General features: G+C 38.5%; 1 protein-coding gene across 1 annotated transcript; it reads right to left on the minus strand.

The window, feature by feature from the left end:
• Positions 1–8173: 8173 nt before the first annotated feature.
• On the minus strand, positions 8174–53169 carry CDC42EP5 (CDC42 effector protein 5). The gene is made up of 3 exons (XM_053690754.1): positions 53019–53169; positions 52197–52549; positions 8174–10536 (listed from the first exon to the last, which is right to left on the minus strand). The coding sequence occupies exon 3, from the start codon at positions 10521–10523 to the stop codon at positions 9597–9599; it is 927 nt and encodes a 308-aa protein (XP_053546729.1). The 5' UTR covers positions 10524–10536; positions 52197–52549; positions 53019–53169; the 3' UTR covers positions 8174–9596.
• Positions 53170–72089: the final 18920 nt, after the last annotated feature.

The following is a 72089-nucleotide window of genomic DNA, read 5'->3' on the forward strand; positions in this document are numbered from 1 at the left end:
AGAAAGTAATTTATCAGGTAAGCATAAATTCTGTTTTTGTTCCATAGGAATTTCTTTATATTTGATAAATAAAGGTAAGTTTTGACAGAGGAATAAGATTTTTGGAAGCAAAATCATAAGGAAAAAAAAAAGGAGAGAGAGAGAGAGAGAGAGAAGAGAGAGACTTCCCCATTTCGATAAATTATGAAGTTAGTCGCTCTGATGGAAACAGACTTTCCTCAACTTGATTTTTAACCAATGCCATTTATGGGGTTATCAATATACATTTTTGGATCAATATAGTGGCTGCTTCATGATGTGCCATGTTCCCAACTATTTCTATGTACGGGGTACTAGATACCTACTTTTGGATTAGTAGAGAGGATAAAGTATATCAATTTAATTTATACAATTTTTAACTTTTGTTATTTTTATTCAGCCCCTCTAGGAGAAACAAATGAGGGGCAGAAGATTCATGTAAGAAGGTGGTTACTACAGTGCAGTGATATTAATTAGTGAAAAGTGAATTAATTTATAACAGGCAATCAATAATGTTTGTACACATGTTTATGCATTATAGACATTAGAGATATTCGATACAGGGAACACTTTATAGATGTTAGAGGTATTGGATATAGGACATTTTTAATTCATCATTGGTTCAAAAAGCAGTTTTATATATTCAGTTGTTTTTAAATCTATAATCGAGTAGTGGGCGGTAACAGTCACAGAGAGGAACGCACGTAATAGGCATGTGCGCATTTGTTTACATCGGCTCATTACCTCCCATAATGTTATACTAGTAGGTTATATAGAATGTTATTTTGATAAGACTTATCGAGAGCCTGTTTTATGGCTATGATGTAGATCGTCCACACACACAAATGAATATTGACTGACTAGAGAGGGTTACAACACATACAATAATAATTTTAATTATCAAAGTGTATGGGACCACAAATATGGGGGCTGTAATGTCTATGTTTTTATCAGTATCACAGGGTAGATAGGATTTTAGTTGCGGTTTGCACACAAGCTGCTTTTGCACATGGTGAATTATGATTGGAACGTTATAGGGGGAATGTTCATGTATATAAATATCCATTTGTTATGGTATTTGGGTTTCTCTGATGAAGGGGCACTAATGGTCCTGAAACATTAAGTCATAAATTTGGATTTTACTACTGACCAGGGGGGGTGGGGTGGTGTGTGTGTGTGTATATATATATATATATATATATATATATATATATATATATATATATATATATATATATATATATATATATATATATATATATATATATATATATATATATATATATATATATATATACTTACCTGATAAATTAATTTCTTCTATGATACGACGAGTCCACGGATTCAGCCTTTACTTGTGGGATATTATCCTCCTGCTAACAGGAAGTGGCAAAGAGCACCACAGCAGAGCTGTCTATATAGCTCCTCCCTCCAGTCATTCGACCGAAGGTACAGGAAGAAAAAGGAGAAACTAAAAAAGGTGAAGTTGACTGAAGTTTTGAATAAAAAAAAATTGTCTAAAATTGACAGGGCGGGCCGTGGACTCGTCGTATCATAGAAGAAATTAATTTATCAGGTAAGCATAAATTTACTTTTCTTCTATAAGATACGACGAGTCCACGGATTCATCCTTTACTTGTGGCATACAATACCAAAGCTACAGGACCCGGATGAACTGGAGGGACAAGACAGATGGCTAAACAGAAGGAACCACTGCTTGAAGAACTTTTCTCCCAAAAATAGCTTCCAAAAAAGCAAAAAGTATCAAATTTGGAAAAAGTATGAAGTGAAGACCAAGTTGCAGCCTTACAAATCTGTTCAACAGAAGCATCATTTTTAAAAGCCCATGTGGAAGACACCGCTCTAGTAGAGTAAGCTGTAATTCTTTCAGGAGGCTGCTGTCCAGCACTCTTGTATGCCAAACGGATGATGCTTTTCAACCAAAAAGAAAAAGGAGGTAGCCGTAGCTTTTTAACCTCTACGTTTTCCAGAATAGACAACAAATAGAGAAGATGTTTGACGGAAATCTTTGGTCGCTTGCAAGTAAAACTTCAAGGTACGAACCACGTCCAAATTGTGCAAAAGATGCTCCTTCTTAGAGGAAGGATTAGGACACAGGGAAGGAACAACAATTTCCTGATTAATATTCTTATAAGTAACAACCTTAGGAAGGAATCCAGGTTTGGTACGCAAAACCACCTTATCAGCATGAAAAACAAGGTAAGGCGAGTCGCATTGCAATGCAGATAGTTCAGAAACTCTTCGAGCCGAAGAGATAGCAACTAAAAACAGAACTTTCCAAGATTGAAGCTTAATATCTATGGAATGCATAGGTTCAAACAGAACCCCTTGAAGAACTTGAAGAACTAAATTCAAACTCCATGGCAGAGCAACAGGTTTAAACACAGGCTTGATTCTAACTAAAGCCTGACAGAACGACTGAACGTCTGGAACATCTGCCAGACGCTTGTGCAGTAAAATTGACAAAGCAGATATCTGTCCCTTTAAGGAATTAGCCGATAACCCCTTCTCCAATCCTTCTTGGAGAAAGGACAAAATCCTAGGAATCCTGATCTTACTCCATGAGTAGCTTTTGGATTCGCACCAATAAAGATATTTACGCCATATCTTATGATAAATGTTCCTAGTGACAGGCTTTCGAGCCTGAATCAAGGTATCAATGACCGACTCAGAGAATCCCCGCTTGGATAAAATCAAGCGTTCAATCTCCAGGCAGTCAGCCGCAGAGAAACTAGATTTGGATGTTGGAACAGACCCTGAACGAGAAGGTCTGTCTCAGTGGCAGAGGCCACGGTGGCAGAGATGACATGTCCATCAGATCTGCATACCAAGTCCTGCGTGGCCACGCAGGTGCTATCAAAATCACTAAAGCTCTCTCCTGTTTGATTCTGGCGATCAGACGAGGAATGAGAGGAAATGGTGGAAGCACATAAGCCAGGTTGAACGACCAAGAGACTGCTAGAGCATCTATCAGTACTGCTTGAGGATCCCTTGATCTGGACCCGTAACAAGGAAGTTTGGCATTCTGACGAGATGCCATCAGATCCAATTCTGGTGTGCCCCATTGATTAATCAATTGTGCAAAAACCTCCGGATGAAGTTCCCACTCCCCCGGATGAAAAGTCTGACGACTTAGAAATCCGCTTCCCAGTTCTCCACTCCTGGGATATAGATTGCTGATAGATGGCAAGAGTGAGCCTCTGCCCATCTAATTATTTTGGAAACCTCTATCATCGCTAGAGAACTCTTTGTTCCCCCCTGATGACCGATATATGCTACAGTCGTGATATTGTCCGACTGGAATCTTATGAATCTGGCCAAAGCCAGCTGAGGCCATGCCTGAAGCGCATTGAATATCGCTCTCAGTTCTAGAATATTTATCGGGAGGAGAGCCTCCTCCTGAGTCCCCATACCCTGTGCTTTCAGGGAATTCCAGACTTCACCCCAGCCCAATAGGCTGGCGTCCATCGTCACTATGACCCATGCTGGCCTGCGGAAACACATTCCCTGGGACAGATGATCCTGTGACAACCACCAAAGAGAGTCTTTGATCTCTTGATCCAGATTTATCTGAGGAGATAAAATTTGCATAATCCCCATTCCACTGATTGAGCATAGTTGCAGTGGTCTGAGATGCAAGCGAGCAAACGGAACTGTGTCCATTGCAGCTACCATTAGTCAGATTACCTCCATACACTGAGCCACAGACGGCCGAGGAATGGAATGAAGAGTTCGACAGGTGGTTAAAATCTTTGATTTCCTGACCTCCGTCAGAAAATTTTTCATGTCTACCGAATCTATAAGAGTTCCCAGGAATGGAACCCTTGTGAGGGGGATAAGTGAACACCTTCCACCCGTGAAATCTTAGAAAAGCCAACACGATGTCCGTGTGAGATTTGGCTAGTTGGTAAGTTGCCACCTGAATTAAGATATCATCTAGATAAAAGGTGCCACTGCTATGCCCCGCGGCCTTAGAACCGGCAGAAGGGACCCTAGCACCTTCGTGAAAATTCTGGGAGCTGTGGCCAACTCGAAGGGAAGAGCCACAAACTGGTAATGCTTGTCCAGAAAAGCAAACCTGAGGAACTGGTGATGATCTTTGTGGATAGGGATGTGCAGATACGCATCCTTTAAATCCCTCCTGGATCATTGGTAAAATAGTCCGAATGGTCTCCATCTTGAAGGATGGGACTCTGAGGAATTTGTTTAGGATCTTGAGATCTAAAATTGGTCTGAAGGTTCCCTCTTTTTTGGGAACCACAAACAGATTGGAGTAAAACCCCTGCCCCTGTTCTGTTTTTGGAACTGGGCAGATTACTCAGATGGTATGTAGGTCTTCTACACAGCGTAAGAATGCCTCTCTTTTTGTCTGGTTTACAGACAATCAAGAAAGATGGAATCTCCCCCTTGGAGGAGAATCCTTGAAATCTAGAAGATACCCCCCTGGGTCACGATTTCTAAACCTAGGAGTCCTGAACGTCTCTTGCCCAAGCCTGAGCAAAGAGAGAAAGTCTGCCCCCTACTAGATCCGGTCCTGGATCGGGGGCTGCCCCTTCATGCTGTCTTGGTGGCAGCAGCGGGCTTCTTGACCTGTTTATCCTTGTTCCTAGTTTGGTTAGGTCTCCAGACTGACTTGGATTGAGCAAAATTTCCCTCCTGCTTTGCAGCAGGGGAGTAGGTAGAGGGACCACCATTGAAGTTTCGAAAGGAACGAAAATTAGTTTGTTTGGTCCTCATCTTATTTGTCCTATCCTGAGGAAGAGCATGGCCTTTTCCTCCAGTGATGTCTGAAATGATCTCTTTCAGTTAAGGCCCGAATAGGGTCTTACCCTTGAAAGGGATGGCTAAAAGCTTAGATTTTTATGATACGTCAGACCAGGACTTAAGCCATAACGCTCTATGCGCTAAAATGGCAAAACCTGAATTCTTTGCCGCTAATTTAGCCAGTTGAAAAGCGGCATCTGTAATGAAAGAATTCGCTAGCTTAAGAGCCCTAATTCTATCCAGAATTTCATCTAATGGGGTCTCAACCTGAAGAGCCTCCTCTAGAGCCTCGAACCATGCAGCTGCAGTAGTTACAGGAACAATGCACGCTATAGGTTGCAGAAGAAAACCCTGATGAATAAATATTTTCTTTAGAAGACCTAATTTTTTTATCCATAGGATCTTTGAAAGCACTCCCCCACCTTAGGGATAGTCTGCCACGAATCCCGAATGGTGTCCGATATGGTAAACATTTTCTTAAAAGTAGGAGGGGGAGAGAACGGAATACCTGGTCTATCCCACTCCTTAGTAACAATGTCCGAAATCCTCTTAGGGCCCGGAAAAACAGTGTAAGTAGGAACCTCTAGATATCTATCCAGTTTACACAATTTCTCTGGTGGAACTACAATAGGGTCACAATCATCCAGAGTCGCTAAAACCTCCCTAAGCAACAGGCGGAGGTGCTCTAGCTTAAACTTTAAAAGCCGTCATATCTGAATCTGTCTGAGGGAACATCTTTCCTGAATCAGAAATCTCTCCCTCAGACAGCAAATCCCTCACCCCCAACTCAGAACATTGTGAGGGTACATCGGAGATGGCTAATAAAGCGTCAGAAGGCTCAGCATTTACTCACACTGGACCTACCACGCTTCCCCTGCAACCCAGGCAGCTTAGATAATACCTCTGTGAGGGTAGTATTCATAACTGCGGCCATATCTCGCAGGGTGAAAGAATTAGACGCACTAGAAGTACTTGGCTTCGCTTGTGCGGGCGTTAATGGTTGTGACACTTGGGGAGAATTAGATGGCATAACCTGATTCCCTTCTGACTGAGAATCATCCTGTGACATACTTTTATCAGCTAAAATATGTTCTTTGCAATTAATTGCCCTTTCAGTGCATGAGGGACACATTTTAAAGGGACAGTCTACACCAGAATTTTTATTGTTTAAAAAGATAGATAATCCCTTTATTACCCATTCCCCAGTTTTGCATAACCAACACGGCTATATTAATATATGTTTTACCTCTGTGATTACCTTGTATCTGGGCCTCTGCAGACTGTCCCCTTATCTCAGTGCTTTTGACTGATATGCAGTTTAGCCCATCAGTGCAGACTCCTAAAAAACTCCACTGGAGTGAGCACAATGTTATCCATATGACACAAATGAACAAGTACTGTCTAACTGAAAAAACTTTGAAATGCTCTGAGCTAAGAGGCGGTTTTCAACGGTTTAGAAATCAGTTTGAGCCTACCTAGGTTTAATTTTCAAAAATACCACCAAGGGAACAAAGCAAATGTAATGACTAAAGTCAATTGGAAAGTTGTTCAAAATGTCATGCCCTATCTGAATTATGAAAGTTTAATTTTGACTAGACTGTCCCTTTAAGTGGGGGTTCCACAACGGCTTCCAAACACATTGAACATTGGCTTTCCTCAATGTCAGACATGTTAAAACAGGCTAGTAATGACACAAACAGGCTTGAAAACACTTTATTTAGTGAAAAAAATAATCTTAAAAAACGGTACTGCGCCTTTAAGAGAAAAAAAGCATACACGTTCTGCAAAACAGCTTAAAAATAATCAAATTGTTTCAATTTTTTGCATGAATATTCAAAATATGCAGCAAATATTGCCCCACAAGGAAAGGAACAGTTAACCCTTTACAGTGAAAAACCGGATAATTAATAAGGCCTAAATCCGGAAAAAACACCCCCTGCACCTCACCACAGCCCTGCTGTGGCGCCTACCTGCCCTCAGGGATTGGAAAAACGGGGTTAAAGCTTCGATTTGGCCCAACACTTCCACAAGGGCCCACCAGAGTTGGAGCTTGCTCTGCAAATACAAGTGCGCAACTGAGGCGCGAAAATAGGCTTCGCCCATCTCACTTGATGTTTTGCAGCCCAAATGAACCGCACCAGAGCGGTCTGAAAGTAGCCATGTGGGTTCTTTAACCCAAAAAAGAAGCCAAGTGTACCCTCTAATAAAGCCTCAATAAACGTTTACCCACAAACATTCAAACTCAGTGTCAACCATTTTTTATGAGCCCCTATATGCAAGCTTAGTAATACCCCTCTTTTCTTAGGATTACTGCTTACCCTTACCCTCATGGGGATACTGTCAGCCATTCTGAAATACCACAGTCTCTCCAGAAAAATTGACTGAACATACCTCACTGCTATATAGCATGAAAACGTTCCTCACACTGAAGTTTCCTGTACTCCTCAGCCATTCTGTGGGAACTGCACTGGATCTTATTGACAAATGCTAAGATCATCAGCCTCCAGGCAGAAAACTTCATCCATCTGCTGCCTGAGAGTAAATAGTACACACCGGTACCATTTAAAATAAAAAATTCTTGCTTGAAGAAAATAAATAAAAACTAACATTTTATCACCTCTTTCACTTTACCCTTCCTAGTACTTAGAGTAGGCAAAGAGAATGACTGGGGGGTGGAGCTAAGGGAGGAGCTATATAGACAGCTCTGCTGTGGTGCTCTTTGCCACTTCCTGTTAGCAGGAGGATAATATCCCACAAGTAAAGGATGAATCCGTGGACGCGTCGTATCTTATAGAAGATATAGATATACACATATAGATCCATACACACACCTTTGAGCCCTTCCAGTCAAACACCTGGTCATGTATCACATCCATTTAAAACACTTTATACATTTCAATAATAAAACATATATTTTACATTTAAAAAGGGACATTAAAACACAATATATTTCACGCACCTACCTTTAATCATGGGTGTTGCCATACACAAGTATATGCAGGTATCTGAAGAAGAGTTGCTGCACATGTACAAACAGGTCAACACTGGAATGTATTGAAAGATTTCAACCTGGCGACAAACTAGAGGGAGGCTGGGGAATGACCTCAATATTATGCTTATAGTGTTTAATGTCCCTTAACTATGTGCATGTGTGAGATATATTGATATATCTATATCTCTCAATAGTGTTCCACTTGTAATTTAGGCCTTTATGAGGAAAATAAAAATGTAATTTGCCTTTAGCCCTGGTTAGTCGGCAAGAAAAGTAATGCAAACAACATAAATATAAATCTCAAGCACCGTTTAAATCTTAAAAATATTCAGTTGTACTTCAGGAACTAAAACTAGATAAAAACCAAGTACACAACGGTTTAATGCAGAAACATTTATATAAAAGTATTGTAAAATACATTTTGAAAATCTTTTTTTTCCTTATACAGAAGATCAAAAAAGGAGAAATATGTACAGTTTAAATGTTTTAATTAGCACTTAAAAACAATAATTATAGAATTTTGTTTGCGTAGCAGGGAGTGTTGTGTCTGGTTCCACCAGGACAACAAAAATTTGCAAGAGAAAACCAAAACAAACTAAAAAAAAATAAAAAATATATAATTAACTTCCTCCCCCTCCCCCCACCATATATTAGGGATATGGTATAGCATCTGCAAAGATGTGTTAGAGTGTGCAGTACTAACAAGAATAAAAAACTAAGTGGGTATTTATTGACTCGCTGATCAGATACTGTATTTAAATTATGAATATATTTGGATTCCATTTGACAGTCATCCACGTTACTATATGGCTGTTATTTTACACATTTATTTTTTAGTATACACTTTCAGAGAATAGATTTTTGGATTATACTGCATACAAAATACTGAGTGGTCAGAATTTGGTGAAATAAAATTTAAAAAAATCAAATCATCCACAGGAGAAAGCAATATTCTGGTTCACAATACGGAAAAGGAGTAACTAGAGATAAAACGGTTACATCATTTTCCAGAACCAGACTTTAAGAAGCAAAATAATAGTTTTAGTGTACTTAATGTGACTACAGTCCCACTGACATTTTTTAGTCCGTATAACTCCTAATGAACAAAGCAAAAGGGAATTAAAACAAAATGTCTTGGCCAACAAGTGTAGTGTTCAACACTATAAAAATAATTTTCCATCAAAAATATAGATTTAAATCCTTTTCAATATGTAAGATTCTGAGATAGCAAAGAGGGATGTAAAAGGAGCATAGAGTACAAATTATTTTACTAATATGTTTTAAACCCTTAACCCACAAAGTGATCATTATAAACAATGTTACATTTTTGTAATAAGAACCAAAAAAAAAAAAAAAATAATCACTTAATCCCACTTTGGACATATTATAAAATTTCTTTAAGTATTACAAATCACTCTTAAATATGTGTTTCTTTTACAGGTTTAGACAAGAATAGAAGTCATGAAAAAAAAGGAATAGTGAAACATTTTAAATGTCACATTTGTTTGTTCCTTTAACAGTCTAATAAAAAAAAAAAAAAATCTGAAGCACAAACGTGCTCAATGACAATGCAAAGTTCCAAGCTCTTCAATTCCTAGCTAGGCCCATGTGTGATAAATGCAGAAGTTTGTTGAATAAGTCACACTCATTTTTATAAACCAGAATTAGGATTCAGCTCTACCTATGATGCTTCAAATTGTTCACATTTATAGTTTATGCAATTTGCAAAAGTTGACCTTTTTCACCATCTTTATCACAGTGATATATAAGCGTAGGAGTTCACGTACAGCATTTGCCATCCCTATACACCTATCTCATCATCAAGGTCCTCATCAAATGTATATCCTTGCCCAGCATCTTCATCATCTTCTTCATCATCATCATCCTCCTCCTCCATCTGAACAGAGTGACTTGTGTGCAAGCTCTTTTCATGTTTTACAGAACCATCTGTAATACCCTCATAAATAGACCTCTTTTCTTCTTCACTGTCTTCCTCATAAGCCGATTGGTTGGACCCTAGATTTTCAGACACAGAGTTTGAGTTACAGTCAACACCTGAGTTTGCAATAGGCAAAGTGTCAGACAGCGTATAATGGGTACCCTGTGCTTCTAAGGCCAAGGAAGGCTGGATGTGTTTTTCACTATCTGTATTCTTAATAGGAGAAAACTTGTAGTCAAAATCGCACTTAATGTCTGTATTGTTCCAGTCAGCAGTGGAAGTATCTTTGTCCATCACACCTAACACTTCATCCATGATAGACGGTCCCAAGTCAAGGTGGAAGGACAAAATGGATTCTGCATGCTTCAGCCCACAGTCACTTCCAGGTGACAGCCAGTCAAACTGATCAGACTGGCCTCCACTGGTGCTAGTGTTCCACAAGGTGTCTTCTTTGGATGGTACATTATTAACAGGGCTAGATGAAACACTTCCTGCACCAGAACCTATTCCAGAGGACTGTGAGAGCTGGCTGAGTGAATCTGCCAATTTACCATCCACTTGATCTTTTGAGCTAACTTTCCTAAGGCCATTCTTTTTGGGGGCTGAGACTTCTACGGTTGGTGACGATGATGGTCCATGATTACTTAGGAAGGAAGTGTCTCCAAAGACATCACCCCCTCTTCCAACATGCATGGTGTGTCTAAAATCCCCCAAAGGAGCACTAATCATATCCCGATCAATGCGAGATCGCTTCTTTGAGTGGGATCCTGATTGCTTAAGGATTGGCATCTTGTCAAAGAATCTAAAAGAGAAAAATATTTAAAGTTTAGCAATGAGAAAAAATAATAGATTTAATCCATCTATATACACACACACACTCCCCGTGGTTCTCTGTATACTCTTACATAATCACTATGAACAAAGGTCACATCTAACATGTAGAGGGTTTAAAATGTCAGTCATTCCACATGTAAGGAAGAATCAAAACCACAAGTTGCACAGGAAATTCTGCCTTTTAATTTATAGGAAAAACGTATTTACAGGACCAAATTATTTTATCCTTGAATCTTCAATTAATTTGCTTTTCCTTCACAATAACTTAATTTCAACATTACAGAGCATGCCTTACTCAGGATCGGTTATTCCAGGCTGTTAACACTGTTTTCTGCAAATATTGCTACTGTCAAAGACAGGATTTCCATAGTTCTGCTACTTAGTGTAGTTTTAATTTTTCTTTATGATGGCGTTTTCTGTGACTATCGAGGACTTATAGTATAGGAAAGCTGCAGTCTTTCTATTGGGTGCTCAAATACTGTCTATATTTGCATACTGGACGACACTTCTCCATGTCTTCACTGGTCAAAGTAAAAGTAAAAACCAAACAAACAGACTTGTAGGCACTTTTGTAAACCCTTGAAATTATTCAGGAAGCCTCCCTGTAACCCTTCTTTAATCTGAATAATGTGACAATATAATTTTTATATAGTGATTTTATGTGATTTTCATTAGCAGTGTAATGAAGGTCTTATACCTATTTTATGATGCACCACATTCTCCTTTTGTTGCACTATGAATAAAAGTTGATATGAAGGAAAATAACTAGCAGGAGCTGAAGATTTTGTGGGCATATTTTGCCTCCTTTCAAAACAATAGAATTACATAACTGGCAAAGGCAGAAGAAAACAAATTCACTTAGAATTTTAAATGGAGTAGTAATTTTTTTCTTGCAAATTTCAAACATACTTCCATTTTCCCAGCTCTCTGTATCATGTGACAGAAGCCAGCCAATCACAAATATTGATACTGTTGTACTAATACACGTGCTCAGTAGGAGCTGGAGCCTCATAAAATGGGCAGATATAAAGAGTGTACACAATTTCAAAAAGTACGTGCAGTGGAACTTTTTTTTTTTTTTTTTAAACATATATGATCTGTCTGAATCCTGAAAGTTTAATTTTGACAGTAGTGTACCTTCATATGGAAATAAATGACATGAGTAATAACGCTAACTAGGGATGCACCGAAATTTCGGCCACAGAAACGTTTCGGCCGAAAATTGAATTTTTGGCTATTTCGGTTTTCTTGCCTGTTATTTTAGGTAAAATTATTGTGTAGCATATTTCAAATTTGATGCTAGCCTAGAGCTGCTGTTCGAGTTAATTTCTTGACTTACTGTTTCTCATATAATTCGTTTTCTAGGACTATACTTTATTTGGATAATTGGTAAAAAAAAATAAAAAATAAAAAAAACATAATTTATGCTTACCTGATAAATTCCTTTCTTCTGTAGTGTGATCAGTCCACGGGTCATCATTACTTCTGGGATATTACTCCTCCCCAACAGGAAGTGCAAGAGGATTCACCCAGCAGAGCTGCACATAGCTCCTCCCCTCTACGTCACTCCCAGTCATTCGACCAAGGACCAACGAGAAAGGAAAAGCCAAGGGTGAAGTGGTGACTGGAGTATAAATTAAAAAATATTTACCTGCCTTAAAAACAGGGCGGGCCGTGGACTGATCACACTACAGAAGAAAGGAATTTATCAGGTAAGCATAAATTATGTTTTCTTCTGTTAAGTGTGATCAGTCCACGGGTCATCATTACTTCTGGGATACCAATACCAAAGCAAAAGTACACGGATGACGGGAGGGATAGGCAGGCTCTTTATACAGAAGGAACCACTGCCTGAAGAACCTTTCTCCCAAAAATAGCCTCCGATGAAGCAAAAAGTGTCAAATTTGTAAAATTTGGAAAAAGTATGAAGCGAAGACCAAGTTGCAGCCTTGCAAATCTGTTCAACAGAGGCCTCATTCTTGAAGGCCCAAGTGGAAGCCACAGCTCTAGTAGAATGAGCTGTAATTCTTTCAGGAGGCTGCTGTCCAGCAGTCTCATAAGCTAAACGAATTATGCTACGAAGCCAAAAAGAAAGAGAGGTAGCGGAAGCTTTTTGACCTCTCCTCTGCCCAGAGTAAATGACAAACAGAGAAGACGTTTGTCGAAATTCCTTAGTTGCCTGTAAGTAAAATTTTAGAGCACGGACTACATCCAGGTTGTGCAGTAGACGTTCCTTCTTTGAAGAAGGATTTGGGCATAAAGAAGGAACAACAATCTCTTGATTGATATTCCTGTTAGTAACTACCTTAGGTAAGAACCCAGGTTTAGTACGCAGGACTACCTTATCCGAATGAAAAATCAAATAAGGAGAATCACAATGTAAGGCTGATAATTCAGAGACTCTTCGAGCCGAGGAAATAGCCATTAAAAATAGAACTTTCCAAGATAACAACTTTATATCAATGGAATGAAGGGGTTCAAACGGAACGCCCTGAAAAACATTAAGAACAAGGTTTAAACTCCATGGTGGAGCAACAGTTTTAAACACAGGCTTAATCCTGGTCAAAGCCTGACAAAAAGCCTGGACGTCAGGAACTTCTGACAGACGTTTGTGTAACAGAATGGACAGAGCTGAGATCTGTCCCTTTAATGAACTAGCAGATAAACCCTTTTCTAAACCTTCTTGTAGAAAAGACAATATCCTAGGAATCCTAACCTTACTCCAAGAGTAACCTTTGGATTCACACCAATATAGGTATTTACGCCATATCTTATGGTAAATCTTTCTGGTAACAGGTTTCCTAGCCTGTATTAAGGTATCAATAACTGACTCAGAAAACCCACGTCTTGATAAAATCAAGCGTTCAATTTCCAAGCAGTCAGCTTCAGAGAAGTTAGATTTTGATGTTTGAAGGGACCCTGTATCAGAAGGTCCTGTTTCAGAGGTAGAGACCAAGGTGGACAGGATGACATGTCCACCAGGTCTGCATACCAAGTCCTGCGTGGCCACGCAGGTGCTATTAGAATCACTGATGCTCTCTCTTGTTTGATTCTGGCAATCAATCGCGGAAGCAACGGGAAGGGTGGAAACACGTAAGCCATCCTGAAGTCCCAAGGTGCTGTCAGAGCATCTATCAGGACTGCTCCTGGATCCCTGGATCTGGACCCGTAACGAGGAAGCTTGGCGTTCTGTCGAGACGCCATGAGATCTATCTCTGGTTTGCCCCAACGTCGAAGTATTTGGGCAAAGACCTCCGGATGAAGTTCCCACTCCCCCGGATGAAAAGTCTGACGACTTAAGAAATCCGCCTCCCAGTTCTCCACTCCCGGGATGTGGATTGCTGACAGGTGGCAAGAGTGAGACTCTGCCCAGAGAATTATCTTTGATACTTCCATCATAGCTAGGGAGCTTCTTGTCCCTCCCTGATGGTTGATGTAAGCTACAGTCGTGATGTTGTCCGACTGAAACCTGATGAACCCCTGAGTTGTCAACTGGGGCCAAGCCAGGAGGGCATTGAGAACTGCTCTCAATTCCAGAATGTTTATTGGCAGGAGACTCTCCTCCTGACTCCATTGTCCCTGAGCCTTCAGAGAATTCCAGACGGCACCCCAACCTAGAAGGCTGGCGTCTGTTGTTACAATTGTCCAGTCTGGTCTGCTGAATGGCATCCCCCTGGACAGATGTGGCCGAGAAAGCCACCATAGAAGAGAATTTCTGGTCTCTTGATCCAGATTCAGAGAAGGGGATAAGTCTGAGTAATCCCCATTCCACTGACTTAGCATGCACAGTTGCAGTGGTCTGAGGTGTAAGCGTGCAAAGGGTACTATGTCCATTGCCGCTACCATTAAGCCGATTCCCTCCATGCATTGAGCCACTGACGGGTGTTGAATGGAATGAAGGGTGCGGCAAGCACTTTGAAGTCTTGTTAGCCTGTCCTCTGTCAGGTAAATCTTCATTTCTACAGAATCTATAAGAGTCCCCAGGAAGGGAACTCTTGTGAGTGGAACGAGTGAACTTTTCTTTTCGTTCACCTTCCATCCATGTGAACTTAGAAATGCCAGCACTAACTCTGTATGAGACTTGGCAGTTTGAAAGCTTGAAGCTTGTATCAGAATGTCGTCTAGGTATGGAGCTACCGAGATTCCCCGCGGTCTTAGTACCGCCAGAAGAGCACCCAGAACCTTTGTGAAGATTCTTGGAGCTGTAGCCAATCCGAATGGAAGAGCCACAAACTGGTAATGCCTGTCTAGGAAGGCAAACCTTAGGTACCGATAATGATCTTTGTGAATCGGTATGTGAAGGTAAGTATCTTTTAAATCTACAGTGGTCATGTACTGACCCTCTTGGATCATAGGTAAAATTGTCCGAATAGTCTCCATCTTGAACGATGGAACTCTTAGGAATTTGTTTAGGATCTTTAAGTCCAGGATTGGTCTGAAAGTTCCCTCTTTTTTGGGAACCACAAACAGATTTGAGTAAAACCCCTGTCCCTGTTCCGATCGTGGAACTGGATGGATTACTCCCATTAACAAGAGCTCTTGTACGCAGCGTAGAAACGCCTCTTTCTTTGTCTGGATTGTTGACAATCTTGACAGATGAAATCTCTCTCTTGGAGGAGAGTATTTGAAGTCCAGAAGGTATCCCTGAGATATTATCTCTAGCGCCCAGGGATCCTGAACATCTCTTGCCCAAGCCTGGGCGAAGAGAGAAAGTCTGCCCCCCACTAGATCCGATCCCGGATCGGGGGCCCTCAATTCATGCTGTCTTAGGGGCAGCAGCAGGTTTCCTAGTCTGCTTGCCCTTGTTCCAGGACTGGTTAGGTTTCCAGCCTTGTCTGTAGCGAGCAACAGCTCCTTCCTGTTTTGGTGCAGAGGAAGTTGATGCTGCTCCAGCTTTGAAATTACGAAAGGAACGAAAATTAGACTGTCTAGTCTTGGCTTTGGCTTTGTCCTGAGGCAGGGCATGGCCTTTACCTCCTGTAATGTCAGCGATAATCTCTTTCAACCCGGGCCCGAATAAGGTCTGCCCTTTGAAAGGTATATTAAGCAATTTAGACTTAGAAGTAACATCAGCTGACCAGGATTTTAGCCACAGCGCCCTGCGTGCCTGAATGGCGAATCCTGAATTCTTCGCCGTAAGTTTAGTAAGATGTACTACGGCCTCTGAAATGAATGAATTAGCTAGTTTAAGGACTCTAAGCCTGTCCGTAATGTCGTCCAGAGTAGCTGAACCAATGTTCTCTTCCAGAGACTCAATCCAGAATGCCGCTGCAGCCGTGATCGGCGCAATGCATGCAAGGGGTTGCAATATAAAACCTTGTTGAACAAACATTTTCTTAAGGTAACCCTCTAACTTTTTATCCATTGGATCTGAAAAAGCACAGCTATCCTCCACCGGGATAGTGGAAGCTAAGGTAGAAACTGCTCCCTCCACCTTAGGGACCGTTTGCCATAAGTCCCTTGTGGTGGCGTCTATTGGAAACATTTTTCTAAATATCGGAGGGGGTGAGAACGGCACACCGGGTCTATCCCACTCCTTAGTAACAATTTCAGTAAGTCTCTTAGGTATAGGAAAAACCTCAGTACTCGTCGGTACCGCACAATATTTATCCAACCTACACATTTTCTCTGGTATTGCAACTGTGTTACAATCATTCAGAGCCGCTAACACCTCCCCTAGTAATACACGGAGGTTTTCCAGTTTAAATTTAAAATTTGAAATATCTGAATCCAGTCTGTTTGGATCAGAACCGTCACCCACAGAATGAAGTTCTCCGTCCTCATGTTCTGCCACCTGTGACGCAGTGTCTGACATGGCCCTAATATTATCAGCGCACTCTGTTCTCACCCCAGAGTGATCACGCTTACCTCTTAGTTCTGGTAATTTAGCCAAAACCTCAGTCATAACAGTAGCCATATCCTGTAATGTGATTTGTAATGGCCGCCCAGATGTACTCGGCGCTACAATATCACGCACCTCCCTCTGAGCGGGAGATGTAGGTACTGACACGTGAGGCGAGTTAGTCGGCATAACTCTCCCCCCGTTGTTTGGTGAAATTTGTTCAATTTGTACAGATTGACTTTTATTTAAAGTAGCATCAATACAGTTAGTACATAAATTTCTATTGGGCTCCACTTTGGCATTGCAACAAATGACACAGGTATCATCCTCTGAATCAGACATGTTTAACACACTAGCAAATAAACTTGCAACTTGGAAATACAATTCAATTAGAATAATATTAAAACGTACTGTGCCTTTAAGAAGCACAGAAGATCTATGACAGTTGAAAATTAATAAATTGAAACAGTTATAGCCTCAATCCTTGTAAACAACACAACTTTAGCAAAGGTTTAATCCCATTAGCAAAGATAACAAATTCTGAAAGCAGGAAACAAATTACAGAATAAACGTTTTTTATCTCAGTCAAACTATAATTCTCACAGCTCTGCTGAGAGAAATTACCTCCCTCAAAATAAGTTTTGAAGACCCCTGAGCTCTGTAGAGATGAACCGGATCATGCAGGGAATACAATGAGTTGCTGACTGAAATATTTGATGCAGTAAAAGCGCCAAAAAAAACGGCCCCTCCCCCTCACACACAGCAGTGAGGGAGAACAGAAACTGTCAGAAAAACAGATTAAGCAACTGCCAAGTGGAAAAATAGTGCCCAAACATTTATTCACTCAGTACCTCAGTAAAATGAAAACGATTTTACATTCCAGCAAAAACGTTAAACATAATCTCTAGTTATTAAACAGCTTTATGTATTTCTTACAGTGTAATTCTAGTGAAGTACCATTCCCCAGAATACTGAAGTGTAAAGTATACATACATGACATTATATCGGTATGGCAGGATTTTCTCATCAATTCCATTGTCAGAAAATAAAAACTGCTACATACCTCTATGCAGATTCATCTGCCCGCTGTCCCCTGATCTGAAGTTTACCTCTCCTCAGATGGCCGAGAAACAGCAATATGATCTTAACTACTCCGGCTAAAATCATAACAAAAACTCTGGTAGATTCTTCTTCAAACTCTGCCAGAGAGATAATAACACACTCCGGTGCTATTTTAAAATAACAAACTTTTGATTGAAGATATAAAACTAAGTATAATCACCATAGTCCTCTCACACATCCTATCTAGTCGTTGGGTGCAAGAGAATGACTGGGAGTGACGTAGAGGGGAGGAGCTATGTGCAGCTCTGCTGGGTGAATCCTCTTGCACTTCCTGTTGGGGAGGAGTAATATCCCAGAAGTAATGATGACCCGTGGACTGATCACACTTAACAGAAGAAATACTGTTAAATCTGATTCTGTTACACAGAACTAAATACAGAATAATACAGTATATTGATATTTAATATTGTTTTAAGTAGGGATGCGCCAAAATTTGTTTGCAGAAACATTTTGGCTGAAAATGGAATTATCGTTTTTTTGTTCTTGGTAAAATTATTGTGTAGCATATTATTGTTTTATGATATTTTTTTTCCAATTTTAGTGTGTTGCTTTCAATAAAAGTGTGGTTATTTTATTTTATTGGCTTGCAGGTTTTCAGATTCATTCATAAAATAGTCTAATTATACAAAAAACAAAACAAAAAAAAATATATATATTTTAAAATAATTTTGAAAAAAACAAAACAAAAAAAACCCACACATTTTCTGTTTCGGATAAGTGCATCCTGGATTTTGGGATTCGGTTTCAGAATTTCCATTTCAGTGCATCACTAACGCTAACACTAGTTTCCAATTTAACACCTATGTTTATGCAACTACTCAGCTGAAAGATAAATCACACAAATTGTGTGCCGATTACAAAGCCTATATAAATGTTTCCTATTCTCCTATATTTTCAAACTACCACCCAGATTCTGTCAGGAGGGAATGTAAAGATTTTGCCTGGGGCTTTTATTATTACAAGCAAATAATTTTACCAGAACTGATGCAAAACTCACACCTGACATGTCAGCTACCTGACAGACGCCGTCTGAACATGCAAATAAACAGAACAAAAGCACAAGTGAAGCTATGGAGATATGAGCAATGCATGAAGCGTGGTATATAATTAGCCAGAGTCTCACTTCTTGAGATCATTTGACGATTTATGTACTTGCTCAAAGAGCATAGAATGAAGCTTCACGTAACCACCTTGTAATTACATGACATATCTGTTGCCTCTCTATAGAATAACACAACAGCCAAGTTGAAACCACTTTACATCTTGTTTATTGCAATTGTTTTTCAAAAGCCAAACTCCACCCACTGCTTGACTTATTTGAAGGAACCAATCTGAGCTTTAGTCTGCAGACAACAAGGATAATTACATTAGTATTAAGTGAATTGTTTTACAATTGTTATTAGTTAATGCTGATTAGGGAAAGGGTGCATTTTGAAATTCTAATGAAACTATATTGCAGAGATGTTTTATTATTCATAATTACATTTTTAAAATGACAAAATAAAGGTGTTTACTGTTCCTTTAAAAGGGACATAAAAAGGAACAATAATAGAATGCTGTGGAGTTATTTCTTGCAGAGAATCCTGCAATGGATTAAATGCATAGAAAAAAAAAAAAAGGGAGAGGGATTTAAAAAGTGTATATCTGTTTATTGTGGAGAAGATTTGAACTGTTTTTAATTAACTTGCTAGGATTAAAAAGGGATACTAAACCTAACATTTTTCTTTCATGATTCAGACTTTCTAATTCAGGGCTCGACAAACCCAGGAGCCAGGTAGCCACTGGCTCCTAGAATTTTACCTCTGGGTTATCCTTCATCTCTATATACAACTGCCACACTGTCTGGCTCCTAAATCTTTTTACTACCTCCTAATTTTTAAACGGATTTGTCGAGCACTGTAATCTAATTTACTCCTATGATAATTTTTTCTCTTGCCATCTTTAATTGAAAAAGCAGTAAAGTAAGGTTACATGCAGGCCCATTTTTGCTTCAGCACCTGGGTAGTGCTTGCTAATTGGTGGCTAAATGTAGCAAGCACTACCCAGGTTCTGAACCAAAAATGGGCCGGCTCCTAACCTTACATTTCTGTTTTTTTCAAATAAAAGATAGCAAGAGAATGATGAAAAATTGATAATAGGAATAAATTAGAAATTTGCTTTAAAGTTGCATGTTCAATCTGAATCATAAAAAGGGGGGGGGGGGGTTAGTGTCCTTTTAAACACTGTCTCTGCAAATAATAGGGTGGCAAAGAAAAAAAAAAATATCCAAAACATTCAGCATTTTTAAAATGCTGATCTTTCACATACACATCACAACATTTCCAAGTTCATTGATACTTTACTTTTTAAAACACAAACAAATTTAACCTGTCAAAGTCCAATTTAAAGTGTTTGAAAAAGCCAAAAGGGTACAGCTGTTTCTAATACTTTTAAAGTTTTTTGACTTCATATCATCAGCAAGTTTCCATAACTTACAAATCATCCGCTCTCAATAGGCCAGAGAAGTGCCCACTTCCAATCCGGAGACAATTTATTTGTAATTCACAGAACAATGGAAATTGTCAGAGCCTGACAAGCTTTTGGCATTTTCAAGCACTACAAATTAAATATATTTCACATGTATATGTAGGAGCACTACAAATATAAAAATGTGTTTAATTTGGCTTGAAACGAACACAGAGCCCAGAGTCTGCACTATATTAGTGCAGATTTACCTTGTTTGCTGTAACTGTTTTCTAATGGTCAAATAACCCACCACTTTATTTATTTGTAGAACACAATGTAGACTTGTGCCTGCAGGTAAGATTAGCAACTGTCATTATGCTAAAATTTCCATTGTTTGGTGTCAGCAGAATAGATAAAATAAACTGTAATTTAGGGAGATATTGTCCAAGGTTAGGCATGTGAAGTCTGCCATATGCTCTTTCAATTTTCAGCAATGAAAAAAACATAATTTATGCTTACCTGATAAATGTATTTCTCTTGTAGTGTGTTCAGTCCACGGGTCATCCATTACTTATGGGATATATTCTCCTTCCCAACAGGAAGTTGCAAGAGGATCACCCAAGCAGAGCTGCTATATAGCTCCACCCCTCACATGTCATATCCAGTCATTCGACCGAAACAAGACGAGAGAGGAGAAACTATAGGGTGCAGTGGTGACTGGAGTTTTAATTAAAATTTAGAACTGCCTCAAAAAAAGACAGGGCGGGCCGTGGACTGAACACACTACAAGAGAAATAAATTTATCAGGTAAGCATAAATGATGTTTTCTCTTGTTAAGTGTGTTCAGTCCACGGGTCATCCATTACTTATGGGATACCAATACCAAAGCTAAAGTACACGGAAGATGGGAGGGACAAGGCAGGAACATTAAACAGAAGGAACCACTGCCTGTAGAACCTCTCTCTCTCAAAAACAGCCTCCGAAGAAGCAAAAGTGTCAAATTTGTAAAATTTTGAAAAAGTGTGAAGCGAAGACCAAGTTGCAGCCTTGCAAATCTGTTCAACAGAGGCCTCATTCTTAAAGGCCCAGGTGGAAGCCACAGCTCTAGTGGAATGAGCTGTAATTCTTTCAGGGGGCTGCTGTCCAGCAGTCTCATAGGCCAACCGTATTATGCTACAAAGCCAAAAAGAGAGAGAGGTGGCCGAAGCCTTTTGACCTCTCCTCTGTCCAGAATAAACGACAAACAGAGAAGAAGTTTGCCGAAAATCTTTAGTTGCCTGTAAGTAGAACTTCAGGGCACGCCCCAAGGCAGAACATACAGTGATCTGAGATGTCATCGCAGAAAATGCATCATGTCTACAGAAAGAACAGGATACATGCAGGAAGTGTTAGCGATTTAACTTTTCAGCCCTGCTCCACATTAGGCTGTTCTCTTCAAACAGCGTTGTGCTCTGGCTGTACTGTGTAAGTTTTCCTTATCACAATTCCTCCTGAGCAATGTGCTGTTTAAAGTGAACAGTCAAATACGCAGTAGCGCTGCAAAGTAGCAGTGCATTAATTGACTGGCTCTCAGAGATCATTCCAAGCCCGTCCCCTAGCCTTTCACAGTCTGCAAAGCTGTTTTTTTTCTGAATGTAAAACATTCATATAAGCAATGCACCTTTTTTAGAGTGTCTGCAACTAATTTGCAATGCAATTTTCAACTACTGCACTATATTTATAAAACTTTAAATATTGCTTTATTTTCCAGTTAACTAACACATTACAATTCAACTGGTGCCTTAGTGTAATTGTCTAATATAAAATTGAATTTTATTTAAAAATGACCTGCAGAACATTTTTCACTAAAAAAAATCTCATCGCAGAAAGTGAAAAAAAGTTCTGTCTCTGGGAGGGCACGGACTACGTCCAGATTATGCAAAAGACGTTCCTTCTTTGAAGAAGGATTAGGACATAATGATGGAACAACAATCTCTTGATTGATATTCCTGTTAGAAACAACCTTAGGTAAAAACCCAGGTTTAGTACGCAGAACTACCTTGTCTGAATGAAAAATCAGATAAGGAGAATCACAATGTAAGGCAGATAACTCAGAGACTCTTCGAGCCGAGGAAATAGCCATCAAAAACAGAACTTTCCAAGATAAAAGGTTAATATCAATGGAATGAAGGGGTTCAAACGGAACACCCTGAAGAACTTTAAGAACCAAGTTTAAGTTCCACGGAGGAGCAACAGTTTTAAACACAGGCTTAATCCTAGCCAAAGCCTGACAAAAAGCCTGGACGTCTGGATTCTCTGCCAGACGTTTGTGTAAAAGAATAGACAGAGCAGAAATCTGTCCCTTTAACGAACTAGCGGATAAACCCTTTTCTAAACCTTCTTGTAGAAAAGCCAATATCCTAGGAATCCTAACCTTACTCCATGAGTAACCCTTGGATTCACACCAATATAAATATTTACGCCATATCTTATGGTAAATTTTTCTGGTAACAGGTTTCCGAGCCTGTATTAATGTATCAATTACCGACTCCGAAAAACCACGCTTTGATAGAATCAAGCGTTCAATCTCCATGCAGTCAGCCTCAGAGAAAATAGGCTTGGATGGTTGAAAGGACCCTGAATTAGAAGGTCCTGCCTCAGAGGCAGAGACCATGGTGGACAGGACATGTCCACTAGGTCTGCATACCAGGTCCTGCATGGCCACGCAGGCGCTATCAGAATCACCGATGCTCTCTCCTGTGTGATCCTGGCAATCAGTTGAGGTAGCAACGGAAATGGTGGAAACACATAAGCCATGTTGAAAACCCAAGGGGCTGCTAGTGCATCTACCAACACCGCTCCCGGGTCCCTGGACCTGGATCCGTAACAAGGAAGCTTGGCGTTCTGGCGAGATGCCATGAGATCCAGCTCCGGTTCGCCCCAACGAAGAATCAGTTGAGCAAACACCTCCGGGTGAAGTTCCCACTCCCCCGGATGAAAGGTCTGGCGAATAAGAAAGTCCGCCTCCCAGTTCTCCACGCCTGGGATGTAGATCGCTGACAGGTGACAAGAGTGAGACTCTGCCCAGCGAATTATCTTCAAGACTTCCAACATCGCTAGGGAACTCCTGGTTCCCCCTTGATGATTGATGTAAGCCACAGTCGTGATGTTGTCCGACTGAAATCTGATGAACCTCAGTGTTGCTAACTGAGGCCAAGCTAGAAGAGCATTGAATATTGCTCTTAATTCCAGAATGTTTATTGGGAGGAGTTTCTCCTCCTGAGTCCACGATCCCTGAGCCTTCAGGGAGTTCCAGACTGCACCCCAGCCTAGTAGGCTGGCATCTGTTGTTACAATCGTCCAATCTGGTCTGCGAAAAGTAATTCCCTTGGACAGATGAACCCGCGACAACCACCAGAGAAGAGAATCTCTGGCCTCCTGGTCCAGATTTAGTAAAGGGGACAGATCTGAGTAATTCCCATTCCACTGACTCAGCATGCATAATTGCAGCCGTCTGAGATGCAGGCGCGCAAATGGCACTATGTCCATTGCCGCGACCATTAAGCCGATTACTTCCATGCACTGAGCTACTGATGGGCTTGGAATGGAATGAAGGACACGGCAAGCATTTACAATTTTTGATAACCTGGACTCCGTCAGGTAAATCTTCATCTCTACAGAATCTATAAGAGTCCCTAGAAAGGGAAACCTTGTGAGTGGTAACAGAGAACTCTTTTCCATGTTCACTTTCCACCCATGCGACCTCAGAAATGCTAGAACTATCTCTGTATGAGACTTTGCATTTTGAAAACTTGACGCTTGTATCAGAATGTCGTCTAGGTACGGAGCCACCGCTATGCCTCGCGGTCTTAGTACCGCCAGAAGCGAGCCCAGAACCTTTGTAAAAATTCTCTGGGCCGTAGCCAACCCGAAGGGAAGAGCTACAAACTGGTAATGCCTGTCTAGAAAGGCAAACCTTAGGTACCGATAATGATCTTTGCGAATCGGTATGTGAAGGTAGGCATCCTTTAAGTCCACTGTGGTCATATATTGACCCTCTTGGATCATGGGTAGGATGGTTCGAATAGTTTCCATCTTGAACGATGGAACCCTTAGGAATTTGTTTAAGATCTTCAGGTCCAAGATTGGCCTGAAGGTTCCCTCTTTTTTTGGAACCACAAACAGATTTGAGTAAAAACCTTGCCCTTGTTCCGTCCGCGGAACCGGGTGGATCACTCCCATTACTAAGAGGTCTTGTACACATCGTAGAAATGCCTCTTTCTTTATTAGATTTGTTGATAACCTTGACAGATGAAATCTCCCTTGTGGAGGAGAAGTTTTGAAGTCCAGAAGGTATCCCTGAGATATTATCTCCAACGCCCAGGGATCCTGGACATCTCTTGCTCAGGCCTGAGCGAAGAGAGAAAGTCTGCCCCCCACTAGATCCGTTTCCGGATAGGGGGCCCTTTCTTCATGCTGTCTTAGGGGCAGAAGTAGGTTTTCTGGCCTGCTTGCCCTTGTTCCAGGACTGGTTGCCTTTCCAACCCTGTCTGTAACGGGTAGCAGTCCCTTCCTGTTTTGGAGCGGAGGAAGTTGATGCTGCTCCTGCCTTGAAATTACGAAAGGCACGAAAATTAGCCTGTTTGGCCTTTGATTTGGCCCTGTCCTGAGGAAGGGTGTGACCCTTACCTCCAGTAATGTCAGCAATAATTTCTTTCAAGCCGGGCCCGAATAAGGTTTGCCCTTTGAAAGGAATATTAAGCAATTTAGATTTAGAAGTTACATCTGCTGACCAGGATTTAAGCCATAGCGCTCTGCGCGCCTGGATGGCGAATCCGGAGTTCTTAGCCGTTAGTTTGGTTAAATGCACAACGGCATCCAAAACAAATGCATTAGCTAGCTTAAGGGCTTTAAGCTTGTTCATAATCTCATCCAATGGTGCTGTGCGAATAGCCTCTTCCAGAGACTCAAACCAGAATGCCGCTGCAGCAGTGACGGGCGCAATGCATGCAAGGGGCTGTAATATAAAACCTTGTTGAACAAACAATTTCTTAAGGTAACCTAATTTTTTATCCATTGGATCTGAGAAAGCACAACTATCCTCCACCGGGATAGTGGTACACTTGGCTAAAGTAGAAACTGCTCCCTCCACCTTAGGGACCGTCTGCAATAAGTCTCGTGTGGTGGCGTCTATTGGGAACATTTTTCTAAACATCGGAGGAGGGGAAAAGGGGACACCGGGTCTATCCCACTCCTTGCTAATAATCTCTGTAAGCCTTTTAGGTATAGGAAAAACGTCAGTACACACCGGTACCGCATAGTATTTATCCAGCCTACATAATTTCTCTGGGATTGCAACCGTGTCGCAATCATTCAGAGCCGCTAACACCTCCCCTAGCAATAAACGGAGGTTCTCAAGCTTAAATTTAAAATTTCTGAATCCGGTCTCCCCGGATCAGATCCGTCACCCACAGAATGAAGCTCTCCGTCCTCATGTTCTGCAAATTGTGACGCAGTATCGGACATGGCTCTCGTGTCATCGGCGCGCTCTGTCCTTAACCCAGAGCTATCGCGCTTGCCTCTTAACTCAGGCAAATTAGATAATACTTCTTTCATAACATTAGCCATATCATGCAAAGTGATTTGTAAGGGCCTTGATGTACTTGGCGCCACAATCTTACACACCTCCTGAGCGGGAGGCGAAGGTACTGACACGTGAGGAGAGTTAGGCGGCATAACTTCCCCCTCGTTGTCTGGTGATAATTTCTTTACCAGTAAAGACTGACTTTTATTTAAAGTAACATCAATACAATTGGTACACATATTTCTATTGGGCTCCACATTGGCTTTTAAACATAATGAACAAGTAGATTCATCTGTATCAGACATGTTTAAACAGACTAGCAATGAAGGCTAGCAAGCTTGGAAAAAATCTTTCAATAAATTTACAAGCAATAGAAAAAACGCTGCAGCGCTTTTAAAAACACAAAAAAATGTCACAGTTGAAATAACAATGAACTAATTCAGTTATAGCCAACAATTTTAACAGTAAATGTATGAATTTAGCAGAGGATTGCACCCGCTAGCAAACGGATGATTAACCCCTCAATACCCAAAAAACGGATAAACAATTTAAGATTTAACGCTTTTATCACAGTCAAACACACTGTCACAGGTCTGCTGTGACTGATTACCTCCTTCAAAAATGAATTTTGAAGACCCCTGAGCTCTCTGGAGACGTCCTGGATCAAGGAGGAAGAAGCAGGAAGACTGTGCTAGAATTTTAACTGCGCAACAAGGCGCTAAAAAAGGCCCCTCCCACTCATATTACAACAGTGGGAGACCTGTTACAACGGTTTCTATGTAGAAATATACGTTAGCCATATGGAAAAAAATCATGCCCAAAAAGATTTATCACCAAAGTACCTCACAAAACGAATAACATGCCAGTAAACGTTTTAAAAACAACTTTCCAGTGTTATGCAAAGTTATCACTAAGCCTGCTACCAGTCGCTTCTACTGCAGTTAAGGCTCATACATTTATTTCAGTATTAACAGTATTTTCTCAGTCAAATTCTAGTCCCTAGAAAATAACTCAACTGCGCATACATTTATCAGCCTGATACCAGTTGCTACTACTGTATTAAAGGCTGTACTTACATCATATGTGTAACAGCAGTGTTTTCTTAGTCAATTCCATTCCTAGAAAATATTACTGCACATACCTCATTTGCGGGGAACCCCGCATGCTATTCCCTTTTCTGAAGTTACCCCACTCCTCAGAATGTGCGAGAACAGCCAGTGGATCTTAGTTACGTCTGCTAAGATCATAGAAAACGCAGGCAGATTCTTCTTCTAAATACTGCCTGAGAGAAAAAAAAAAAAAAAACAGCACACTCCGGTGCCATTTTAAAATAATAAACTTTTGATTGAAGAATAATTAGGTAAAAAACTCCCATCTCCTCTCGCGACCTCCTTCTTTGTTGAGACTTTCAAGAGAATGACTGGATATGACATGTGAGGGGAGGAGCTATATAGCAGCTCTGCTTGGGTGATCCTCTTGCAACTTCCTGTTGGGAAGGAGAATATATCCCATAAGTAATGGATGACCCGTGGACTGAACACACTTAACAAGAGAAACCAAAGTTAAAGGAAAAGGCATGAAATTAAATAAGGAAAGTATATACCAATGTTTTACCATGTATAATAATTTTATATTACAAACTCAAAGTGTCCACTGTCCCCTTTAAAACCCTTAGTAGTTTAGATGCAACAAAGTCTTTAATGTCCCTTTAAATATGCACAGCATGTGATGCATGTTTGAAGGAATGCGGCAGAGGTCTGAGGTCACACCAAAAATATAAATAGCAGCTGGAAATGTAAGCAACAAAGGAATGACCAGTTCGAACCCAGAGTAAACTTACCTAGAGAGACTAATAGAATTAAAAATAAACTTGTTGGGATGCTTGTCTAACAAACATTCTTTAAAAGGGACACTCATCAAAATGAAACTCATGATTCAGATAGAGCATGTAATTTTAAACAACTTTCCAATTTACTTCCATTAACAAAATGTGCACATTATTTTCATATTTACACTTTGAGTCACCAGCTCGTACTGAGCATGTGCAAGAATTCACACAATATACATATATGCATTTGTGATTGGCTAATGGCTGTCACATGATACAGGAGGAGTGGAAAGACACTTCACTATGTCAGAATTTAAAAAAAATATAATAATAATAATAATAATAATAATAATAATAATAATCTTCTACGCATTTGAATTTCAGACTAGGTTTTCCCAAGTCTTGGTTGGCTTCACTGATGAAATTTGGGGAATTTACATCAGATCCAGGGCTCACACAAAGCTCTCGAGCGGAGTATGCTCAATCAAAAAAAAAAAAAAAAAAAAAAAAAAAAAAAAAAAAAAAAAAAAAAAGACTGCTTCACTCACGTTTTAACTTTGTTATTCCTGTGTCAGTCTTTTATTATGCATTTGTTGATTATGCATATCTACTGTATTTACTGGTCCTTAATCATTATACAAGACTTACTGATCTAGGAATCTCACATGTAGTTAGGCGACTACAGATGGGCACCAGCATCTCAGTAGACTTACTGATGTAATATACAGAAATTGACAACATTCCTGGGCATACCAGGGAAAGGTGGTTAAAAATGAGTGCCATGCTAATTACCCTAACTATGCCTTGGTAAACACATTTAAGACCTTTCCAATGTAATCTGTACTCACTTGTCCTACAAATAAAGAATATCCTCCCTTGTGAACAAACACCAAGCTTTTATATGCTGATGCATTGTAGTCACTAATACTACACAACAGTTCATACATACATGTGCGCACCCCCCCCCCCAAACACACACACTTTTTACAGCAGGTCTGTAACCTTGGGACAAAATGCAATGGTGAGAGCTTGCAATTTTACAGCATACACAACAGGGGCTGACATTTCACAGAGCCAGTTATACCAGGTAAGGCTGTAACAGTAGCAGAGGTGCATTCACAGAAATCTACTAGAGGAAAGTTAGCTGTAAAACTGAGCCTGGAACATCACTTGGCTATAAAGTTTTATACTAAACAAACACTGCTATATATTTTTCACCTTTTATTTTTACATTTTTTACAAACCCCAACATTGTGGTTTGGGAAATTCATAGTATAAGTTTTAAAGTTTAACATTGGGCCTCACATCTGGAATGCCAAGTATGACAGACTGTTTTTACCAACAACAAAACCAGCACATACATGTGTGTGGATTTCCTGCCCTTTTTTATATAGATTGACAATTAAAGTCTCTGTTCCTAAAACTTAAGTATTTAATAGATTCTGAATGAACCAGAGTGTCTGACACTTGAAGGAAGAACAAAACACCATCTGTTTAAATCTAGCTCATGAAACATCTTGCAGTCGTATTTTTCTAACAAAAAATAGAATAAAAAAATGGTTCCACCACAAAACGACAATCTTTGAATTAAAGTGTTTATACATTTTTGTTTTATTTTCAACCACAAGAATGTTTCAAATGCCTGTTTAAAAAAAAGGACTAACAAACCACCTAGGACCTTAAAAGTGATGGTAAAGTTCCGTTATCCTCTATCAAGTATTCTATTAATTGAGTAAAATTAATAGAAGTTGCATTCACAATTTTTTATATTTTGGCGTGTAGATAAAGTTAAAATGTATTTTCATTAAATTTTTAAAAGAAAAGAAAAAAAAAAAAAAAAAAAAAAATTTTTACCTTGCAATCATGTGTTTCTATAGTCCAATTGAAATTTAGGCCGTTAGGCAACCGTCATGCGCTATAATAAAATATTGTATTCCACACCACGCAAGCCTATAGCTGTGACGTAGGAGCGGGTGGGACGGCTCTATAGTGGTTTGAGATATCAGAGCAGGAAGTGTGGGATAGGAGGAGTGAGAAACAGTAAGAGGACAAATAGAAAATGATTCCAACAATAGATCATAATCCTTTTAAAAGGTTAAAAAAAAAACTTAGCAACCAAGCACAAAAAGTAACAGGCAAACAAGTTTGTTAAACTAAAATGCTAAACTTTACCATCACTTTAAGAGAAGTTTAGAGGGCCAGACATTCAAATTCTTTTGGTTTGCGACTGCGCTCATAGAAAAGACTAAGATTCAACACAAACTAAATAAATAATTTTATATTAAACCCAATTGTTTTATTTTAGGATTCAGATACATTTTTAGACAACTTTCCAACTTATTTATATTATGAAATTATTTTAATTCTCTTGATATCCTTTGTTGAATCAGCAGCATTTCACTACTGGGAGCTAGCTGAGCACATCTGGGGAGCCAATGACAAAGCTTTATGAGCAGTCACCAATCAGCAGCTAATGCCCAGTATTACATTGCTGCTCCGGAACCTACCTAGGTATGCTCCCCAATAGATGATATCAAGAGAACAAAGCAAGTTAGATAATCGAAGTAAATGGAAAAGTTGATTTAAATTATATACTCTTTCTGAATAATGAAAGAAAATTGTGGGTTTTGTGTCCCTTTAATTGTACAGAATCATTAAAGTTGACATTTTGACTTCCATGCACCTTTAAATACAACTGTTCCAGATTCACATTGTTTTCAAAGAAGCTGAGAAGCAAGACAACGAATAGCAACAATCATTCTGTACTAATATGAACAGTTTGTTATTATTTTACCATTTCTAATAAAATACTATAATATTACATACTGCAACCTCCTTGCCATATGGCAGTGATTTACATAATAATAATTCATTGGTATCACTGTGACATTCTCTGTGCGTTTTTGTTCATATTATTTTAGTCTTGCCCTTTAACCTTATGATTGATTTGTTCAGGTCAAACATTCACTCCCACCTTCAAAAAGATCCCGGTCCTTAGCTGATGTGAAAAAGAACAGCTGAATCCCATCAGGGATGACATATTTGAGTGCCATAACTTACACATTATCACTGGGGAATTTCTTCTTCTCAAGAGCATTGCTCGATAGGATATAAAGAAATTTAAAAAAAAAAAAAAAAAATAATTGGGAAAATAAAAAAAAAACAAAAAAAACGAAAGACGCGTATTTAAAATGTCATTCTAGTGCAGACCACTTTTAATCAAGGTTCCTGTGCAAGAGAGAAAAAAAAAAAAAAGAAGCCTTCCTGAATTTATATTAAATTCCTTTTTAATAATAATAAACATTTTGTTATTAAAAAAATGGACATTCAAGCCAAAATTAAACTTTCATGATTCAGCTACAACACACAGTTTTAATCAACTTTCCAATTTACTTTACTATTAAAAAGGGATAGGAAACCCAAATTGTTTCTTTTAGGATTTGGATAGAACATAAAATTATAAAACAACTTTCCAATTTACTTCTATTATTAAATGTGTTTCATTCTCTTGTTATCCTTTGATAAAGCAGCAGCGTTGCACTCCTGGCAGCAAGCTGAGCATATCTAGTTAGCCAATCACAAGAGACAAATGTGTGCAGGCACCAATCAGCAACTAGCTCCCACTAGTGCATGATCTGTGCGTATGCATTTTCAACAAGGGATACCAAGAGAACGTAGCACATTTGAAAATAGAAATAAAATTAAAGTGTCTTAAAATGACATGCTCTATCTGAATCAGGCAAGTTTATTTTTGACTTATCTATCCCTTTAACACAATGTGCACAGTCTTTGTATATATAAAAACCGATCTACAATAATCCCTACATACTTCAAAGGAAAAATGGATTACAAATGTTTATAAAGATGAATAGAATTATCACTTAACTTATGTCATAAATGAAGCTATGACATTAGGATATGCATATTTAACAGTTGAACACAGAGTCATCACAAAATAATTACTCTCCCACTGGCACTCATGCTGCATTTCTCTTCCCCCCAACATAAAGTGCGCCTATGATTATCATTAAAAATTGCTCCTTGTAGTGTATATTTCTCACCATAGGACTGCTACTACCCACTGTGGTATACAACGTGTCACCACCAGTCCCTACAGCGGAAATAGTCGATAAGGATTGCATTTTTCAACTATAAAGGCATTAGTCGATTAACGATATATTAAATGACGCTATATTTTGACAGTCAAAAAACACCCCATAGCCTACTACCTATTGCAGATTGTCTCACTTTGCGGCATTTATGACGTGTTATTTTGTAGACGAAACACATTTTGCTAACCGAAAAAAAATGGCATCTTCAACAAAAAGTCCTGCTTGGAAAATGAACCAAGTACAATGGCAAGCGGACTACCAGAAAAGCAATGTCGCACTGTTACTGCTATGGCAACATTATTCGGAGATGACTACTACACAGAGGACGCAATGTCTCTGCAAAACGAGCTGGACAAATACATGCAAGATGAGTGCAACTGCATTCCTCCATTTGAAGACCCTCTGGCATAGTGGAAGGCAAATGAATGCAAGTACAGGAAATGATCATGGCTAGCGAAAGCATACCTGTGCATCCCAGCAACATCTCTACCGGCTGAACAAGTTTTATTAGCTACGGGCCTGATAGACTATGTAATTGTCTATTCCCGGAGCATGTGGACATGCTCATTTTTCTTAACAAGAATAATTAAAATAATATGGACATTGCCAAATAGTTGATGTTTTTGTTAAACGTGCATGGACGCACTTTGCAGATTTTGTTTTTTTGTTCATTTATACGAACTCATGCCTATTTTTTTATTCACTGGAACTTTTAACACACAAAGGTTTGTGTGAGTTTACGCAGAGTGTAGGCTTACTGTAAGATTGGTAGTCTAAGTATTGAGTGCAGTTTGAGTAGTTTTATGTGCTGTAAGTAAAAAAAAATGGTTAATAAATGGTCTAATGTATTTTGTTGTTATGGCCAGGAAACATTTATTTCCTGGCATAGTGGGACAAAGACATTATCTATTGTAAGGATATTCATTACATTTATATATTTATGCGCTAATTCATGGGAGACAATACGTGATTTTTCGTTTACAGGTCATTTGCAATTGTAATTGATAGAACAACTTGGAATACACTTAGGACTTGACATGCTTGCAGCTTATCTGTCTTACAAAGGCAAAATACCGTAACTCGCATGATTCTGAATGTCTCCTGAGTAAAAGTAGATCTAGCATAATTTTTAACCCAGTACTTGACAAAGGAGTTTAAAAATTAGGAGCCAGTAAGAATATTTAGAAGCCAGGCATATTTTTAGGAGCCAGACCATTGGATTTGTATATAGATATATGGAGAATAACCCAAAAAGTTAGGAGCCAGGGGTAAAACTCTAGGAGCCAGTGGCTACCAGGCTCCTGGGTTTGTCGAGCCCTGTTTTAACCTAAAACGTATTGGGGTTGACTGGGTTTCAAAAATAAATGGTTGCCAGTTTATCAAATGCAAAACATATGCACTGATCAGCTACTCTGTATATTGTGGTTCAACAAACCTGTTCTATACATTTAAAAGGGACATGAAACAAAAAAAAAAAAATGTTCTTTCATGATTTAGGTAGAACATGCAATTTTAAACAACTTTCTAATTTACTTCTATTATCTAATTTGTTTCATTCTCTTGGTATCATTTGTTGAAGGGGCAGCAATAAACTACTGGTTTCTAACTGAACATATGCGTGAGCCAATAACAATCATATCTGAAGCCACCAATCAGCAGCTAGAACCTAGGTTATTTGCTGCTCCTGGGCTTACCTAGATAAACCTTTCAGCAAAGGATTACACGAGAAGGAAGCACATTAAATAATAGAAGTAAATTGGAAAGTTGTTTAAAAATTTTACTCTCTCTGAATCATGAAAGTTTTTGGGTTTTATGTCCCTTTAAGGCTGGTTCCTAAGGGTTTTATGTCCCTTTAAGGCTGGGTTCCTAAATTTTGAACACTGATCTGTTGAGTTAAGGGACATGAAACAGAAAAATAATTGTGATTCAAACAGAGCATACAATTGAAAAAAATTAATTCCAATTTACTTCTATTGTCAAATTTGCTTTGTTTCTATGAGATTCTGTGTTGAAGAGATACCTAGGTAGGCATCTGGGCCACTACATGGCAGGAAATAGTGCTGCTATCTAGTGCTCTTGCAAATGGATAACATCCTTGTTAAACTGCTGCCATATAGTGCTCTAGAAATGATAAGCAGGGACCTAAGCTCAGGAGCTTGCCCAATAAAAGATAAGAGCACAAAGAAAATTTGACAATACAATTAGAAAGTTGTTTAAAATTGCATGTTCCATCTGTAACACAGAAGAAACATTCTTAGGTTTCATATCCCTTTAAATCAGTCCTGTGTGGTACATAAGTGATTTAACCCCCATATTGCCCTGAACATAGTTTAGTGGGTCACAGACGTCTCATGGGGTGTGTACTTTATATTGTGAAATAAAAACCTAAAAATAGTAAAACACTCTACCAAAAGGCCAGAGATACAACAAATGGACACTTATAAACGAAGAGATTAAACACTCAACTGCTGCTACATGAATATGCCAATACCTGAGGACACTGATATCAATGTGCACATAAAAAAGGTCTCTTACAATTTCTGGCAGCAAATAGAACAAGTGTATATTCCACCAGGGCAAACAGAACAAGTGTATATATACCAACTAAACAGTAAATCAATTCTAATCTACAATGTTCCCTATTAAAAAAGCCTGCATAATTGTATCCATTTTATGTGACTTTTTTTTTATTTTGTAAATTGGAATAGAAAAATAATAGCAAGGGGAATCAAAGTGCTGTGTGACAGGATGACTGCCTGTTTTTTTTATGGCAAACCTTTTAAAGGACCAGTAAACACAGTAGATTTGCATAATCAACAAATGCAAGATAACAAGACAATGCAATAGCACTTAGTCTGAACTTGAAATGAGTAGATTTTTTTTCTGACCATTTTAAAAGTGGTCTTTTTCCACTCCCCCTGTACCATGTGACATCCATCAGCCATTCACAAATGCATACACGTACCATGTGACAGCCATCAGCCATTCACAAATGCATACACTTATTCTTGCACATGCTCACTAGGAGCTGGTGACTCAAAAAGTTTAAATATAAAAATACTGTGCACTTTTTGTTAATGGAAGTAAATTGGAAAGTTGTTTAAAATGGCATGCTCTGTCTGAATAATGAAAGTTTAATTTTGATTGAGTGTCCCATTAAAGGTATCACCATTAGTGAGAATGGAGCACACTAAAAATCCAAAGTGGGCTACAGATTACACATTTATTGTGTGGCCTTTAGTCCTTTTATTACTATTATAACGGTGCTCTGAATCTCTCAGATGTATGATGTCCTCTTCCTTGAAAAGTTTTACATGGATAAATAATGTCTATAGGTACAACAATATTTACAATTTTAAACTAATTTATCAAAACATATGGTGGTCACTGTCTCAGACCACAACAGTGAGAAAAGATATGAACTAATAGCGAACAGAAGATAGGATCGATATGAACAGCTCATAGGAATGACGTCAGTAGCTGGACCGAGCTGGCGTGAGTTCTGCCAAAAGCTCTCCAAACCACCTGTAAGCAATAATACAGAAAAACCGCAACAAACTTCCTGATACATGAAGCAGTGAGAGAGTATGTGAAGTAAGTGCTGTATACTTCATCTGAACTACAATTCCGTTGATGCCTCTCATGGGACTGTCCTGAAAGGAAATAAAACAGGACCTGCACACACCCCCTGCCCTTCCTTCCTCCAGCTGGAAGATTTGCTGGTTTTAAATAGCACAACTTAAAGACTGAAACATGTTCACCTCCGAACGATTAAAATCAGCTGCACTTTATTTCTCTCTTACAGTAAAATGCAAATTGATAAAGATATAGAAGTAAGGCAGATCAGAATTCTTCCACTGCATGACAAGATGCGGCTGAATTTGTTTTATTGTAGCAAAGCCACTGACCAATAAATACTGTTGGAAGGAGTAAAAATAAAGCCACAATTTCTCCTTGTAGGCTCGCCGGAAACAGAAGTTATGAAGCAGCGATCTAAAGACCGCTGCTCTATAACTTGTTCGTCTGCTCTGAGGCCGCGGATAGAAATCAACCCGATCGAATACTTTAGAGTTGATTAATACCCCCTGCTAGCTGCCGATTGGCTGCAAATCTGCAGAACCAGAACTGCTGGTGCAATGATAAATGCCGACAGCATACGCTTGCGCCATTTATCGATGTGCGGCGGACACAATACATTACTTTGTATCACGTCTGCTTGCACATTCATAAATATGCCCCAAAGCCATTTTAATATAGTGATCAGAAATTAGACACCACATTGACAAAATGTCTACACCTAAAAATAAAGAAACAAAAAGCATAGTTTTTTTGGAAGAAAAAGACTTCCTGCACAAATCAAGCAACCACTGTGTAGCATGTACTCCAGCCTCTCTCGGGAAAAGTTGAAAACTACAATTTTCAGACTTCAATCATAGGAAAAGTTGTCACGCTATTATTTTTTTTTTACACTTCTAATTAAACATGCTTTAGGAAATTAAATGGTGAATTTACATTTCCTTAAATTTTCTTAAATTTTAGCACATAGATATCTAACAAAAGGATATTGTTGTACAGTATGTATCTGCAGCCATCATAGCTACATACCTGCAAATCTGTTGTGCATTCCAGAAGAAAAAAAAAAAAAAGTGTACTCAAGCCGCATGTATATTCAAGTCAGAGTTTACCGTCTATGTAAGAATGAACTAATCATAACCCTAATGCTTTTAACTCTTGCGGTACGTTCTTATCCAGGGCTTGAAATACCCAGGAGCCAGGAAGCCACTGGCACCTAGAATTTTACCCCTAGCTCCTAACTTTTGGGTTATTCTCCATTTATCTTTATACAAATAGATTTTAATGGCTCCTAAAATATGTCAGGCTCTTAAATATTCTTACTGGCTGATAAATGTTAAATAGATTTGTTGACCTCTGTATTACAATAAAACCAAGAGTCAGCAAGCAGCTTTTCTTTCTCGCAGCTAGTTAAATTAAAGGGATAGAAAGGTAAAAAATAATATGTGCCTGGGTGCATTTCAATATGAAATAGAAGCATTTATGCAATATATTTCCATTGGCAAAAATGATTCTAATAAAAGTTGTTCCTGTTTTTCTGTGGCATACGCACATATGCTGTGAAAGCCCATGCACCAGTATTTAAACACCACAACTTCTCAGAGGGTCAGCAGTAGCTCTTATGACACAAATTACGGCTTCAGAAGCAATACACACCACAGCCACCTCTCTGAGCATGGATACTGGTGCATGGGCCCTCAAAGTATGTGTGTGTATGCCGATGACAAAATGCAAGAAGCAAAAGATTACAAAAATGCTTAGATTTCAAATTGAAATGAACCCATGCAAATTTCATAGTTGACCTCTCTATCCCTTTAATATGTTTGGAGTGACCAAATTCATTTGAGATATCTGGATGGTAAGATATGTGAAGTGAGGTCAGGCTCATTAAAAAAAAATTTAAAAAAATAAAAAATAAAAAAAAATAAAAAAAAATTGGTTTCAACTTAAATCTGCATTTCATTGAGGGGTGGTGTTTCTTGCATTTCTCAACAGTCCAACATTTTTTATTTTTTTTAAATAGGCCATAATCTTCTAGTCATCTGAGATAATGTTCTTTAAAATGGTTTACTATAATACGACAGAATTAGAGGATTTACAAGTCAAACTAATTTAGAAAATTCAGGGACTGACTGACCTAGCTTTGAACTAGGAAATGGAAAATGTTTCTCTAACAAATCAGAATGAATACAAGAAGAAAAAAAAAAAAAAAAAAAAAAAAAACACACTTGCCCAAAAGAATGTTTTCTAACCATCATTAGTTCTGGCAATGCATTCTTTGTTCCAGAAAGTGCTTTTACATAAAAAAGGACAGCAAATTCTGAGATTTTAATATAAAATGTTAAATTTATAGGTTATAAAACAAGCTTTGTGACCTACTTTCAATATGTATATACCTGCAATGGGGTTAAACACAAAGTAGAAATACAGCTAGGGAATTGGGGTGCACTGCTGTTCCAGAGTGGAAAAACTCAGCTGATCCAATCAGCAGCGTTAGTTTCAAATGTGAGTCGTGAAATTGTATTTGCGGCCGATTGGATTAGAGCATATCATTTTTCTATTATAATGGCCCTTTAAGAGGCTTTTCAATTTAATGTCCCTTTAAAATGAGATGAGACTTTAAAGTCTTCATGATTATGCTCTTGTGTATTAAAAAGGGATAGTCTAGTCAAAATTAAACGTTCATGATTCGGATAGAGCAAACAATTTTAAGCAACTTTTTAATTTACTCCTATTATCAATCTTTGTTTTATTGGTATCTTTTATTTGAATGTAAGCTTAGGAGCCGACCCATTTTTAGTTCGGCCCCTGGGAAGCGCTTGCTGATTGGTGGCTACATTTAGACACCAAACAGAAAGTGCTACCCAGGTCTGAACCAAAAATGGGCCGGTTCCTATGCTTACATTCTTGCTTTTTAAAATAAAGATACCAAGAGAACAAAGGAAATTGATAATAGGAGTACATTAGAAAGTTGCTTAAGGACATAAAACAAGTTGGGATAGACAAAATATAATATGTACTTTAATTACTTTACCCTCAAATTTATACTGCAGTGCCTCGCCATTAACCCTTTCTTTTTAGTTTCTGAATTGTAAAGCTCTAACTCCCCCCACACAATTCCTTATATGGCTGTATCTATATCTATTGTGGTTTTAGTAGAATGCAAAAATGCATAGGGATTATCTGCTGGAGCATGCCTAGAATCTGTGAACTCAGTTGAAATACAATGCCTGTGTCTAAACACTGATAAGGGGGGTGGGTGGAGTTGGCTGCTCAAGTCAGCTTAGCTATGTAATTCATTTTGCTTATATTTGAAAATTATTTTAAAATACTTGCCAGCAATTTAACATTTTTTATGCAAACGTTTTAATTAATTAGCCCTTTTAGGATATGCACAGATCTCAACCTGTTTTATGGCACTTTAATATTGACGGCTCTATCAGAATCATGAAAGTTAAATTTTGACTAGACTATTTCTTTAATTGCACAACACCTATTGCTCTTAAAATATTTCCCACACTCCAAAAACAGGAAGAAAAATTAAATTATGTAACTCGGGTTCTACAATCTGTAGAATATTGCCTACAACTATTGGAACAGTGAGCAATGTCACTGATAGATTGTCTAGTCCTTTTTGTCATCTTGAGGGGGTGAACACACTCGGGAATTTTGTATTTTCTTTGGGTTAAATGGTCAAAACAGGAAAATTTTAAATAATGTGTCTTAAAGACAGAATACCATTTTTAAAGTTTCCTTCTATCATCAAATTTGCTTGGTTCCCATGATAATCTTCTGTGTTGAAGAGATACCTAGGAGCACTACATGGCAGGAAATAGTGCCAAATGATTAGCATTCTTACAAATTGCTGCCATATAGTGCTCTAGAAGTGGGCCTAAGCTTACATCTCAGCTTTTAAATATACATACAGTACATACATACACATACCCCCAAGAGAACAAAGAAAGAAAAAAAAAAAAAAAAAAAAAAAAAAAAAGTGCCAGCGGTCCAGAAACAGGAGTTAAGATGCAGCGGTCTTGAGACCGCTGCTTCTTAACTCATCCGCCGCCTCCGAGGCTGTGGACATCAATCCGCCCAATTGCATACGATCAGGCTGATTGACACCCCCTGCTAGCGGCCGATTGGCCACAAATTTGAAGGGGGCGGCATTGCACAAGCAGTTCACCATAACTGCTTATGCAATGTTAAATACCGACCGCGTATGCGGTCGGCATTTAACAATGTCAGGTAGACATGATTCAGTACAGCGAATCATGTCCGCCCGCCAATCGATAATTTGGCCCCTCTATCTGAATCATGTTTCATATCCCTTTAAGTTTTTCTATTGTTTGGTAACCAACTTTTCCATCAATTCAAACATGGTAGTATTAAATAGTTTTTAAGAACAGGTTAATACCCCTTTAACAGAGTAGAAGTATGCAATTATATCTGTATCGGGTTGTGCTGACAGCAACCAAGGTAATTCTACCACGTCAATGCTAAATGCTAAACAAAGGACAGGAGCAAGCGAAAGCAAGTGAAAATGACGTCTGGAACCTGTTGAACAAGTTTAATTGTTTCTGCAGAGACTTATATGGAGCTTAAGGTTGAACTGTAACTTATTGAGCATGCAAACAATTTAAATGAAACAGGAAATAGGAGGTGGCCCGAATGCCATATCGTGTTAATAGAAACATCATCTGGCAAAAGCACAAGCATCTACCCAAAATAAAGGATATAACAATGCTCATTGTTAAAAAAATTAAAATGGGATGTAATGAAAGTTAGACCATACAGTTGCTACTAAACAAATATATAAATAATAATAATAATTTATATCTCTATCAATATATCAATTCAAGCAAAAAACAAAGTGGGAAGCATATGCTAGGTACAGGAGCTACAAAGAGGGGAAATGTATTGTAGACATTGCCCCTAAAGATAGACGCCAGTTACGGCTAATGGTGCAGACCCTTATGAATAATGTATCAAATAAATACTTTAGAAAGAAACAAGAAAATACTTGTTTCATAAAAGACAGGGATTTCAGCACTGTTTTACAGCAAGAAAACACCGTTCCATTTTAAAGTGAACATAGTAATAATTTATTAGTATAGCAATTGAATTCTCAGACACACTGCATCCCCCCAAAGGGATGTGCTAATAAATAATAGTATATTTTAAATGTGTAGGCCAAACTGTTGTAAATCAGATTACTTGCTAAAAAGCAAAGAAATAGAGAGAGAGAGACACCAGAGAGAGACACCAGAGAGATATAGATAGATAAAAAAATATATATATATATATATATATATATATATATATATATATATATATATATATATATATATATATATATATATATATATATATATAAAAATAAATAAACAAATGGACCTGACCGGTCAGTGTGAACCAAGGTACCTGTATTGATATGCACATGCAATAAAGTCATTATATGCATAGAAATGTATTCTAGATAACTTCACCCAGCTGTTCACAGAACCCCCACGTTCCAGTATGGAGGTATATCCTGGGCAGGATTCAGGAAAGGGATCTAAGTTATCAGTAATACATTCTTTTTTAAGCAAAGTTGTAAGCATGGAAATGTTTACAAAAAACAAAAATGACAAAGTAAATGTGATATGCAGATAATCAGAGCAAGAAAAATAGCAATAGGGTTATGGCAGCATAATAATCCAGTCAACTACATACACCCTGCTGCACACAGAACCCCGTGAAAAATGTATGCGAGGTATAACCTGGGCAGGTAGTGTTATATGGGATCTAAGTTGTCGGATCATTCACTTTATGCAGAACAGTTATATTATGCAGACAAGGAACAACAAAGTTGCACAGATGGTTAGTTAGCTCTAACATACGGAGACAAGCATTGCTAGTAGAGAGAGTCCGGTGGACATCTGAAACAAGTTCCATGCAAATTAATGTGCCAAAAGATGCAACCAAATAGGCACGCAACGTTCTCTTTTAAACTATAGAGCAGATTGTGTGTTCTAAAAAAAAAAAAAAAAAAAAAACCTTGACAGGCGTCGCCAAACTGCAATTTTTCAACTGTGAACATAAGCACTATAAACTTTGTGCTAAGGAAGATGCCAAGTATTTAAGGCACTAGCAAGGGTGTACTACTTGTATACTACACCTTCCTTCCAAAGCTGCTGCTGGAACAGGCATCCATTAGTGCCGAACAAACAAGTACTTTTCCAATTTCATGCTGTAGAAAGACCGATCCGTGTTCAAGCGGTGCTGTGGGAGGTACACAATGCCACGCGATCCAGTCAGCTGATGCCGATGCGCGTTTCACCCCCTTGTCTATTGATAAGGCCGGGCATATACATATATACATTTACACACACGTGTGTGTATAGGTATGTATGTATAATTTACTAGGGGATGTGGCATTCAGATCCTTTGCGAGAATCCGAATACGGAAGTAAGCAGCCACATGTTCCCTTCTAATAATTTTCCCAGCCAGATTGATTCCTGTAAAAGATCCCCACTTTAAGATCTGTTCAAAAATATCTAAAGGGAACGTGTGGCTGCTTACTTCCATATTTGGATCCTCACGAAGGATCCGAATGCACATACCTGATATATATTCTATATCCAGTAAGCAAGTGTTCGCAGTCTGTGCTCTTTATAGTCATATACACATATGTTTAGGAGGTATACAATCCAGGGCTAGCCTTAAGACTGTCTATAGTAGATATACTTTAGATCGAATGCAATTGAAGAGAAAAGAAAACCACAGGAGGCAGTTGAAAAGACAAGATGCATACTGGATCTTCAAGCTAAAGACTCTGGTGCCTCTTAGATTTAAAGGGACAGTATACACTCCTTTTCATATAACTGCATGTAATAGACACTACTATAAAGAGTAAGATACACAGATACTGATATAAACATCCAGTATAAAACTGTTTAAAAATTTACTTAGAAGCGGTCAGTTTGGCTCTGTTGAAAAGGTAGCTGGAAAGCCCACTGCAAGTGGCAAATAAGACACTCTTCCCCCTCCCCCTTCTTTTGCATATGAAAAGACCCTTTACACAAACAGGAGCAAGCTGGAGAAGGTAGCCGACGGTATTCTCATAAAACTTTGGGGCTTGGTTAGGAGTCTGAATATCAGAGCAATGTTATTTAAAAATAAGCAAAACTATACATTTATTTAAAAAAAAAAAAAAAATTTATGGGCTATATAAATAGATCATCTACAAAACATTTATGCAAAGAAAAAATGTGTATAATGTCCCTTTAATTCAGAACATATCAATTGCTGGTTCTAGAACAGGGGTGGGCAAGAGGTAGATCGTGGTCTACCAGTGGACCGCGAGTGAATTTTGAGGTGACCGCCTGGATGTTTTCAAAAATCTGCATAATAAGAGAAACACTTCTCACACATCTAGATTCTGAGTGAAGAGCTTTGCCACCGTAGATGTATGAGAAATGTTTCTCTTATGCAGACTTTTGAAATCGGTTTTGAGTCTATTATGGCGGTATGTGTACTTTAGCATGCACGACGCGGCTGTAACTGAATTCGCTGCCCCAGCTTTGGTTACTGCCTGTCCCAAATTATCCTACTTTTACCGACTCTTCATGCGCCAGGCTGAGATGCTGCTCGGTATCCCTAGGTTTGGCAGTTCCAGGTCCTGCTCTGTCCGATATTCTGCTGATACTTTCTAGTTCTCTCCTCCGTCACCCGGCTATGCTGGGTGAATGGTCTGGTGTTGTTTTTTTCCCCAGGGTCTGTTACTCCCCCCAGGTTCTTTTACTTACTCTGTACCAGGCTTTTATGCTGCTCTCTGATACTTTCAGACACACTAATATTAGCAATACTTTGTGCTAATTTTTGCAGATTTCTGCCCCAGAATTTGTTGTCACCAAATTGTGCAGGTCAGTGCTGTTGCTACTATACCAGTCTCTGGTTGCTGTGTAAGGTGGTACAGAACCTGCAGGTCCTGCCGCTGTCACAACTATTTGTAGTAGTCTTCAGCTAGTAGCGGACGGATGGAGAGCAGCCAACAGGACCCGACATGGTGTCCAGCCAATAAAATTACTTTGTAGAATGAGTCTGTCTATGATTGGCTGAGAATAGTTCATTGTCATCGTTGTACCTGAGCTGTGGGTTTCCCATGTGTTCCAGGCTTGACTACTCCGCTAGCCCTAGATTCGAGCCATCTTGATTGTGAGACTACTTATTCATACGCAGGCGCGGTACACAGATAAGGTTGCTTGATGGTCCCACCGTGATGTAAAGAGAATTAGGGCTGCAACAACTAATCGGTAAGTTTTGATCATAAAAATAGTTGTCAACAAATCTCATTATCAATTAGGTGGTCAGCGATTAGTTGGTCAGTTGCACAGCACCAGCTGCTTTAATCTGACGATCTACTGCAACTAAGATTGTGCAAAAAAAATTTAATTTATTTATTTTTTTAATCTTTTTTCTATCCGATTAATCGACAATAATTATCCGATTAATCAGATAGAAAAAATAATAATAAATAAAAATGTTTGCACAATACCATGTGCAGGAGTTCATTGGATTGAAGCAGCTGGTGCTGTGCAATAACCAACTAATCGCTGACCACCTAATTGATAATGACATTCTTTGACAACTATTTTTATGATCAATCTTACCGATTAGTTGTTGCAGCCCTAAAGAGAATGCTCTCGCAGAAAGTAAAGAACACGGCTGTATTAATTATTAAAGACTGCCGCTGATTTTTAAAGCTGTATTATTTGTGGAAAAAAAAAAAACAATTTTCAGCCAGCAGGTCCTATTTTTGGCAAAAATACAATTCAGGTCCTATTTGTGGCAAAAATACAATTTTCAGCCAGCGACTGGTGTTTTTTTTTTTTTTTAGTTAGGTGACCACGTCACTTGGAATAAAATTAGAGAAGCCCTTGCCTTGCAAAGGTCTGCCCACCCCTGTTCTAGAATATTAGATCCAGAGATTGCTGATAGTTTAAGTACAACACTGCTAAGGTGTATATAGATGTGCACACACAACACTGCATATATAAGCCCCTTTATAGGGTTGAACAACTGTAATAAAAGTCTTAAGGCTTACTCCAATCAAATACTATCCCTTACAACTTCTAAAGGTAGCTCTACAATGTAAACGGGTAAAGAGTATATAAAATTAGAAGATTAAGTCCAAGAAATAGAAACTGTATGGTCTACAGGTGGCTAGCATTTTAATAACATAATTTATGTTTTTTTAAGTGTTATCCTTATAATTATATTTTGTAAAGCTAGTTGAGTAAAATTGTAAAACTATGACAAAAAGTGTGATAGATAGATAGATAGATAGATAGATAGATAGATAGATAAGCTAAGTGATAATAAAATTTAGTTTAACGCATATTTTTACTACAAGGTTTTACCTTACAAAGTATAAATTTAATTAAAGAATACTAAGTGAACCATATATAAACAAGGAAATATATTATTCAATAGAATTATATATGTTATAAACTCTATAAATTTTGTTCTAGTTAAAATCTATATACATCTGGTTGCACCATATACTGCATATGGTCTAAATACCTAGATATGCTGCCCGAGATATACATGCAGCAGGGATAGTATATCTATATTGTTAAAACAGATAGAATAAAATAGCTTTTTGCTAAGTTGTTTAATCAATATGCATTATGAGTGATGTAATACGTGTGTTTAAGTTTTTTGTATATGTAGGATTGCAGTGAGTAAAGTGTTAAGTGGGAGTAGTGCTAATTAACTACCTGGGTGTTAAATACCACAGGTGTTAGGACAGAAGGCATGGTCTATGATCACAGCACAACCGTTTAGCCGAAACGCGCAAGACCGCTCTTGTCTTGCACACAATTATAATTTTGTTTTAAGCTAATAAAGTGGATTTTTATTTTTATCAGCAAAAGGATCGCCTATTTCTTCCTTTGACATATATATTCTATATGTATGCAGCGTTTAAAATGCATTAACTGTAAGATGATCTCAATAAGCTCATCACATCAATTTTGTTTTGTGAAAAAAGTGGGGGGTTTAATAAGGTAGATGTGGCTGCATACCGGAAGGACTTCTGGACTATATTAACATTGTATTGATGTGTAAATACTCTGTCAATTTCCATAAGATAACTTCATATAACATAAATTTCTAACATTGAGATAAGATTAAAAATGGGCAGTAAACACTTTATAAATTACAAGACTGTTCTGCTTTCTTGTAATAAATTACCACCTAAGGTGACCTTTTTTTAATGGATTAGCACTATAATATCTGCATAAGTGTTTTTTAAATAGCTTGTCACTTGTATGATTTTGACTTTTTGGAGTACACACAGATGGGCAACAATCCCTGTGTTAGCAGAACATTATTTGTTTTGCAGCTCTTATCCCTCCTAAAGCCAATTAGGGACAGATATGTGACAGGGTTAGGCTTATGAAGCCTGCCGTGTGCACAGGAGTTACTAGAACTTAAAAAAAAAAAAAAAAAAAAAAAAATCACTATTTTCATAAGGACCTGTCAACACATTAGATTTGCATAATCATCAAATGCAAGATAAGACAATGCAATAGCACTTAGTCTGAACTTCAAATGAGTAGTAGATTATTTTTAAACAAATTTTAAAGTTATGTATATTTCCACTCCCCTTGTACCATGTGATAGCAATCAGCCAATCACAAATGCATATACGTATAGTCTGAATTCTTGCACATGCTCAGTAGGATCTGGTGACTCAAAAATTGTAAATATAAAAGACTGTGCACATTTTTTTTAATGGAAGTAAATTGGAAAGTTGTTTAAAATTACATGCTGTATCTGAATCATGAAAATTTAATTTAACCTGAGTGTCCCTGTAAGTGATGGTAAATCCTAGCGATTTACCAGTGCAACAAAATAAAGGAGACTTGCAGTCATGAAGTATAAAATACTTCATGCCGAAAGTTCCTTTACATGTCTGCACCGTTCGCCACGCTGAGCGTCTCAGGCCGCTATTTTGCAGTGAGGTGATCTTAGCCAATAGAGTTCTAGCTATACAGCATAATGCCAGCTGGGCTGCACGGCTATTGGCTAAGAGGTGGAAATGTCACCTCATTGACAAAATTGCGTTCTGCTAGAGGCGGCCTGAGGCACTGAGCGCAGCAGACAAATAAAGGAACTTTCAGCATGAAGTACTTTATACGTCATGACTGAAAGCCCCCTTCATTTGTTACACTTGGTGAATCCTAGTGTTTGTGAAATGCATCACTTTAACCCCTTAACGACCAAGGACGTGCCAAGCACATCCTACAAAAAGTGTCAGTTAATGGCCAAGGACGTGCCTAGCACCTGACAATTGAGAGGTGGGGAAGGGAAGAGAACTATTTTTAGGGGGGTCAAGGAGGGATTAGAGGGTGGGATATGTCAGGTGGGAGCTCTACACTAAAGCTAAAATTAACCCTACAAGCTACCTAATTAACGCCTTAACTACTGGGCATTTGGGCATAACACAAGTGTTGTGCGCAGCGGCATTCTAATTACCAAAAAGTAATGCCAAAGTCATAAATGTCTGCTATTTCTGAACAAAGGGGATAGCAGAGAAGCATTTACAACCATTTGTGCCATAATTGCACAAGCTGTTTGTAAATAATTTCAGTGAGAAACCTAAAGTTTGTGAAAAAGTTAACGATTTTTTTTTTTTGGGCCTAGATCAATACTTGTGGGTTGTGTACTTTAAAAAAAAAAAAATAGGATATACATGTCAAGGGATATTCAGGGATTCCTGACAGATATCAGTGTTTCAATGCAACTATCACTAATTTTGAAGAAAAAAAAAAATGGATTGGAAAAAGCAAAGTGCTATTTGTACTTATTGCCCTATAAAAAAGCAAAGTACATGTAAACATTGGGTATTTCTAAGCTCAGGATAAAATTTAGAAACTATTTAGCATGGGTGTTTTTTGGTAGTTGTCGATGTGTAACAGATTTTGGTGGTCAAAGTTAGAAAAAGTGTGTTTTTTTTTCCATTTTTTCATCATATTTTATATAGTAAATTATAAGATATGATGAAAATAATGGTATCTTTAGAAAGTAAATTTAATGGCGAGAAAAACGGAATATGTGTGGGTACAGTAAATGAGTAAGAGGAAAATTACAGCTAACACACAAACACTGCAGAAATGTAAAAATAACCCTGGTCCCAAACGGTAAGAAAATTTAAAAATGGTCTGGTCACTAAGGGGTTAAAATGACAGGAAATGAGGTAAAAAAAAATAAAAAAAAATAAAATAAAGTATATTGCAAACGTGTTTTACTGTGCATAATTAAAAAGGTTATATTAAAATCTCAAGGTGTTTACTGTCCCTTTAATGGACAGTTACATAGAAAATCAAGAAGTTTCGCCAATCAAAAGGGACACTAAATACTAAACATTTAATAAGCAAAGTACTGAGGATATTTCCTGCCTCTCTCTAGTCATGGATGCCACTAAGTTGAAATCTGGCTTTCACTGCATTCCACTGCTAATGTTTTTTGCACATATGCAGCAATTCTTTCAGATACCGGTGTTCTAAAGTAAATGGTATACCTGAGGAATGTGTATACCATGTCACTTGCGGTGACGTATTATCCGCTGTTGGAGCGTTGTGGCGCAGAATGCGCATGCGCAAGAGGACCAACCTCCTACAAACAGCTGTTTAAGGAGATTTACTTGCGAACAACGGGTCGCAGGATTCTATGGGCCGTACTTTGCAATGGACATGCGCACATGGCCCTACTCCGTGCGCCGCAGTGTTGGGAATTTTTTTAATAAAGGCTAAATTTTTATATGAAGTCCGGTGAATGCTCAGAAAGTCACTGGTTTCCCTCACAATACCCTCCCATCACACACAACAATAGTTAAACCTGAGTAAGATTACAAACAGCCTTTTTCCGGTTTAATAACACCTTTTATAAAGTGATCTGTGTGTGCCCTATAATTAGCCTACTTGTGATCTCTTAGCACTACTTTACTTGAAATCTCAGATGTCTCCTGATAACAGTACTCTAAACAAGCCTTAAAAACTATACTTATCCTTAAAGGTCATAGGGTACCCAAAGATTCCTATTGCGTGCTTAGTAATTCTTCTTAGAAGTGCTGCATTCAGTTGAAATAGCACTAATTTTGAAGAAATTAATCAGATTTAATCTAATGCCAAAACCACGTGTATAATCTACACATAAGCAGATCTTGGGTATAGATTAGATATATTGCTGTACAGAATATTGATAAACCAGATACTGTTATACATAGTTCAACCCCTGCTACTCTCCGACTTTTCTCTTGGAGGGAAGTCTTTATATATTTTAATTACAAGGGGAGGAAAAAAAAAAAAGATGGCTCCTTATCATAAGACTACAGTGTGGTTGAAGTAAGATGCATTTGATGCTTGAAGTAAGTAAAGTTCATCAGAAATCTGTAGAAGATACACATTTCCTGGAGACCTTGAAAAAAAAAACATGGGAGCCCTGTTTGTAAAATTTACAAACTCATAGAGACATATACTCCCTTTAAAAACTATTGGCTCCTAAAGAAGTGACGTAGCTAGCTTCCCTGCATTTTGGGCGGCTCCTAAATATTAAATAGATGTGTCAAACCCTTGTTCGTTGCATGCTTTTGTCAACTTGATGGCCCACTTTTTAGGACAATTTAGAGTTACATTATAATACAAAAGTTGCCATCCCTTATTCGATAGAGTATTACTGACTCAAAATAACTATGCATTAAATTCCTGCTTAAAAAAAAAGAAAAAAAGTTAGTTAAACACAAAGGTAATGCCTTATTAGGAGGACATAGCTGGACATAGGATTGGCAGTCTCTCTTCCCTGCCAATTACTGACCATTTTCTGCTCAAAGAGGCTAAACACAGAGCAGATCATTTCCACATTTAAATGTCCCTTTCAGAAAATGAAAAGCACACAGCCGATGTGTTTTTGTTCCATAACAGTTCACCTACTGGATCACTGTTTCATACCCTTTATCTTAGGCAGGACTCTTCTCACACCTATGTAAGGTTTACAGACAAAAGCAGCTACCATTTGTTCCTTGGTATTGCTGAAGTTATTCAGTGCATAGACTCACAGAAAGTATAACTAACCATCTCTATTTCAAAGCCTGGCTGGAGGGACATCACAGGTTGATCAGAGGCCAGGTGGTGACACAAGCCTAAGGGCTAATATGTTAATACGATTATAGTATTACTGTGCCACACACTATGGCCTAGATTTATCAGTGATAATGTTCCCCTCACTAAACTACATTTTACCAAGGAGATAAAGTTAACACTGTAATTATGTCTGTCCAATTAGCTACAATAGACTATGTGAATGATTGAAACAGAATACAATATACAAGTAAACAGTGTAATTTATGTACTGGCACCTAAAACAGATTTTTACATTATAGTTTAAAAGGTAGGGTTGCACTGATACAATTTTTTTATGACTGAGTACAAGTACCGATACTTGTTTTCAAATACTCGCCGATAACAATTACTGATACTTTGTTTTTTTTTTTAATGTCATGTGTCAGTTTACCAAGCACAATACAGACTAATTATTTAAGATTCCTTCTTTATAATTATAAAGGACTGTAATTCAAAAGACATTATGAAATAATAAAGTTCACTGAACATGTTTATAAATAAAAAAATATTACAATAAAATATTAAATTTAAAGGGGTGATACAATTGGGTTGTAGGGCTGTTATATAACATCAATCTGATATTTGTATGGAGGTTCGACTCTATGTTGAACAGTCTTTCACTTTCCACACTACTGCATGGGGCAGAAAGATATTTTTGGGTAATTTTAGCCAGAGCTGGAAATCTCAGTTTATTAACTGCCCAGTACTTCAGGGGTTTGTCTGAACGAGGTACAGCGATCTCTCCTACAATAATACAAATAACAGCAATTTGTATTGGCAGAACAATAGTAAACAATTTTTAGTTTAGTCTCCACTCCAGTTTAAAATGAAATGGGAACATGCAGTTTGAAAAAAAAAAAAAAACACCACAAGATAACATATGGGTAGGAAGTGGAGGTATCGGTTTAAGTAGCGGTGCATTTGCACGAGTACAAGTACTCATGCAAATACTTGGTATCGGTACCGATACTAGTATCGGTGCATCCCTATTTAAAAGGGATATTAAAGTACAAATAGAATGTTCATGCTTCAGATACTGCAAATGTAAACATCCCAATATACTTCTATTTGCATTACTCTCTTAGTTTCCTTTATTGGAGAGTAAATTTATGTAGGTTCAGGAGCAACAGTGAGAGCTAGAGGAACACATCAGGAGAGCCAAAGACAAGAGGTATATATGTGCAGTCAATCGCCAGCTAGTACCCAGTATGCACTGCTGCTCCTTGAGCCTACCTAGGTAAGAAAACCAAGAGAACAAAAGCAAAATTGATAACAGAAGTACTTTAGAAAGATAATATAGCAGGATATATCTGAATCACAGTTTAATTTTAACTTTACTGTCTCTTTAAGTAATGTTGTCCACCAATGTGTCTTTGGGAGGTGCAATTAAATGGACAGTCTACACTAAAATTGTTATTGTTTAAAAAGCTAGATAATTACTTTTCTACCAATCCCCCACAACCAACATTATATTAATACACTTTATAACATCTTAACGTATATATTTCTGCCTGTTTCTATGCCACTGCAGACAGCCTCTTATCACATGCTTTTGTAATAGCTTTTCACAACAAGAGACTGCTAATTCATGTGTGGCATATAGATAACAGTGTGCTCTCTCCTGTGGAGTGTTGCCTGACACTGCACTAATTGGCTAAAAATCAAGACAATAGATAAATAGCCATGTGATCAAGGGGCTGTCAAAAGAAGCTTAGATACAAGGTAATCACAGAGGTAAAAGGTATATTATTATAACCATGTTAGCTGTGCAAAACTGGGAAATGGGTAATGAAAAGGGATTATCTATATTTTTAAACATTTTGGAGTTGACTGTCCCTTTAACATCAAGTTAGCAACTGTCCCTGGGAATGAATGGGCTGTGCACAAACATGCATTTTCTGTTAATATCAAATAATGGCCATAAATGGTCACTTTGCCAGAAAAAAAAATGTAATGCTCTTTTAGATTATTTTGCTTTAGTTGAATGCACTTAAGACATTCACAATAATGTGCAGTCACTGTACAAAAGCACAGTGTGAGCATATGTGTTTGAGAATTTAATTGACCTATTTATATTTCCAGGATATGATCCCTAATATGAGGGGGGAAATGAGCATTATTGCTTATGTTTACAGCATTGTATCGCTTTTTTAGCAATTCAGGTCAATAGTTTAACTGGTACTGGAAATATTTGTCTTATGGCTGGCTCTATGAATTATTTATCTGATACGGGTATGTGTTACTCCATGAAGTCGGCACACACAGGAAATCTTGGCTAAATTCAGTGAATAAGGACCATACTGGGGATATATTACATTGCACAAACGATAGATTTAAAGACGTGGGCAAAAACAAACAGTTACTCATTACAGATCATAAAACCCCAGCCATGCCTTGTTCTATCCCAGCACCACGCGTCAGCATTTCCTGTGCTAATGATCTCCTGCTCTCCCTCTCTGAGGCCCCTCCAAGTCTCCAGGAAGCCCCCTAGCTTTAGCACAAAGCCGCCCATCATACGGTCTGACAATTAGTACTATTGAACAATAAGGCAGGGAAATGAATGCAAGACGTGGCCCTCAATGTGCCTTGTCAAAAAAGGTCTATAAAATACAGACACGCTGGGCGAGGTCGGTTAATGTCTGCTGGATCAGAACTCTCCTTACCCTAGAGTACAAACCTCCAATCAAGCAATAGAACACTTAGATCTAGCCATGTACACACTAAATTAAGGTGTTGATTGTAATACTATAAGAATAAATAAATGTAACCAAGGAACCTCAATAGCTAAGGGACCGCTGACCCACAGCGTTTACAATATGCTACGTCTAGGGGCTGTCAGAGACTGTAACCAGCCCTCTCCGTTACCCAAGAGGTTAATAAATACTGTGCGACCAAACAATATTATATTTTTTTAGTAGTCTTAGGTTTTTACAACCTTTGACTTTAAATTAACTCCTTCATGAAAGATTCAACTCACCTTTAACTTGGATCCTCTAAGCAAAGTTTCTTGCAGCCCAGTAACTGGTTAAATCAAATGGAACAATCTATATTTTGTAATCCAAAGTCCAGTAACAGACGGCTGCTTCGTAATATTGCAAAAACCACCTAATTTAAAATCCACCCTGAAGAATAGGGGGGTGGCTGACTGTAGGTTCCAACTGAAGAGAGGAGTTGTATCCAATGCAGCCTGGCTGTGCTTTGTGAGTCCCCTTCAGTGGGTGTTGTATGTCATCCAGCAGAGGCGCCTGGGATCCCTCTCCTTCCTGATCTTGGTGTTAGAAAAGCTCTCGGGGCGGGGGCTGCAGGGATCACTCTTTATATCTGTACGGGCTATCAAATAGAACAATGAATAAATTCATTTGTATTTACCCCAACCCCCATCACAAAACGCTAATACACAATTTGAAAACCTGGACTAACCATTGTTTGATCAGAAATAGTGGATCCATACAGCGTATAATGTACACAGTAATGTCATTACTAACACAGCTTTTGTATACACATAATAATATCTCAAACGAACGTGTATTGCAATAAGTAATGGCGCCTTTCTTATTTAGATTAAATATATATTCCTTCTTCAAAGCAACCATTTGTATCTCTTATTCATGTGAAATATGCTGCAGCCTTGCTGAACATGAGCTCCAATTATATATATATATATATATATATATATATATATATATATATATATATATATATATATATATCGTACCAAATAATGTGTGCTCTGATATTTGAATTACAACCTATTAGTGCTGCTGTTATACACAATCAGTGCTTATCCATGCTGCCTTACCTGATGCTGAGTTAATCATTCAGGGATCATCCTTGTGACCAGTTTGCCCCGAACCTCTCTAATCTGCTGTATGACTAGGAGCAGGAGTACAGTACCGAGCGGAAATGCAAGCCACGCTCCGCATGAATTGAGCCAAGTGACTTCTTCTCCTCCCCCTTCACTGCCAGGACATATGGAGTTAAAGGGGTGGAGTGACGTCATATATCCCAATGTTTCCCAACTTTTTGTTGAAGCTGGCAGCGTGTGTGAAAAACAAAGATCAAAACATGGTACAATTATATGAAGAAATATCTAATTATAATATCTGTCTGTATGCTACATTCAATAACAATATATGAGTGAGCAAGAAAAAAAATACATGGAAATCCTCTATGCATCCATGTGATTTGAAATCACATGGATGTATAGAGGAAATTGTATAGATTCCTAAACAAATTTGGCGACCCTTGCCCTCCAGACTATTGTTGGAATTTCCTGAAACTTTTTTCGTGTAATTTCTTCCAGATTGAGAGATTTGCTTGTGAGTCATGCCTTGGGGTACTGTGGAAAAGAGCAGGCAAAGATAGGAGAGCTTTTATTTTAAACTGTTAAAGTGAAAAACTGTATCCCATTTGCAAGATTTAGCCACCAATATTAGCAAGGAATGATGTTAGTTACTTTAGAGCAAACTCTCTATGCTTATAATGGTTTTGAAAACCTGCTTAACAATCCTGTTTTTAGGCTATATCAAATGCTAGTTTTACTAACAACTAAATTCAATGTATTTGATATTTTTGTAGTTACTGACAGTAGTATAACTGGGATTGGATTTAACCTTTTAGAGAGATATTTAGACTACTGGTCATACAGAATATATTAAACTACAGTCATATCACATTTAGGTGAAGCTTTGTCTTATAAGGCATTCCAGAGCAAAAATAAAATGCTTTATTTTGATAGCGGATTTAATCAAAGGTATGCTCCAGTGCTACTTTTGATGACAATAAAGGTGGTGAGCCAATCAGAAATAAGCATACATGAATATACTCTAATCACTGGATGTATTTTTGTCTGGAGCAGAATGGGGATGATCCAGTAGTGCATCTGTGGCTATATGTTTTTAACCTTTTTTTTAAGGGTTCAACTCATGTTAAATTAATGCAGTTAATGCCTTATATTTCCCTCATCGCTGAAACATGTACTGGTCACACCTATCCTCAAAAAACCTTCCCTTGATCCTACCTCCCCTTGATCCTACCTCCCCATCCAACTACCGCCCTATTTCCCTCCTCCCTCTTGCCTCAAAGCTTCTCGAAAAACTAATTTATGCACGCCTATCCCATTTCCTTACGTTAAACTTTCTTCTTGACCCACTGCAATCTGGATTTCGTCCCCATCACTCCACAGAGACAGCTATTGTTAAGGTTACCAACAACCTACTTACAGCAAAATCAAAAGGCCACTTCTCTTTCCACCCCAATCTCTCTCTAACTGTTGACAACTACATCATTACCCCTACCCCGCATGTCCGATGTCTTTGCGTCACATTTGACTCAGATCTTTCTCTCACTCCTCACATTCAGTCCTTGGCTAAAGACTGCGCTCCACCTTAAAAACATCTCTAAAATTAGACACTTCCTTACACAAGATACAACTAAGATTTGAATCCACTCTCTCATTCTTTCCCACCTTGATTACTGCAACTGTGTCCTCTCTGGTCTCCCCACCTGCCGCCTAGCTCCTTTACAATCCATAATGAATGCCTCTGCCAGACTCATCTTCCTTACACGTCGCTCTACATCTGCTGCACCTCTCTGCCAATCCCTTCACTGGCTTCCTCTTGCCTCTAGATTCAGACACAAAATTCTCACTCTGACATACAAAGCCTTCAACTGCACTGCTCCCCACTATATCTCAGACCTTGTCTCCAGATACTCTCCCTCCCGTCCCCTTTGCTCTGCTCATGACCTCCTACTCGCCTCCTCTCTGGTTACCTCATCACATTCCCGTTTAAAGGACTTCTCCAGACTGGCTCCCATCTTGTGGAACTTTCTGCCTCGCTCCACAAGACTCTCCCCTAGTTTTGAAAGTTTCAAGCGCTCCCTAAAGACTTTACTGTTCAGGGATGCATACAACCTATGCTAACCTTACTTTATACCAGTTCCACTCCTCCATTGCTACTCTTGGCAGGGTCCTCTACCCACATGATCCCTATAATTGTTTTGTTGTACTCCCCCTTTGTTTATAGCGCTGCAGAATCTGTTGGCGCTCTACAAATAACCGATAATAATAATAATGCAGTTGAATGTGTTTATAAAAAAATGATCTAATGAAAATCGAAAAGTGCCCCTTTAAATAAGGTCATTTCTCCCAAAGGAACATTTGTATGGATTCAAATGGACCCACTGCAATAGTTCCCCTGGGGCTCCACTATAGCAAGTTTCAGTTTACTTTATGTCAGTGATGAATATCTGCTGTAAAACCACAAAACCTCTGTAAACCCGTCTCCATGCTATCTGTACTCCACTTTCCCCACAGAGACTTTTATTTTTTGTTCTCCAGTAGAACCATTACCTAGGTGCAGACACGCTAACACATATATGTGTGTGTATTTCAGTTAGTGGTTAAATTATTCAAAGTGAGGAAATTGAGGTCTGGTGAGTCAGGTTTACAAATTGCCAATGCTTGCTAAAATGCATTAATTGTGGTAGAATGTATATTGAGGTAAAGTGGTTTGTGATAACCATAAGTTCATGATATATGGTATAAAGTTAAAGGGATATTGTTAGTCTAATAGCAAATGTTCATGTGTATTGGAGCATGTTATTCACTAAACTAATGCTTATTGCAAACTATGAGTGTTTTTATTTTGCAAAGGTGTATTGCCACACTTGAGCAGAATATGATTACTGAACCTATCGGGAGCAGCATACACAGGTATCTGCCAATAACCAGCCATGTAGGGTATGGCAAGCAAATGTTACACTTTTATTTAGCCATTTTGCAGGGGTTTAGCACATAGAGGTGAGAGGGGTTGATCTACAACTTTGTTTGATAACTATTAGCCATAATGCCTGCAGATGAGCCCTTTTCAATGTCAGCGCAATCACAATGAGCCATTTCATTCTTTATCAAGACCTGTTTGGTGAAAAATCTTCCTATACTTAAAGGGACAGTCTAGTCAAAATTTAACTTTCATGATTCAGATAGAGCATGCAATTTTAAGCAATTCTTTCTAATTTACTCCTGTTATCAATTTTTATTTTTTCTCTTGGTATCTTTATTTGAATGTAAGCTAAGGAGCCAGCCCATTTTTGGTTTAGTACCTGGGTACTGCTTGCTGATTGGTGGCTACGTTTAGACACCAATCAGAAAGCGCTACCCAGGGGCTGAACCAAAAATGGGCTGACTCCTAAGCTTACATTCTTGCTTTTTCAAATAAAGATAAAAAGAGAACAAAGAAAATATGCTAATAGAAGTACATTAGAAAGTTGCTTTAATTTGCCTGCTCTATCTGAATCATTGAAGTTTAATTTTCACTAGACTGTCCCTTTAACAGGTGCCAGTCCTGTTTTTCTGATCATAATCCAAATCCTTAAAGGGACATGAAACCCAATTTTTTTCTTTTGTGCTTTAGAAAGAGCATGTCATTTTAAACAACTTTCTAATTTACTTCTATTATCTAATTTGCTTCATTTTCTTGATATCACTTGCTGAAAAGCATATCTAGATATGCTCAGTAGCTGCTGATTGGTTGCTGCACATAGAGGTCTTGTGTGATTGGCTCACACATGTGCATTGCTATTTCTTCAACAAAGGATATCTAAAGAATTGAGCAAATTAGATAATAGAAGTAAATTGGAAAGTTTTTTAAAATTGCATGCTCTATCTGAATCATGAATGTTTAATTTTGACTAGACTGTCCCTTTAATACTAAAAGGACCATTGAAATCAACATTTCAACAATGCATACAATGTTTCAATATTACAGTACAGTCATTATTTATTTTGCTTCCTTTTGCTGTAAAATACACCTGAAACTTACAGGGACAGTTTTCACTTGTTAAATTCCAAAGCTAAAAAAGACTTCATAAATCCAGGACAACACTTTTCAAAATATTAACAAGTACCCAGTGGAACATTGGTTTTGTTCACAGGTAAAAAGCCTCTAAAATCACTAAGCCTATTTTGGATGAGTTTAGGTAGTAACATATACAAACATATACAAATGCCACCTGGTCAAGCAATTAAAGTTAAAAAATGAATAACGAGCACTAATAAAAATTAGAAAAATCAATAAGCCAACAGACACAAATTAAACAGACAAAATATTAGCAGCTCTAAAGCAATGGTCAGCTTATTGGTACTGTGTCAGAAATTCAAGCACTACATAAATATATTAAAAAGCAACTGGATAGATAGATAATATGATATTTTCGTATCCATATGTTACAAATTGTGGTACAAAAATTGTATATAGCAACTTTGTATGTTAGAAATGTTACACACACCTGACACTTTCCACCGGAATAATCCTTAAAAAGACACTGAATCCAATTTTTTTCTTTTGTGATTTAGATAGAGCATGACATTTTAAGCAACTTTCTAATTTACTCCAATTATCAAATTTTCTTAATTCTCTTAGGCCTAGATTTGGAGTTTGGCGGTAGATGGGCTGTTAACGCTCCGCTGGCTTTTTTCTGGCCGCACCATAAATTTAACTCTGGTATCGAGAGTTCAAACAAATGCTGCGTTAGGCTCCAAAAAAGGAGCGTAGAGCATTTTTACCGCAAATGCAACTCTCGATACCAGAGTTGCTTACGGACGCGGCCAGCCTCAAAAACGTGCTCGTGCACGATTCCCCCATAGGAAACAATGGGGCTGTTTGAGCTGAAAAAAAACCTAACACCTGCAAAAAAGCCGCGTTCAGCTCCTAACGCAGCCCCATTGTTTCCTATGGGGAAACACTTCCTACGTCTGCACCTAACACTCTAACATGTACCCCGAGTCTAAACACCCCTAACCTTACACTTATTAACCCCTATTCTGCCGCCCCCGCTATCGCTGACCCCTGCATATTATTATTAACCCCTAATCTGCCGCTCCGTACACCGCCGTAACCTACGTTATCCCTATGTACCCCTAATCTGCTGCCCCTAACACCGCCGACCCCTGTATTATATTTATTAACCCCTAATCTGCCCCCCTCAACGTCGCCGACACCTGCCTACACTTATTAACCCCTAATCTGCCGAGCGGACCTGAGCGCTACTATAATAAATTAATTAACCCCTAATCCGCCTCACTAACCCTATCATAAATAGTATTAACCCCTAATCTGCCCTCCCTAACATCGCCGAAACCTAACTTCAATTATTAACCCCTAATCTGCCGACCGGAGCTCATCGCTACTATAATAAATGGATTAACCCCTAAAGCTAAGTCTAACCCTAACACTAACACCCCCCTAAATTAAATATAATTTTAATCTAACGAAATTAATTAACTCTTATTAAATAAATTATTCCTATTTAAAGCTAAATACTTACCTGTAAAATAAATCCTAATATAGATACAATATAAATTATAATTATATTATAGCTATTTTAGGATTAATATTTATTTTACAGGCAACTTTGTAATTATTTTAACCAGGTACAATAGCTATTAAATAGTTAAGAACTATTTAATAGTTACCTAGTTAAAATAATAACAAATTTACCTGTAAAATAAATCCTAACCTAAGTTATAATTAAACCTAACACTACCCTATCAATAAATTAATTAAATAAAATACCTACAATTACCTACAATTAACCTAACACTACACTATCAATAAATAAATTAAATACAATTGCTACAAATAACTACAATTACATAAACTAGCTAAAGTACAAAAAATAAAAAAGAACTAAGTTACAAAAAATAACAAAATATTTACAAACATAAGAAAAATATTACAACAATTTTAAACTAATTACACCTACTCTAAGCCCCCTAATAAAATAACAAAGACCCCCAAAATAACAAAATGCCCTACCCTATTCTAAATTAATAAATTTAAAAGCTCTTTTACCTTACCAGCCCTGAACAGGGCCCTTTGCGGGGCATGCCCCAAGAAAATCAGCTCTTTTGCCTGTAAAAAAAACATACAATACCCCCCCCCCCCCAACATTACAACCCACCACCCACATACCCCTAATCTAACCCAAACCCCCCTTAAATAAACCTAACACTAAGCCCCTGAAGATCTTCCTACCTTGTCTTCACCATCCAGGTATCACCGATCCGTCCTGGCTCCAACATCTTCATCCAACCCAAGCGGGGGTTGGCGATCCATCATCCGGTGGCTGAAGAGGTCCAGAAGAGGCTCCAAAGTCTTCCTCCTATCCGGCAAGAAGAGGACATCCGGACCGGCAAACATCTTCTCCAAGCGGCATCTTCGATCTTCTTGCATCCGGTGCGGAGCGGGTCCATGTTGAAGCAGGCGACGCGGATCCATCCTCTTCTTCCATTGTCTCCCGACGAATGACGGTTCCTTTAAGGGACGTCATCCAAAATGGCGTCCCTTGAATTCCGATTGGCTGATAGGATTCTATCAGCCAATCGGAATTAAGGTAGGAATATTCTGATTGGCTGATGGAATCAGCCAATCAGAATCAAGTTCAATCCGATTGGCTGATCCAATCATCCAATCAGATTGAGCTCGCATTCTATTGGCTGTTCCGATCAGCCAATAGAATGCGAGCACAATCTGATTGGCTGATTGGATCAGCCAATAGGATTGAACTCCGATTGGCTGATAGAATCCTATCAGCCAATCGGAATTCAAGGGACGCCATCTTGGATGACGTCCCTTAAAGGAACCGTCATTCTTCGGGAGACAACGGAAGAAGAGGATGGATCCGCGTCGCCTGCTTCAACATGGACCCGCTCCGCACCGGATGCAAGAAGATCGAAGATGCCGCTTGGAGAAGATGTTTGCCGGTCCGGATGTCCTCTTCTTGCCGGATAGGAGGAAGACTTTGGAGCCTCTTCTGGACCTCTTCAGCCACCGGATGATGGATCGCCAACCCCCGCTTGGGTTGGATGAAGATGTTGGAGCCAGGACGGATCGGTGATACCTGGATGGTGAAGACAAGGTAGGAAGATCTTCAGGGGCTTAGTGTTAGGTTTATTTAAGGGGGGTTTGGGTTAGATTAGGGGTATGTGGGTGGTGGGTTGTAATGTTGGGGGGGGGTATTGTATGTTTTTTTTTACAGGCAAAAGAGCTGATTTTCTTGGGGCATGCCCCGCAAAGGGCCCTGTTCAGGGCTGGTAAGGTAAAAGAGCTTTTACATTTATTAATTTAGAATAGGGTAGGGAATTTTTTATTTTGGGGGTCTTTGTTATTTTATTAGGGGGCTTAGAGTAGGTGTAATTAGTTTAAAATTGTTGTAATATTTTTATAATGTTGGTAAATATTTTTTTATTTTTTGTAACTTAGTTCTTTTTTATTTTTTGTACTTTAGTTAGTTTATGTAATTGTAGTTATTTATAGCAATTGTATTTAATTTATTTATTGATAGGGTAGTGTTAGGTTTAATTATAACTTAGGTTAGGACTTATTTTACAGGTAATTTTGTTATTATTTTAACTAGGTAACTATTAAATAGTTCTTAACTATTTAATAGCTATTGTACCTGGTTAAAATAATTACCAAGTTGCCTGTAAAATAAATATTAATCCTAAAATAGCTACAATATAATTATAATTTATATTGTAGCTATATTAGGATGTATTTTACAGGTAAGTATTTAGCTTTAAATAGGAATAATTTATTTAATAAGAGTTAATTAATTTCGTTAGATTTAAATTATATTTAAGTTAGGGGGGTGTTAGTGTTAGGATTAGACTTAGCTTTAGGGGTTAATCCATTTATTATAGTAGCGGTGAGCTCCGCTCGGCAGATTAGGGGTTAATAAGTGTAGGTAGCTGGCGGCGACGTTGAGGGGGGCAGGTTAGGGGTTAATAAATAATATAGGGGTCGGCGGTGTTAGGGGCAGCAGATTAGGGGTACATAAGGATAACGTAGGTGGCGGCGCTTTGCGGTCGGCAGATTAGGGGTTAATTATTGTAAGTAGCTGGCGGCGACGTTGTGGGGGGCAGATTAGGGGTTAATAAATGTAATATAGGGGTCGGCGGGGTTAGGGGCAGCAGATTAGGGGTACATAAGTATAACGTAGGTGGCGGTCGGCAGATTAGGGGTTAAAAAAATTTAATCGAGTGGCGGCGATGTGGGGGGACCTCGGTTTAGGGGTACATAGGTAGTTTATGGGTGTTAGTGTACTTTAGGGTACAGTAGTTAAGAGCTTTATGAACCGGCGTTAGCCCAGAAAGCTCTTAACTCCTGCTATTTTCAGGCGGCTGGAGTTTTGTCGTTAGATGTCTAACGCTCACTTCAGAAACGACTCTAAATACCGGCGTTAGAAAGATCCCATTGAAAAGATAGGATACGCAATTGACGTAAGGGGATCTGCGGTATGGAAAAGTCGCGGCTGAAAAGTGAGCGTTAGACCCTTTAATCACTGACTCCAAATACCGGCGGTAGCCTAAAACCAGCGTTAGGAGCCTCTAACGCTGGTTTTCACGGCTACCGCCGAACTCTAAATCTAGGCCTTAGTATTTTTATTTGAAAAATGTAAGTTTAGATGCCGGCCCATTTTTGATGAACAACCTGGGTTGTTCTTGCTAATTAGTGGATAAATTCATCCACCAATAAAAAAGTGCTGTCCCGAGTCCTCAACCAAAAAAAAGCTTAGATGCCTTCTTTTTTTAAATAAAGATAGCAAGAGAACGAAGAAAAATTGATAATATGAGTACATTAGAAAGTTGCTTAAAATTGTATGCTCTATCTGAATCACAAAAGAAAAATGTTTGGGTTCAGTGTCCCTTTAAGTAATAGTCAGTGAATGCTTTATGAGTGGAGGTGCTGTAGAGATGGCTTGCTTGTTCCTTTCAGGCAGTCATGAAATAAAATCTGTAGAGTATTTAAACACAAACAGCTCATCCCAAGACTCAAATGTATTTATTAAAACAAGTTAAAAGTATGTTAAGGAATTACATATAGAAGCATTCCTCATGTACGATCCACGATTCGTTAAGGTACAAAATCCCTTATTAGTTCCTTGACAATTTTTGAAGTAGCCGCTTATGTGTTCATTTGTCATACACTCGGAACTTTGGGAGACCCATTATGGATCCTGGCAGAAGACACAATACCCAACGTGTTTCTTCCGGTATCATCTGGACTTTATCAAGGGTTACATTTTCGTGCAGGAGGGTTATCAATATTGTTATTTTTATATTTAAATTCTTGCATTTGTGTTCATATTATTTTTAAAGGAATTTTTTTATTGCTTTTTAAACTATTTAATTTTTTTAAATTAACGTTTTACTTAAACCTTTAAATGCAATTTTAGTTTTATTATGTAATATACTTTTGTTACTTTTATCATTATTTATGTATATTTGATAATTAAGTATGAATGAATAGTATCTATATGATTCCTAATGCGGGTGAGGGATTTGGTTCAGATGGACCAATAGGAATAAGACTATCAGCTGCAAATACCACAAACGCTCCTGCATGAAAATGCAACCCTTGATAAAGTCTGGACAATCGCGGAAGAAACGCGTTGGGTATTGTGTCCTCTGATAGGATCCCTAGTGGGTCTCCCGAAGTCTTGAAGCAGAATGTTTGACAAACTAACGCATAAACCGCTACATTGACAATTGTCAAGGAACTGATAACAGGTTTTGTACCTTAACGAATCAGGGATCGTACATGAGGACTTCTATATATGTAATTCCTTTACATACTTCTTGTAAGTGTCTTTTTATGTTTTGCACACACACTTGTTTTATTAAATGAATTTGAGTCTTGGGATGTGCTGTTTGTGTTCATATACTCAACAGACACAAATGCCCCCTATACTTATAGTGCCATTTTCAAATCCCTTATAGAGACGTACAGACAAATCTCTATGATTTTATTCATAAAGCGCCAACATACTAAAAAGCACTGTAACATACAGATTACGCAGTGCTATAACAAAGATGTGTTTGTGTTATAAAGTTAATATATCACAGTATATCACATATTACTAGACAAATAATGCAAGTCTTAAAATACAAAAAAAAGTGTAATAAAAATATATGTATCTGTATCCAATACAAAATTATAAAAAAATAAAATCTGACAAAAAATAAATTAAAAAGTGAATAAAATCTCAAAGCAATCAGTTTATCATAGGGCGATGACAAAGTTTAAAGGGGCACTCAGGTCAAAATTAAAGGGACACTCAAGTCAAAATTAAACTTTCATGATTCAGATAGAGCATGCAATTTTAAACAACTTACTAATTTACTTCTAACAAATTGTGCACAGTCTTTTTATATTTAGACTTTTTTAGTCACCAGCTCCTACTTAGCATGTGCAAGGATTCACAGAATATACTTAAATGCATTTGTGATTGGCTGATGGCTGTCACCTGATACAGGGGGAGTGGAAATAGACATAACTTAGAAATTTGTCAGAAAAAAAAACTACTATTCATTTGAAGTGCTATTGCATTGTTTTTTTTATAATGCATTTGTTGATTATGCAAATCTACTGTATTTACTGGCCCTTTAACAAATGGTATCCAATCAATTAGTGACCTAATCCAGATCTATGGATGAATGGTGAATCAACTAATTAAAAAAAAATATATTTAGTGCAATACTGTGTGAAATAAAAGCTGTTTACTAGTAGTAATCTCATACATTTCAATCCGACTGGGCCTTTCTGAAGATTATCTTTTTGTATACACAATGGACAATACTTAGAGACAACAATTGAAAATAAAAATGTTACTAGTACCTGTACCCCCCTCCCACACACACACACATATATATATATATATATATATATATATATATATATATATATATACTAGTCCTAAAGCCCATTCACACAGGCCATGTTTTGCAGTACATCGGTCCCACCCCTTGCTCTCTCTCCCTCCCCCTCTCTTTTGCTCTCTCTCTCTCTCTCCCTCTCTCTTTTGCTCTCTCTCCCCCTCTCTTTTGCACTCTCTCGCTCCACCTCTCTTTTTCTCTCTCTCCCCCCTCTCTTTTGCTCTCTCTCTCCCCCCTCTCTTTTGCATTCTCTCTCTCCCCCTCTCTTTTGCTCTCTCTCTCCCCTCTCTTTTGCGCTCTCTCTCTCCCCCTCTCTTTTGTGCTCTCTCTCTCCCCGTCTCTTTTGCTCTCTCTCTCCCCCGTCTCTTTTGCTCTCTCCCCATCTCTTTTGCTCTCTCTCCCCCTCTCTTTTGCGCTGTCTCCCCTCTCTTTTGCTCTCTCCCTCTTTTTTGTGCTCTCTCTCTTTTCCCTCTCTCTTTTGCGCTCTCTCCCCCCTCTCTTTTGTGCTCTCTCTCCCCTGTCTTCTGTGCTCTCTCTCTCCCCCTCTCTTTTGCGCTCTCTCTCACCCTTTTTTTGCTTTCTCTCTCCCCCTCTCTTTTGCGCTCTCTCTCTCCCCCCTCTCTTTTGCTCTCTCTCTCCCCTCTCTTTTGCGCTCTCTCTCATCCTTTTTTTGCTTTCTCTCTCCCCCTCTCTTTTGCGCTCTCTCTCTCCCCCCTCTCTTTTGCTCTCTCTCTCCCCCCTCTCTTTTGCGCTCTCTCTCTACCTTCTCTCTTTTGCTGTCTCTCTCCCCTCTCTTTTGCTCTCTCTCTCCCCTCTTCCCCTCCTTTGCTCTCTCTCCCCCTCTCTTCTTTTGTTCTCTCTCTTCCCCTCTCTTTTGCTCTCTCTCTTTCCCCCTCTTATTTTCTCTCTCCCCCTCTCTCTTCCCTCTATTTGCTCTTTCCCCTCTCCTTTGCTCTTTCCCCTCTCCTTTGCTCTTTCCTCTCTATTTTGCTCTCCCCCCCCCTCTTTTTTGCTTTTTCCCCTCTCTTTTGTTCTCTCTTACCCACTCTTTAGCTCTTTCCCATCTCTTTTGCTCTCTCCCCCTCTCTTTCTCTCTCTCTCTCTCTCTATCGCGCGCGTGCGTGCGTGCGCCACCCCGCCCAGCCCCCATCACGCCCGACCACGCCCCACACTCACGCCCGGTCCACTGTCACAGTGTCGCAGCAGATCAGGTAGACTCTAAGGCCAGGTGTGTTTGTCCTCGTGCTGTCTCAACATGCTAAAAAGCACTGTAACATACAGATTACGCAGTGCTATAACAAAGATGTGTTTGTGTTATAAAGTTAATATATCACAGTACATCACATATTACTAGACAAATAAAACAAGTTAACATACAAAAAAAAATGTGTAATTAAAATATATGTATCTGTATCCAATACAAAATTATAAAAAAATAAAATCTGACAAAAAATAAAGTGAATAAACTCTCAAAGCAATCAGTTTATCATAGGGTGATGACAAAGTTTAAAGGGACACTCAAGTCAAAATTAAACTTTCATGATTCAGATAGAGCATGCAATTTTAAACAACTTACCAATTTACTTTTAACAAATTGTGCACAGTCTTTTTATATTTAGACTTTTTTAGTCACCAGCTCCTACTTAGCATGTGTAAGAATTCACAGAATATACTTAAAGGGCCACTGTAAGTAAATATTTTCTATGCCTGTTACTAACTAACTACCCCAATTACGCTTTTTATCAATAGCATTTCATTAACATATTTCTACCGTATATCAGAAATCTTGTCTGCAAATTTAATTGTTTTCCAAACCCACTCCGTGGGTATCCTTTGCTCTGTACCAATCCGTTTACAATACCTAGGTTTCAAAATGGCGCTTTAAACACAAAGTTATTGGTTTAAGTATTTTGAACACTCAGTGCTGAAAATAGTGGGCAGGATAACGTGACATCATCGGCGAATAACATTTATAACTTTTAGAACGTTATGAAACTTAGTTTTGGAGAAAATATAGGTCAGTAGGTTTTAATAAATGTTTATTAACTTTAATATGTTAGTTGTTTAGCTTAAAAATCATAACAGAAAGTAATCCTTTAAATGCATTTGTGATTGGCTGATGGCTGTCACCTGATACAAGGGGAGTGGAAATAGACATAACTGAAACTTGTCAGAAAAAAAAAACTACTATTCATTTGAAGTTTAGACAAAGTGCTATTGCATTGTTTTTTTTTATCATGCATTTGTTGATTATGCAAATCTACTGTATTTACTGGCCCTTTAACAAATGGTATCCAATCAATTAGTGACCTAATCCAGATCAATGGATGAATGGTGAATCAACTAATTAAAAAAACATATATTTAGTGCAATACTGTGTGAAATAAAAGCTGTTTACTAGTAGTAATCTCATACATTTTAATCCGACTGGGCCTTTCTGAAAATGATCTTTTTGTATACACAATGGACAATAATTTAAAATAAAAATGTTACTAGTACCTTTACCCCACTCCCACACACACACACATATATATATATATACTAGTCCTAAAGCCCATTCACACGAGCCCTTTTTTGCAGTACATCGGTCCCACCCCTTGCTCTCTCTCCCTCCCTCCCCCTCTTTTTTGCTCTCTCTCTCCTCCTCTCTTTTGCTCTCTCTCCCCCTCTCTTTTGCGCTCTCTCCCCTCTCTTTTGCGCTCTCTCTCTCCCCCTCTCTTTTGTGCTCTCTCTCCCCTCTCTCTTTTGCACTCTCTCTCCCCCCTCTCTTTTGGGCTCTCTCTCCCCCTGTCTCTTGTGCTCTCTCCCCCTCTCTTTTGCGCTCTCTTGCTCCACCTCTCTTTTGCGCTCTCTCGCTCCACCTCTCTTTTGCTCTCTCTCTCCCCGTCTCTTTTGCTCTTTCCCCCCTCTCTTTTGCGCTCTCTCTCCCCCTATCTTTTGTGCTCTCTCTCTCAACCTCTCTCTTTTGCGCTCTCTCCCCCCTCTCTTTTGCGCTCTCTCTCCCCCTGTCTTCTGTGCTCTCTCTCCCCCTCTCTTTTGCGCTCTCTCTCCCCCTTTTTTTTGCTCTCTCTCTCCCCCCTCTCTTTTGCGCTCTCTCTCCCCCTCTCTTTTGTGCTCTCTCTCTCTCCCCTCTCTCTTTTGCACTCTCTCCCCCGCACTCTTTTGCGCTCTCTCTCCCCCTGTCTTCTGTGCTCTCTCTCCCCCTCTCTTTTGCGCTCTCTCTCCCCCTTTTTTTTTTGCTCTCTCTCTCCCCCCTCTCTTTTGCGCTCTCTCCCCCCCCCTCTCTTTTGTGTTCTCTCTCTCCCCCTCTCTTTTGCTGTCTCTCTCCCCTCTCTTTTGCTCTTTGTCCCCTCTCTCTCTCTCCCCTCCCCTCTTTTTCTCTCTCTCCCCATCTCTTTTGCACTCTCTCTCCCCCTTTTTTTTGCTCTCTCTCTCCCCCATCTCTTTTGCGCTGTCTCTCTCCCCCCTCTCTTTTCCGCTCTCTCTCCCCCCCCCTCTCTTTTGCGCTCTCTCTCCCCCCTCTCTTTTGTGCTCTCTCTCTCCCCCCTCTTTTTTGCGCTCTCTCTCTTCCCCCTCTCTTTTGCGCTCTCTCTCTCCCTCCTCTCTTTTGCTGTCTCTCTCCCCTCTCTTTTGCTCTCTCTCCCCCCTCTTTTGCTCTCTCTCCCCCTCTTCTGCCCCCTCTCTTCTTTTGCTCTCTCTCTTCCCCTCTCTTTTGCTCTCCCTCTTTCCCCCTCTTATTTTCTCTCTCCCCCTCTCTCTTCCAGCCACTGTGGTGTAGCTCTGACCTGGGTGCAATCCTCAAAAAGTCTGGTATTGATATTTGTAGTAAAGAAGGGCACTCACAGGAATTTTTAGTTTCAACAGTAGATAGTGTTTATTGTGAAAACATCAGATTTTATACATGAATGGTTTTAGTCAACGTTTCGGCTCTTTTTTGAGCCTTCTTCAAGACAAGATTTATCTTAATGTGGCTAGTCAGCCGTTCTCCCAGAGGAAAATAAACATATATATAATTTGACAAAGGGTAATTTAATCCCAAGTGACGTTTTGGGGTTTTATCCCCGTCTTATAAAATAAAACCCTGAAACATCACATGGGATTAAATTACTTGGGATTTATATATATTCTACCAAAAAAACATTATATATATATATATATATATATATATATATATATATATAGAGAGAGAGAGAGAGATAGATAGAGAGAGAGAGAGAGAGAGAGAGAGATGTATTTATGAATAAATAGAACATGTTCTTATGTGAAGAACATTGGAATATGAAATATTAATAATTTCATGTCGGGTTAGCGCAAATGAGAATATCCGATCATGTTTGCGCAAGAGTAAGGTGTTAGGTTTTGTTTCCACTTTTTTTCTCCATTGACTTCTAGGGGAGAATACGTGAATGTGCACGCAATATTCTAACTTCGAATTCTTTAGCTTGTCGGGTTACCATAAAAGCAAAAACAGTTTACTTTCAACTTGTTATACGAGTGCAAAAATCTTTTTTCTAGCGCAATTAACGCTCAAGCGGGAGCGTTAATTTGCGATCCACTTGTAATCTGGCCCTATGTATTTAGAAATCTTCACAAGTAGTTTGGAAAACAGCACATTAATACCTTTGGCTTGTGGGGCACGGAACCCAGGGCCTGCCACGTCCCACTGATACTCCAAACAAACAAAAGGTTGTTCCAGCCACCAAAACTTTTAAAAGACCTTTATTATTTCACATAGGGTCCACAGAAAAACTACAACATTTCAGGCCTGCTATAGGCCCTTAATCATACATGACTAAGAGCCTATAGCAGGCCTGAAACGTTGTAGTTTTTTCTGTGGACCCTATGTGAAATAATAAAGGTTTTTGTAAAAGTTTTGGTGGCTGGAACAACCTTTTGTTTCCTATGTATTTAGATCCAATACAGATGGGAAGGATAAATGCCTCAGAACTAACTCTTGAAATGTGCTGTTCCCCCAAAATCATGCTGCTATAGGCACAGACCTAGTAGGCCTTGGCCATAATGCACTCCTGTTAAAGGGACATGAAACCCAAAATTTAGTTCAAGATTTAGATACATGACATCATACAATTTAAGACAACTTTCCAATTTATTTATGTTATTTAATTTGCTTTATTATTTTGGTATCCTTCTTTAAATGAGCAGTAATACACTACTGGGAGCTAGCTGAAAGCCAATGACAAGAAGCATATCTGTGCAGTCACCAATCAGCAGCTTCTGAGCCTACTTCAGTATACTTTTTAAGAAAGGATATAAAGAGAACAAAACTAATTAGATAATAGATATAAATTGAAAAGTTATCTATTGCAATATTTTAGGGCTGCAACTAACGATTATTTTCATAATCGATTAATCGGACGATTATTTTTTCGATTAATCGACTAATTGGATAAAAAAAAGAATTAATAATCGTTTCCTATATTTTAAATAAAATCCACATACTGAGTGTTACAAATATAAAACTTCAGACTAAAACTTTACATTAACACAACTGTTTGTCCAATTTTTAAGCAGCAGAGCACAGTTTTATAATTAAACAAAACCAAAAACAGTTTGAAAAGAGGTAGAACTTCCACCTTGGCAAGGGACCTCTCAGTGAAGTAACCCTTGACTTCATTCTAACATAAAAAATATCTTGAATATCTATATGCAATGGTAAATAACAAGCTATAAGGTTAGGAAAGAATATCTAGCCCGCTCTAAAAATAACAAATTTATACTTATAAAGTTTGAATCTGGTAAATATATTACACATTTATTTATACAGTACATATAATCAGCAATACGCTAATAATTGTGCAAACAGATAATAGTGCACATTAATTCAAATAACTCCCATCAATCTAGGGCTAGGTGTAAATAACAAGCTCAGCACTATATCATGCAAAGCATAGTTCCAAATCACCAGATTTAATATAAACAATCCAAATGATGACTATTATATCTGGGTTGCACATAAGCCAGGGGTAGTTGTAAACGTATACTGTCCTGAAAAAGTGAAAAGTAGACGTCTGTAGGCGTCTTTTAGGCTAAGGACATAACCATAAAACACAATACCATGTGCAGGAGCTCATTGGAGTAAATCAGCTGGTGTTGTGCACAGACCAACTAATTGCAAAGCAACTAATCGATTATGAGATTCGTTGACAACTATTTTTATAATCGATTATCATCGATTATGACGATTAATTGTTGCAGTTCTACAATATTTAATTACTTAGAGTAGTGACCCATACTGTTGTACCCTAATCCACACTTCTGTCTATCTAAACTTATTAATAGTCCTTCAGTTTTCAACTCTTGATCCTGAAGTAAGCGCTGCTACAGGATTTCTAAATGTGATTGTCACAAAGAGCTCTTAAAAGTAATAGGTGATGTTACTGGAGATAGTCAGATATGTTAGTTTTAATGATAAGCATCTTATTTGAATGACTACAAAGAGAGAAATTAATGCATGTAATCCATATTCCTGATGGCTACTTGATTTTTTTCTAACCAGTCACTATCTATCTAAATAACCCTTTATACACACTGGGCTTAAATGAGTTTAAGATTATTGTCTGCAAAGTAACCGCTATTCAGATGGTGAGTACATTTCCTCATCATACATAATGCAGTTTTATGTATCATGCTTATTATACTCTTAGGAAGTGACTATGTCATTGTAAAGTAAATCTCATATTTCTCTCAGTGGAACTAAGAATTTACAAAAGAATCACTTCATTCATGTTCCTCTTAATTAATTCGTATTTCATTTGAAAATGATATTAGTGCAAATATGAAATAAGACAAGGGGACATCTGAAATCCTTTTTTTATTTCTGTGTTCTTTATAAAAAAAAGAAAGAAAATATTATTTTATTAAGGACATTCACTGAAATTTTTTCCAAAGGAGAGCAATAAATAAATAAGCATGATAGCATAATAATATCGGTGGCAACATGAAACACGAGAGAGATGCTGTTATACACATATTGCACCTCATTTTAAAAATGGTGGCTCATTGTAGACGCTGATGTTTGGATACGAAGGGTAAATTTCAAGCGGAGGCATTTGTATTATCCTGCCTATCTCCCTTTGGATGTCCATGCCCTCTATTCAGTAGTTCAAGTGCACTTTATTTGCCAATGCATCAACAAAGCATATTCCAATAGGTGCCATATATGTGAAGTCTGGTCACATAAGAGAGGTGGTTGCTGCCATTCAATAGGTGCCGTGTAACATGTGAAGTCTGGTCACATAGAGAGGTGGTTGCTGCCGTGCAATAGGTGTCATGTATGTGCACTTTGGTTGCATAAGAGAGTTGGTTGCTGCCATGCAATAGGTGCCATGTATGTGCACTTTGGTTGCATAAGAGAGTTTGTTGCTGCCATGCAATAGGTGTCATGTATGTGCACTTTGGTTGCATAAGAGAGTTGGTTGCTGCCATGCAATAGGTGCCATGTATGTGCACTTTGGTTGCATAAGAGAGTTTGTTGCTGCCATGCAATAGGTGTCATGTATGTGCATTTTGATTGCATAAGAGAGATGGTTGCTGCCATGCAATAGGTGCCATGTATGTGCACTTTGGTTGCATAAGAGAGGTGATTATTGCAATGGAATAGGTTCCATGTATGTGCATTCTGGTTGCATAAGATAGGTAGTTACTGCCATTCAATAGGTGCCATGTATGTGCATTTTTGTTGCATAAGAGAGGTGGTTACTGCCATGCAATAGGTGTCATGTATGTTCATTCTGGTTGCATAAGAGAGTTGGTTGCTGCCATGCAATAGGTGCCATGTATGTGCATTTTAGTTGCATAAGAGAGTTTGTTGCTGCCATGCAATAGGTGTCATGTATGTGCACTTTGGTTGCATAAGAGAGTTGGTTGCTGCCATGCAATAGGTGCCATGTATGTGCACTTTGGTTGCATAAGAGAGTTTGTTGCTGCCATGCAATAGGTGTCATGTATGTGCATTTTGATTGCATAAGAGAGATGGTTGCTGCCATGCAATAGGTGTCATGTATGTTCATTCTGGTTGCATAAGAGAGTTGGTTGCTGCCATGCAATAGGTGCCATGTATGTGCATTTTAGTTGCATAAGAGAGTTTGTTGCTGCCATGCAATAGGTGTCATGTATGTGCATTTTAGTTGC

Source organism: Bombina bombina, chromosome 8, assembly GCF_027579735.1.
Source record: "Bombina bombina isolate aBomBom1 chromosome 8, aBomBom1.pri, whole genome shotgun sequence".
Classification (NCBI taxonomy): domain Eukaryota; kingdom Metazoa; phylum Chordata; class Amphibia; order Anura; family Bombinatoridae; genus Bombina; species Bombina bombina.

Bases quoted from the DNA above. Each gene is read 5' to 3' on its own strand.
- CDC42EP5 (XM_053690754.1), bottom strand. From the start codon at position 10,523: ATGCCAATCCTTAAGCAATCAGGATCCCACTCAAAGAAGCGATCTCGC.